At 36.8% G+C, this 65,210-nt stretch overlaps 10 protein-coding genes across 16 annotated transcripts; 6 read left to right on the top strand and 4 right to left on the bottom strand.

Moving 5' to 3' along the window:
• Positions 1–10,901: 10,901 nt before the first annotated feature.
• LOC113309078 (SKP1-like protein 21) lies at positions 10,902–12,321 on the top strand. 2 transcript variants are annotated; one of them, XM_026557508.1, is made up of 2 exons: positions 10,902–11,042; positions 11,333–12,315. In XM_026557508.1, exon 2 carries the CDS (start codon positions 11,363–11,365, stop codon positions 11,969–11,971), a length of 609 nt encoding a protein of 202 aa, XP_026413293.1. In that variant the 5' UTR covers positions 10,902–11,042; positions 11,333–11,362; the 3' UTR covers positions 11,972–12,315. The 2 variants fall into 2 exon arrangements, with proteins under 2 accessions (XP_026413293.1, XP_026413294.1); XM_026557509.1 differs by having other exon boundaries at positions 10,934–11,042; positions 11,341–12,321.
• Positions 12,322–15,761: 3,440 nt separating this feature from the next.
• On the top strand, positions 15,762–17,186 carry LOC113308754 (SKP1-like protein 21). Of its 2 annotated transcripts, none has more exons than XM_026557218.1 (2): positions 15,762–15,902; positions 16,193–17,182. In XM_026557218.1, the coding sequence occupies exon 2, from the start codon at positions 16,223–16,225 to the stop codon at positions 16,829–16,831; it is 609 nt and encodes a 202-aa protein (XP_026413003.1). In that variant the 5' UTR covers positions 15,762–15,902; positions 16,193–16,222; the 3' UTR covers positions 16,832–17,182. The 2 variants fall into 2 exon arrangements, with proteins under 2 accessions (XP_026413003.1, XP_026413004.1); XM_026557219.1 differs by having other exon boundaries at positions 15,794–15,902; positions 16,201–17,186.
• A 149-nt stretch (positions 17,187–17,335) lies between these two features.
• Positions 17,336–18,460, bottom strand: LOC113311227 (zinc finger MYM-type protein 1-like). Its single transcript, XM_026560070.1, has 2 exons — positions 17,911–18,460; positions 17,336–17,853 (listed from the first exon to the last, which is right to left on the bottom strand). Exons 1-2 carry the CDS (start codon positions 18,458–18,460, stop codon positions 17,336–17,338), a joined length of 1,068 nt encoding a protein of 355 aa, XP_026415855.1.
• Positions 18,461–20,631: 2,171 nt separating this feature from the next.
• LOC113308713 (SKP1-like protein 21) lies at positions 20,632–22,056 on the top strand. 2 transcript variants are annotated; one of them, XM_026557172.1, is made up of 2 exons: positions 20,632–20,772; positions 21,063–22,052. In XM_026557172.1, the coding sequence occupies exon 2, from the start codon at positions 21,093–21,095 to the stop codon at positions 21,699–21,701; it is 609 nt and encodes a 202-aa protein (XP_026412957.1). In that variant the 5' UTR covers positions 20,632–20,772; positions 21,063–21,092; the 3' UTR covers positions 21,702–22,052. The 2 variants fall into 2 exon arrangements, with proteins under 2 accessions (XP_026412957.1, XP_026412958.1); XM_026557173.1 differs by having other exon boundaries at positions 20,664–20,772; positions 21,071–22,056.
• A 149-nt stretch (positions 22,057–22,205) lies between these two features.
• LOC113311226 (zinc finger MYM-type protein 1-like) lies at positions 22,206–23,888 on the bottom strand. Its single transcript, XM_026560069.1, has 3 exons — positions 23,684–23,888; positions 22,781–23,293; positions 22,206–22,723 (listed from the first exon to the last, which is right to left on the bottom strand). Exons 1-3 carry the CDS (start codon positions 23,886–23,888, stop codon positions 22,206–22,208), a joined length of 1,236 nt encoding a protein of 411 aa, XP_026415854.1.
• Positions 23,889–25,496: 1,608 nt separating this feature from the next.
• LOC113308068 (SKP1-like protein 21) lies at positions 25,497–27,108 on the top strand. Of its 2 annotated transcripts, none has more exons than XM_026556540.1 (2): positions 25,497–25,637; positions 25,927–27,108. In XM_026556540.1, the coding sequence occupies exon 2, from the start codon at positions 25,957–25,959 to the stop codon at positions 26,839–26,841; it is 885 nt and encodes a 294-aa protein (XP_026412325.1). In that variant the 5' UTR covers positions 25,497–25,637; positions 25,927–25,956; the 3' UTR covers positions 26,842–27,108. The 2 variants fall into 2 exon arrangements, with proteins under 2 accessions (XP_026412325.1, XP_026412326.1); XM_026556541.1 differs by having other exon boundaries at positions 25,529–25,637; positions 25,935–27,108.
• A 9,016-nt stretch (positions 27,109–36,124) lies between these two features.
• Positions 36,125–38,205, top strand: LOC113311225. Its single transcript, XM_026560068.1, has 9 exons — positions 36,125–36,230; positions 36,342–36,517; positions 36,626–36,687; positions 36,797–36,893; positions 36,985–37,338; positions 37,463–37,488; positions 37,601–37,700; positions 37,845–37,940; positions 38,083–38,205. The coding sequence occupies exons 1-9, from the start codon at positions 36,125–36,127 to the stop codon at positions 38,203–38,205; spliced, it is 1,140 nt and encodes a 379-aa protein (XP_026415853.1).
• Positions 38,206–54,752: 16,547 nt separating this feature from the next.
• Positions 54,753–55,214, bottom strand: LOC113311224 (F-box protein At5g49610-like). Its single transcript, XM_026560067.1, has one exon. The coding sequence runs from the start codon at positions 55,212–55,214 to the stop codon at positions 54,753–54,755; it is 462 nt and encodes a 153-aa protein (XP_026415852.1).
• A 307-nt stretch (positions 55,215–55,521) lies between these two features.
• Positions 55,522–57,744, top strand: LOC113308633. 3 transcript variants are annotated; one of them, XM_026557094.1, is made up of 6 exons: positions 55,522–55,678; positions 55,752–56,255; positions 56,346–56,420; positions 56,521–56,595; positions 56,689–57,345; positions 57,432–57,744. In XM_026557094.1, the coding sequence occupies exons 1-6, from the start codon at positions 55,582–55,584 to the stop codon at positions 57,473–57,475; spliced, it is 1,452 nt and encodes a 483-aa protein (XP_026412879.1). In that variant the 5' UTR covers positions 55,522–55,581; the 3' UTR covers positions 57,476–57,744. The 3 variants fall into 3 exon arrangements, with proteins under 3 accessions (XP_026412879.1, XP_026412881.1, XP_026412882.1); XM_026557096.1 differs by lacking the exon at positions 56,346–56,420; XM_026557097.1 differs by lacking the exons at positions 56,346–56,420; positions 56,521–56,595.
• A 280-nt stretch (positions 57,745–58,024) lies between these two features.
• Positions 58,025–60,684, bottom strand: LOC113308632 (L-type lectin-domain containing receptor kinase IV.2-like). Its single transcript, XM_026557093.1, has one exon. The coding sequence runs from the start codon at positions 60,220–60,222 to the stop codon at positions 58,141–58,143; it is 2,082 nt and encodes a 693-aa protein (XP_026412878.1). The 5' UTR covers positions 60,223–60,684; the 3' UTR covers positions 58,025–58,140.
• Positions 60,685–65,210: the final 4,526 nt, after the last annotated feature.

The raw sequence follows: 65,210 nt of genomic DNA, 5'->3' as shown, positions 1-65,210 counted from the left end.
AAGTTAACGGCTCTAGATGGGGTTAGGTGTTGTAGTGTAAAGCGGAGATATCAAACGTTGATGAACAACAAGGGAGCGACCGTTGGATTCAACTACCATCTAATCTGAAGGCTTGGAATTTCAGCGCTGTGGTACTCGGCAGAGACATCAGATTTTGATGATCTATGAGGGAGCGACCGTCGGATGCTTCTGAGAACTGATCTGATGGCTGAGAACGGAGGCGCTTTTGTGTGTAGAAAATGAGGTTGTGCGCACCATTCTTCGCGGCTTCCTTGCGTAGTTTCTCCCGGCTTTTCACTACTTTTCTGCTCTTTTCGCTCCGCGACTCATCCGAACTTTATTTATTACCTAAAAATGCAAAATTAATTAATAAAAATATTTATTCTTGAAAACAATGAAAATACAGAATATGGGATAAAATGTAGAATTAATGCATAAAAGATGAGTTAAAATGCCAACAAAAAGGGATAAATATATACAATATTTGGCACTCATCAGCAGGCCTTGGCACGGAGATGCGGCTGGCACGACATGCCATTGGCACATGTGGTGCGGCCGGCATGGTTGGCATGCCTTGGTGCGGAGACGTGGTTGGCATGGTTTGCCATTGGCACGGTGGTGCGGCTGGCATGGTTGGCATGCCTTGGCGCGGTGACGTGGCTGGCATGGTTTGCCATTGTCACGGTGGAGCGGCTGGCATGGTTTTCCATTGGCACGGTGGTGCGGCTGGCATGGTTGGCATGCCTTGGCGTGGAGATGCGGCTGACACGGCATGCCATTGGCGCATGTGGTGCAGAGATGTGGCTGGCACGGCATACCATTGGCGCCTGTGGTGCGGCTGGCATGGTTGGCATGCCTTGGCGCAGAGACGTGGCTGGCATGGTTTGCCATTGGCACGATGGTTCGGCTGGCATGGTTGACATGCCTTGGTGCGGAGACGTGGCTGGCATGGTTTGCCATTGGCACGGTAGCATGAGAATTAGGGTTTGGCACAGATTATGTTGGTCAATGCTAAGGGTTCTGCCGTGGAACATGACGCATGTATATAAAAAAAGGTACCCTGGTAATTCTTACGTAGGCATGCTGATTGATTCAATAAATGTGTTAATGGTTATAGTGACGTCATGTCAGATGTGCAGTTTTACGATTTTAGCCCTAAGCTGAAAACCATCATCAACAAAGAGATATAGTAATTATGTGCATTGTTGGATAATAAAATAAAAAGTAGACAGTAAGAGATAGTGATTCTTTGTGGGGCCGGCCTGATACTTGAAATCAGGAGGCGGAAACTCCACGAGCCTAAAGGCTGAGAAAGTATTTAAATAGACAAGAAGAAGGCTGGTATGAGGCGGATATATGAACCGGTTTCCTAGGCTAGGTGACACGATATCTATATATTAAACATTGCGCCTAGGCATGCTCTTCTCAAACTTTTGTGTGGAAAGTCAATGCCTATGGGCCCATACATGTCTGTATCTTTTTTTGATGGGTTGGAAGAGTGGGCCTACTCTACATCCTTAAATTCTTATAAGGAGTTATTTCTGATAATTATGGGGTACGAACCCCTACCTCTGCAGTGGGAGGGAGCATACCAACCATCACACCACTTGATGGTTGGCTTACATACATGTCTATATCAATAAATATATTTTCTACCATCGTTTTTCTTTTTCTTTTCACAAAAACTCAAAAATGGTTGCATCCATACATTCAAAACCAAAAAGTCCTTGCAAACAATGGGAAAAAAAGATATTACAAAAAATTATGATCCAACAAGTCTATATCAGAAGCTCACATTTTTTTAATCGATTTCACAATTAGTTTATTACCAGGCTTTTTTTTTTCACGGAAAATTTCTTTCTTTCACAATTATCTTCAAAAATACTTTGTGCTTGACCAACACCACATGTCATATTTAGATCACTCATACTGATATTTTCTATTGTTGTACAAGTTGGATCAAACTTGTCAATTAAACTGCATACAGAATTAAAATGAGAACTCCATCGAGTATCACTAGCTTGTGGCAACGTACCTATTTGGTTACCCCCTCTTCCCGTTTCAAGTTCACCAGCATCCAACCTTTCGTTAATGTCATCTTCTTGAGATGATTGGAAATCAGCTACACGCTATGAAGAACCGATCACAAGATTAACAATAGAGGTTAACATTGAAAAAAACTTCCAGACTGGACCCAAGTTTTCATTTGTTTTAACAAGAGCAAGTTGTAGTCGATGTGCGAAACAGTGAACATAGTATGCATGTTTACAATCTTCAAGAAACAAGGATTGCGACCCATTCCACTTACCACTCGTATTGTTTGTACCATCATAACCTTAACCACGAATATTTTCAATTAAAAGATTATAGTGATTAAGAACATAAACTATACCTTCTTTGAGAGTTAAAGCACATGTATTTTTGACACGCTGAATATCAAAAAATCGTTCTTGGACATACCCATTACTATCAACAAACCTTAAAACAAGCACCATCTTCTCTTTGTTTGAAGCATTTTTACATTCATCCACAAGTATACAATATTTCCTATTTCCAATATCCTCACAAATTTCGTTTTTGACTTTGTTAGAAATAATATTTAAAATCTCTTTCTGAATGGTAGGAGAGGTATATGTAGCATTTCGAGGAGCATTATCTAAGAAAACCTCTTTCACCTTCTCGTTGAGTGTATCCGAATACCGTATCATCTCAATAAAACTACCACGATTCTTTGAGATTTTTGACTCATCATGGCCTCTAAAAGGACACTGCTGAAAGGCTAGCCATCGGGCACATTCGTTTAATGTTATGAACCGTAACCTATTTTTCTGTATAGTCTCCTTTGACTGTACCTCGATAATAGTAGAAATGTGCTGCGATGTATTCTTCAAATTCTGACCTTTCTCTACAGACGTGAAGTGAAAAGTATTAGGTTTCCCCATGTGCGCCAAAAATATATATTTAGTTCCATTCATAACATTATTCCAAATTCTAAACCCTTCACAAGTATGCTCTGGTCTGGTTGGTGGACTTGTTTCAAACAAAAACAATAGAAACAATACGCGACATCTTTAGATTTAGAATACTCAACCCAATGAAACTCATCAAACCACTTAGCATAGAAACGACGAAGTTGTGTTCTCATTAGAGTACCTGGATACGTAGCAAGTCTTGTTACATTGCGCCACATTTGCAGATAATCTCTGTGAAATTCATCGCGTTTGTTAACCGGATACTGCATAATTGGCATACGTAATCTAGGGTCCCGTTCTAATTAAGAAGCATATGTGAGTACTGATAGCTTCAAATTCAGTTCTTTGGCCAACAACTTCATGTTCGTGGTTTACAATCGGTACTTCATGATTTCTATCATTTGATGGAGATGTAAACTGAACATTACTTGTTGATACTTCTTCTGTTTGATCAGGTTGTTGAGGTTGGATATATTCTTTCAAAGCACCTCTTCCTCGTTTAGCCCGTCGACGATGAGGAGTAGACATTGTAATCTGTTATGCAAAACTTGAACAATTTAGCAATTGTTACAACGAATATTACAAACCCCTGAAGTTTAAATTAAAATAGATAGTATAAACGAAAAATTCCTTACCTGAAAAAATTGGTGACCAATATTTTCATTCGCCTCTGTTTCTCTCGGCTTCTTTTTTTTTCTATCGAAGTGTTCCCAGCAAACGAAAGAGAACGAGGAAAGTGGAAGGTGTTGGGTGCAATAATCAAAAACAAAGAAAAATCAAATAAGCAAAAGTTATTGATACTTAGCTCCTTTATAATGGAAGTGATTGCTTTGACGAAACGAACAAGCTCCCCGTATCTCCGCAACAGCAACAAGGCAAAACTTTGGAAAATAGAGTGAGTCACGTGTTCAACACGCTGTCCTTAAGACATTAGCGCCCGGCTACACTCAAGAGTGATGCTATAGCCCTCACAGGACGGATATCTCCAGGATAAAACACCCTAATACACCTACTACTAGCATATGTAGTAGATGCTCAACTTGAGCTTGGCAACTCCGAAAAAACCGTTAAGGAAAATCGCGAATGCTTAAAAACCGCTATAAAATATTTTCCCTTAGGGGTCCCTCTAAAATATAGAGCAACCCCTTTCCCATAGATTTTACAAAAGTAGTGAATTTCTTTATATAATTGACAAATACAACTTAAGAAGAAAAACTCCCCGATGTGGGACTAAAAGCTTTATATAGTTTCTTAAAACTACTAAAAATTGGAAACTCCACGATGTGGGACTAAAAAGTTTCATTCACAAAATAAAACAATAAATTATAATTTTTATTAAAACTTTAAAAAATTATTTTTTATTAATCGTTTTCCAACAATCCCCCACATGAATGAAAACTCAATAAAACATGAAAACACAGATAGATCTTGGTAAATAAACATCCCAACCTCACGATCCAAACAGACTGATCGTGCAAGTGTTGAAATCATACTAGTCATTTCTACGTCCTCTCCCTCACACAAAAGTGTGTTGACCCCAGGGTCATACTATGGATTGCATAAATCATAATAGTATTGAGAGCTTTCATCTTTAATTCTCACATGGTGAGACTATAGGTATCTTTCACCAAAGTGAAAAAGCATGAACTAGTGAACCCTTAGTGACCTTTAGGTCCTAAGTTCCAGTAATACCAAAACCATCAAAAAAAATCACATAAAAAACGCAGGAAATACCATTTTAGGCAGAGGTGTCCATGAGGTCTTGAACCTTTGCTTAGTGAGATATTACCAGAATTACTTGCTAGAGACAGTGAACTATGTCTTGAACTGCTAGCATTTGATGTAATTCGTGATAACAACCACGGGTGATATCTCCAAGATTGCTGCCAAGCTCGTGCCGTTTTGTCCGTTTTGGCCCTGGACGTATCCTGTTTCTCAGAATGCTCTAGAGAATCAGCTCATATTCTCACAGGAAGCGACCCACTTCCTCATTCAGATAGGTGAGTTTCCATAAAGAGTGTTACTGCTACACCCCACTTCAATCTTAAATTGAAACTATAGAACTCATTAAGACTTATTAAAAAGTCATCCTCCACATGCAGTCACACTATCACGTCTACACCATAGGGAAGGGACAGAGAATGAAAATCTCTGATAGTGTTTACCTTTACCCACCACAAATTAGTTGTCTCATTCGAAACCTTGATCATGGGATCTCCAGTCAGCAAGGTTGAGTATCCTTCATGGCAAGTTTAATATATGAGCTTAAGCCCCAACCCCCTCGATGCATTTTTAACTATCTCTTTGTACAAACCTTTCGTCAAAGATTGCGCGATATTCTCCTTGGACTTTATCCAATCAATGGAAATAACGCCGATTGAGATTAGTTATTTCTTAGCTTTAACTATTATAGCTTGGCTAACACAATGTATAGATATAGCTGGCACAGGCCTATGCCAAAGAGGAATGTCTTCTAAAAATCATCTTAGGCACTCGGCCCCCTCTCATGCTTTATCTAACGCAATACTCTCAGATTCCATAATGAATTGAGCGATATGTTTGTTTGGAAATCTTCCAACAACAAACCCACATGTTAGAGTGAAACCATATCCACTCGTAGACTTAGACTCCTCTGAGTCAACTATCCAGTTTGCATCATAAAGTCCCAAGGACAACAAGATACCTTTCATAAATCAAAAGAGTATTTTAGGTACCATAATACTCTACTCAGTGCATCTGAATTCTCTTGCTCTGGACTACAATTATATCCACTTAACTTACTCAATATAGGCAATGTCTGGACTCTTACAGTTCATTAAATTCATCAGACATCCTATAACTTTTGAGTATTCAAGTTAAGATACTCCACTACCCTTTTTTCTTGAGACTACAAGAATAATCGTACGAAGTACAAGCAGGTTTACAATCAGACTGATTGTATCTCTTAAGCACAACTCAACATAATGAGAACGACTAAGACTTATAAATGTTTGATTATCTTCTAATCCTCATCCCTAAGATTACATCAAAAGGGCCCAAGTCTTTCAAGTCAATGTTCTCATTCAGTGCATGTTTTTAGTGGAATTGATCACATCTATGTTTGTATCAAGCATATCATCAACATACAAGCATACAATTACACAGACATCCTTAACAAGTTACTTGTAACATACTTGTCAGATTCATTAATTTAAATCCACTATCCATTATCACATGATTAAATTTTCCATGTCACTGTTTACGTGCTTATTTGAAAACCATACAAAGATTTTTCAAATTACAAACTTTGTATTCACAACCTTTCACTACAAAGTCTTCAGGTTGATCTATGTAAATTTCTTTACCTAATTCACGGTTTTAGAAAAAGCTGTCTTAACATCCATCTGATGTATCTCTACGTTCTTTATGGCAGCAATAACAATTAGTATCTCAACGGAAGTAATTTCCGTCACAATTGAATTAGAATCAAGGAAATCTACACCTTCTTTTAGTTTATAGCCTTTAGCTACCAACTTAGCTTTAATATTTTTCCACAGTTTCATCTACCTATCGTTTCCTCTTAAAGACTCATTTACATCCCATGGTCTTACAACCTGGAGGTAAACTAGCAAGCTCCCAAGTCTGGTTCCAACGGACTGAGTCCATTTCACTAAATGAAGCTTCTTACCAGAATGGGGTTTCAGTAGATATCAAGGCTTCTTTACAAGTCTGTGGCTCAGACTAAGCTAGGCATGTTATGAAGTCGGTTTCATAAGAAGTCTCAAGTCTAATTATTTTACTTCTCTTAGGCTCAACATCAACTTCATCTTCCTTTAAAATAAGTTCTGACTATTTGAAGATAAATCTAGGGGATCAACAACACATCTCTAATGAGGTACAGGTTTAGAATAAACATGTTCAAAGAACTCAGCATCCCTAGATTCCGTAATAATATTCACACCAATGTCAAAAAAATCAGAACACACAACCAAAAATCTATTTGTAGAAGTATACTCAATATACCCTATACGAAAACACAATCAACATTTTTGGTTTCAATCTAGTTCTTTTAGGAAGAGGAATTACAATCTTAGTCAAACGCCCCCACACTTTGACACATTCATAAGAAGGTCATCTACCGTTCCATAAACCATATGGAGTTTCATCTGATTCTTAAAAGGGTACTTTATTCAGGATATACTAGTTAAGAGGACTGCCTCCCCCCACAAGGCCGCAGGTAATCCTGAACTAATCAACATGGAAATTATCATCTCCTTAAGGATACGGTTGTTATGTTCAAGGCTTCTAATTGGTTTCCAACTTCAAGTTTATACATCTTAAGGCTTCTAAGGCGTCATCCTTATCCTAAGCAAGTATACAAGATAGTACCTCGTACAATCATCTACGGAAGTTATAACCATCTTTTACCACAGTGGTTTTGGGTTGAACTCATGTCAACTAGGCCTAACTGAATTAATTCTAAAGGCTTAGAATTACTCTGAACATTTGTGCTAAAAGATTTTATAGCATATTTTGATTCTTCACAGATTTCACTTTTGTGTTCAAAATCCAAACTAAATTTGGGTACGAAGCCTATGCTAGCCAGTTAAGCATTGACTTATAAGTTTACGGTTCCAAGTCTACCACGTAAAACAATCAATCACACAAAGATATCACAAGAATCAACTACGTTCACATCATCAGTTTTTCCGTTAAGCTTATATAGACCCAAAGTCCTATAACTCTTGCTTAAAAAATCACTGCCTAGTTACAACAAGTTTTCCAGATTCAATTAAGATCTTAAATATTTTTCCATCTACAACAGAACAAGATACAAGATTTTCGCATATGCTCGGAACATGAAAACTTCATTCAATGTGAGAATATTACAGATATGAGCTTCTGCTCGACCTTTTCCTTTTATGCAACCTCTATTGCATATGAGTTACTCAATAAGAGTTTCTCGACATCCCCTATCCTATGATAGGAGGTGAACAGGTCTCTGTTTCAACAAACATTCTTGGTGGCTCCAGAGTCCACCTACTGGTCTCTCACATTGGTTATTAAAATAACTTCCGACATCATGCCACCAAACTCGTTCTAGTTTGTTTCAACTAAATTAGCATTAACTTATTAAGGTTTTTATGTTGTCTACAATTTACTGCCGCGTGGCCAGAAATTTTACAAACATAACACTCACCCTTAACTAAAGTAATTCCGGATTCAGGTTTACGAAATATACCTTTATCATGAAGACCATGCTTAGAGTTGCGTTCGATGTTCTCACCTTTGCCATCTTTGGAAGATTTGTTTCCAACCACATGCGGCTATTAGCCATGTCCCTCGGAGATGACACCTTTATTCACAAATCACAATTCCAAATCAGAAAGTAAAATATGAGTTTTGAAGATAACATCTATATATACAAACTTCGTTTGAATCAGCGTTTCAAAAAACTCATGGTTACCCCACAAAAATTAATTTAGTTAACAACAATTTTCTGCTCGTCAGAATTTTTCAGAAACGTTTTTCTGTTTTGTAAAATATCAAAAAAATACTTTTACAACTCCAAAAATTCTGAAATTTTACGGGTAACTATCAGGATGTCTACTACGTTGTGTCAAAAGGGTTCATCGAAATTCCTTCTAGATTAAAAGATAAAATTGAAACTCTACAGCTGACCAGAAATTCGTTTTTGTTTTTCACTCCACAATTAACATCCATGATTCACAAACCAATCAATCGTTTTCGATTATTACAAATACTAATGTCTTAAGATTGTTGGGTGCAATAATCAAAAACAAAGAAAAATCAAATAAGCAAAAGTTATTGATACTTAGCTCCTTTATAATGGAAGTGATTGCTTTGACGAAACGAACAAGCTCCCCGTATCTCCGCAACAGCAACAAGGCAAAACTTTGGAAAATAGAGTGAGTCACGTGTTCAACACGCTGTCCTTAAGACATTAGCGCCCGGCTACACTCAAGAGTGATGCTATAGCCCTCACAGGACGGATATCTCCAGGATAAAACACCCTAATACACCTACTACTAGCATATGTAGTAGATGCTCAACTTGAGCTTGGCAACTCCGAAAAAACCGTTAAGGAAAATCGCGAATGCTTAAAAACCGCTATAAAATATTTTCCCTTAGGGGTCCCTCTAAAATATAGAGCAACCCCTTTCCCATAGATTTTACAAAAGTAGTGAATTTCTTTATATAATTGACAAATACAACTTAAGAAGAAAAACTCCCCGATGTGGGACTAAAAGCTTTATATAGTTTCTTAAAACTACTAAAAATTGGAAACTCCACGATGTGGGACTAAAAAGTTTCATTCACAAAATAAAACAATAAATTATAATTTTTTATTAAAACTTTAAAAAATTATTTTTTTATTAATCGTTTTCCAACAATAAATTAAAATAGATAGTATAAACGAAAAATTCCTTACCTGAAAAAATTGGTGACCAATATTTTCATTCTCCTCTGTTTCTCTCGGCTTCTTTTTTTTTTCTATCGAAGTGTTCCCAGCAAACGAAAGAGAACGAGGAAAGTGGAAGGTATAGGAAAAATCGCACTAGATCCTTAAGATATTAATTAGTAACGTTGGACTCTATGTATGTGACATAAAAGAGAATTTGGGCTTTCAATGTGTCGGGATTCGACCCACTCGGTGAGTTTCGACTTCCCAAGACGTCACTCAAGAAACCAGGAGTTGGAAATTTGGAGAACATTTTTTTCAAAGTAAAACAAAAAAAAATTCCTCTCTTTTTGTTTGAGATGATTACCTAGAAACGTGTCATTTTTAATCCATATGACCTCATATGAAACATTCTCTTGAACCCGAGTTTACTATATTTGATTTACAATCCCCCGTGTGAGTCCATTTCACTTTACTTTCAGGGTCACCCAATTTAAATCGAAAACATCATTTTCTTAAATTTGAAAGAATTTGATCGATATTTTTCACTATTGTCATCATCCCTTTTATTTTCTTTTTAAAGTTTTTAGGGGTTTTTGAATGTACCCTTAAACAAATTAGTAATGTAGCTCTCCCCCTAAATTACTATACTAGTAACTTTCCCCCTAAATACTAATTTTGCCCAAAATATCCTTAGGCGTGTGGATGTGTTTAATGTTAAATTCCTATTTTACCCTCGCATTTTGTGTCCATATTCAGCCTAGGGTTTCGTGTTCTTCTTCGACTCAAAAGCTCCATCTCCGACACCGACAACATCTCCTCCATCATTAATTTTAACATATCCATCGTCTGCTCCGTGATCAGAAGGCTATGATAGGTTGGTATACTGATTGGTGCAGCTCTTGTCCGATTAGGAACAGTTGTAGAGCCGGATATGGAATATGGATCTACAGTTTAGATGAGACTTTATTTGAATACTTGCAACTTTCTTGGGGTTGGATTCTGATTGAACATCATAATTCAATTCAACTACATTTTGTTTGTTAGATTTTTTATTTTATAATTCCTACACGAACATTTTTAAGATTCAGTAGATATCATTAAAGAACTTTTGATATAAAAGTCAAATCCGGTTTGATTGCATGGTTTCATCAGTAAGAGAAGGCTTTTGTCTTTGGATGCCATTACTAGTGCAGGCACTTAATGCGATCATGTGAGGGTAAAATAGGAATTTAACGATTAAACACACCCACACAGATGGATCACACACACGCCTAAGGATATTTTGGGTAGAAAATTAGTTTGTTACTAGTATTAATAATTTAGGGGGGAATCTTACTTACTAATGTTTAGGGGGTAAACTCAAAAAGCCCAAGTTTTTATTTTGGATAAATGGAAATTGCACAAAGGAACCTTATTGCACTGCGTATTTGGTCAATTATCACCCGATTAAGCCGTTAGTCAACTACATGTTTGGTCAAACCGTTAATGGAATTAACGTCACTTATGTTAATAAATTTGATATCCTCTCCCCTTCTTCGTCTCTCTCTTCCGCTCTTTGTCCATTACATTTTCTTTCATTAGTATCTCATTCTCGGCGCTACAAAACCAGTGGTGGTCGGATTCAACCAGTGGCAGAGCAAACGGTACTTTCGTTCACCCTACAGGTACTTGACATATCTCTCAACTTCGTTTAGTAATTATACCTAATTCTATGATGGTTTTCATTACTGCCTCATATTCGTCATTCACTGAATCACTCTTGTTCTTGATTTTAAGATAACTGAATGCCATACACAGTAAATTGTTATTTTGATGTTTAATTCTGATTATCATTCATTTTAATTTGTTCAATTTCTGTTGTTACCCATCAAATATTTTGTATCTTGCTTCTGCACGCAACTTGTTTGTGATATTGCCTCAACTAGATTTTATAGGAGTAATAATTTTTCTGCAGTGGAACAGGGGACATAGCTGAACCGCAGCTATGAAGTCTTACATATGGTTAAAAACTTGTGATGGTTCAATCGAGCAAGTAGAAGAAGAGGTTGCTATGGTTATCCCAATGGTTTGCAGAGAAGTGTTCCAAAATAGCATGGGATCAGCAAAGAAGTCTGCTATTCCACTTCCCGAACGAGTCACTAATACAGATATATTAAGCTTAGTACTCGATTATTGTAGGTTCCACCAAGTACTGGGTCGCTCTGATAGGGAGCGCAGATCTTTTGATGAGAAGTTCATCAGAATTGATCAAGAAAGGTTATGTGACTTGGCTGCTGCTGCTCACAGTCTAAAACTGAAACCTTTGGTTGATCTCACCTGCAAAGCACTTGCTCGGATGATTGAAGGGAAAACAACTGAGGAAATTCGCGAGACATTTCACATACCTGATGATCTCACGGAGGAGGAGAAGTTGGAGCCTATAAGAAACATGCCTGATGATTCGCGAATCAGGCTGCTCAATCGACTTTATGCCAAGAAGAGGAAAGAATTGAAGGAGAAAGAGAAGCAGAAGGCTGCTGAGGTTGAAAAAGAGCGGATGGACGGCCTGATACTTGAAATCAGGAGGCGGAAACTCCATGAGCCTAAAGGCTGAGAAAGTATTTTAGACAAGAAGAAGGCTGGTATTAGGCGGATATATGAACCGGTTTCCTAGGCTAGGTGACACGATATCTATATATTAAACATTGCGCCTAGGCATGCTCTTCTCAAACTTTTGTATGGAAAGTCAATGCCTATGGGCCCATACATGTCTGTATTGTTTTTTTTTTGATGGGTTGGAAGAGTGGGCCTACTCTACGTCCTTAAATCGGAGTTATTTCTAATAATAATGGGATGCGAACCCCTACCTCTGCGGTGGGAGGGAGCATGCCAAGCATCAGACCATTTAATGGTTGGCTTACATACATGTCTGTATCAATAAATATATTTTCTACCTTCGTTTTTCTTTTTCTTTTCACAAAAACTCAAAAATTGTTGCATCCATACATTCAAAACCAAAAAGTCCTTGCAAACAATGGGAAAAAAGATATTGCAAAAACTTATGATCCAACAAGTCTATATCAGGGCTCACATTTTTTTAATCGATTTCACAATTAGTTTATTACCAGGCTTGTTTTTTTTACGTAAAATTTCTTTCTTTCACAATTATCTTCAAAAATACTTTGTGCTTGACCAACACCACATGTCATATTTGCATCACTCATACTGATATTTTCTATTGTTGTACAAGTTGGATCAAACTTGTCAATTAAACTGCATACAGAATTAAAATGAGAACTCCATCGAGTATCACTAGCTTGTGGCAACGTACCTATTTGGTTACCCCCTCTTCCCGTTTCAAGTTCACCAGCATCCAACCTTTCGTTAATGTCATCTTCTTGAGATGATTGGAAATCAGCTACACGCTTTGAAGAACCGATCACAAGATTAACAATAGAGGTTAACATTGAAAAAAACTTCCAGACTGGACCCAAGTTTTCATTTGTTTTAACAAGAGCAAGTTGTAGTCGATGTGCGAAACAGTGAACATAGTATGCATGTTTACAATCTTCAAGAAACAAGGATTGCGACCCATTCCACTTACCACTCATATTGTTTGCACCATCATAACCTTAACCATGAATATTTTCAATTAAAAGATTATAGTGATTAAGAACATAAACTATACCTTCTTGAGAGTTAAAGCACATGTATTTTTGACACGCTGAATATCAAAAAAATCGTTCTTGGACATACCCATTACTATCAACAAACCTTAAAACAAGCACCATCTTCTCTTTGTTTGAAGCATTTTTACATTCATCCACAAGTATACAATATTTCCTATTTCCAATATCCTCACAAATTTCGTTTTTGACTTTGTTAGAAATAATATTTAAAATCTCTTTCTGAATGGTAGGAGAGGTATACGTAGCATTTCGAGGAGCATTATCTAAGAAAACCTCTTTCACCTTCTCGTTGAGTGTATCCGAATACCGTATCATCTCAATAAACTACCACGATTCTTTGAGATTTTTGACTCATCATGGCCTCTAAAAGGACACTGCTGAAAGGCTAGCCATCGGGCACATTCGATTAATGTTATGAACCGTAACCTATTTTTCTGTATAGTCTCCTTTGACTGTACCTCGATAATAGTAGAAATGTGCTGCGATGTATTCTTCAAATTCTGACCTTTCTCTACAGACGTGAAGTGAAAAGTATTAGGTTTCCCCATGTGCGCCAAAAATATATATTTAGTTCCATTCATAACATTATTCCAAATTCTAAACCCTTCACAAGTATGCTCTGGTCTGGTTGGTGGACTTGTTTCAAACAAAAACAATAGACACAATACGCGACATCTTTAGATTTAGAATACTCAACCCAATGAAACTCATCAAACCACTTAGCAGAGAAACGACGAAGTTGTGTTCTCATTAGAGTACCTGGATACGTAGCAAGTCTTGTTACATTGCGCCACATTTGCAGATAATCTCTGCGAAATTCATCGCATTTGTTAACCGGATACTGCATAATTGGCATACGTAATCTAGGGTCCCGTTCTAATTAAGAAGCATATGTGAGTACTGATAGCTTCAAATTCAGTTCTTTGGCCAACAACTTCATGTTCGTGGTTTACAATCGGTACTTCATGATTTCTATCATTTGATGGAGATGTAAACTGAACATTACTTGTTGATCCTTCTTCTGTTTGATCAGGTTGTTGAGGTTGGATATATTCTTTCAAAGCACCTCTTCCTCGTTTAGCCCGTCGACGATGAGGAGTAGACATTGTAATCTGTTATGCAAAACTTGAACAATTTAGCAATTGTTACAACGAATATTACAAACCCCTGAAGTTTAAATTAAAATAGATAGTATAAACGAAAAATTCCTTACCTGAAAAAATTGGTGACCAATATTTTCATTCTCCTCTGTTTCTCTCGGCTTCTTTTTTTTTTCTATCGAAGTGTTCCCAGCAAACGAAAGAGAACGAGGAAAGTGGAAGGTATAGGAAAAATCGCACTAGATCCTTAAGATTAATTAGTAACGTTGGACTCTATGTATGTGACATAAAAGAGAATTTGGGCTTTCAATGTGTCGGGATTCGACCCGCTCGGTGAGTTTCGACTTCCCAAGACGTCACTCAAGAAACCAGGAGTTGGAAATTTGGAGAACATTTTTTTCAAAGTAAAACAAAAAAAATTCCTCTCTTTTTGTTTGAGATGATTACCTAGAAACGTGTCATTTTAATCCATATGACCTCATATGAAACATTCTCTTGAACCCGAGTTTACTATATTTGATTTACAATCCCCCGTGTGAGTCCATTTCACTTTACTTTCAGGGTCACCCAATTTAAATCGAAAACATCATTTTCTTAAATTTGAAAGAATTTTGATCGATATTTTTCACTATTGTCATCATCCCTTTTATTTTCTTTTTAAAGTTTTTAGGGGTTTTTGAATGTACCCTTAAACAAATTAGTAATGTAGCTCTCCCCCTAAATTACTAATACTAGTAACTTTCCCCCTAAATACTAATTTTGCCCAAAATATCCTTAGGCGTGCGTGTGGATGTGTTTAATGTTAAATTCCTATTTTACCCTCGCATTTTGTGTCCATATTCAGCCTAGGGTTTCGTGTTCTTCTTCGACTCAAAAGCTCCATCTCCGACACCGACAACATCTCCTCCATCATTAATTTTAACATATCCATCGTCTGCTCCGTGATCAGAAGGCTATGATAGGTTGGTATACTGATTGGTGCAGCTCTTGTCCGATTAGGAACAGTTGTAGAGCCGGATATGGAATATGGATCTACAGTTTAGATGAGACTTTATTTGAATACTTGCAACTTTCTTGGGGTTGGATTCTGATTGAACATCATAATTCAATTCAACTACATTTTGTTTGTTAGATTTTTTATTTTATAATTCCTACACGAACATTTTTAAGATTCAGTAGATATCATTAAAGAACTTTTGATATAAAAGTCAAATCCGGTTTGATTGCATGGTTTCATCAGTAAGAGAAGGCTTTTGTCTTTGGATGCCATTACTAGTGCAGGCACTTAATGCGATCATGTGAGGGTAAAATAGGAATTTAACGATTAAACACACCCACACAGATGGATCACACACACGCCTAAGGATATTTTGGGTAGAAATTAGTATTTGTTACTAGTATTAATAATTTAGGGGGGAAATCTACATTACTAATTTGTTTAGGGGGTAAACTCAAAAAGCCCAAGTTTTTATTTTGGATAAATGGAAATTGCACAAAGGAACCTTATTGCACTGCGTATTTGGTCAATTATCACCCGATTAAGCCGTTAGTCAACTACATGTTTGGTCAAACCGTTAATGGAATTAACGTCACTTATGTTAATAAATTTGATATCCTCTCCCCTTCTTCGTCTCTCTCTTCCGCTCTTTGTCCATTACATTTTCTTTCATTAGTATCTCATTCTCGGCGCTACAAAACCAGTGGTGGTCGGATTCAACCAGTGGCAGAGCAAACGGTACTTTCGTTCACCCTACAGGTACTTGACATATCTCTCAACTTCGTTTAGTAATTATACCTAATTCTATGATGGTTTTCATTACTGCCTCATATTCGTCATTCACTGAATCACTCTTGTTCTTGATTTTAAGATAACTGAATGCCATACACAGTAAATTGTTATTTTGATGTTTAATTCTGATTATCATTCATTTTAATTTGTTCAATTTCTGTTGTTACCCATCAAATATTTTGTATCTTGCTTCTGCACGCAACTTGTTTGTGATATTGCCTCAACTAGATTTTATAGGAGTAATAATTTTTCTGCAGTGGAACAGGGGACATAGCTGAACCGCAGCTATGAAGTCTTACATATGGTTAAAAACTTGTGATGGTTCAATCGAGCAAGTAGAAGAAGAGGTTGCTATGGTTATCCCAATGGTTTGCAGAGAAGTGTTCCAAAATAGCATGGGATCAGCAAAGAAGTCTGCTATTCCACTTCCCGAACGAGTCACTAATACAGATATATTAAGCTTAGTACTCGATTATTGTAGGTTCCACCAAGTACTGGGTCGCTCTGATAGGGAGCGCAGATCTTTTGATGAGAAGTTCATCAGAATTGATCAAGAAAGGTTATGTGACTTGGCTGCTGCTGCTCACAGTCTAAAACTGAAACCTTTGGTTGATCTCACCTGCAAAGCACTTGCTCGGATGATTGAAGGGAAAACAACTGAGGAAATTCGCGAGACATTTCACATACCTGATGATCTCACGGAGGAGGAGAAGTTGGAGCCTATAAGAAACATGCCTGATGATTCGCGAATCAGGCTGCTCAATCGACTTTATGCCAAGAAGAGGAAAGAATTGAAGGAGAAAGAGAAGCAGAAGGCTGCTGAGGTTGAAAAAGAGCGGATGGACGGCCTGATACTTGAAATCAGGAGGCGGAAACTCCATGAGCCTAAAGGCTGAGAAAGTATTTAAATAGACAAGAAGAAGGCTGGTATTAGGCGGATATATGAACCGGTTTCCTAGGCTAGGTGACACGATATCTATATATTAAACATTGCGCCTAGGCATGCTCTTCTCAAACTTTTGTATGGAAAGTCAATGCCTATGGGCCCATACATGTCTGTATTGTTTTTTTTTTGATGGGTTGGAAGAGTGGGCCTACTCTACGTCCTTAAATCGGAGTTATTTCTAATAATAATGGGATGCGAACCCCTACCTCTGCGGTGGGAGGGAGCATGCCAAGCATCAGACCATTTAATGGTTGGCTTACATACATGTCTGTATCAATAAATATATTTTCTACCTTCGTTTTTCTTTTTCTTTTCACAAAAACTCAAAAATTGTTGCATCCATACATTCAAAACCAAAAAGTCCTTGCAAACAATGGGAAAAAAAGATATTGCAAAAACTTATGATCCAACAAGTCTATATCAGAGGCTCACATTTTTTTAATCGATTTCACAATTAGTTTATTACCAGGCTTGTTTTTTTTACGTAAAATTTCTTTCTTTCACAATTATCTTCAAAAATACTTTGTGCTTGACCAACACCACATGTCATATTTGCATCACTCATACTGATATTTTCTATTGTTGTACAAGTTGGATCAAACTTGTCAATTAAACTGCATACAGAATTAAAATGAGAACTCCATCGAGTATCACTAGCTTGTGGCAACGTACCTATTTGGTTACCCCCTCTTCCCGTTTCAAGTTCACCAGCATCCAACCTTTCGTTAATGTCATCTTCTTGAGATGATTGGAAATCAGCTACACGCTTTGAAGAACCGATCACAAGATTAACAATAGAGGTTAACATTGAAAAAAACTTCCAGACTGGACCCAAGTTTTCATTTGTTTTAACAAGAGCAAGTTGTAGTCGATGTGCGAAACAGTGAACATAGTATGCATGTTTACAATCTTCAAGAAACAAGGATTGCGACCCATTCCACTTACCACTCATATTGTTTGCACCATCATAACCTTAACCATGAATATTTTCAATTAAAAGATTATAGTGATTAAGAACATAAACTATACCTTCTTTGAGAGTTAAAGCACATGTATTTTTGACACGCTGAATATCAAAAAATCGTTCTTGGACATACCCATTACTATCAACAAACCTTAAAACAAGCACCATCTTCTCTTTGTTTGAAGCATTTTTACATTCATCCACAAGTATACAATATTTCCTATTTCCAATATCCTCACAAATTTCGTTTTTGACTTTGTTAGAAATAATATTTAAAATCTCTTTCTGAATGGTAGGAGAGGTATACGTAGCATTTCGAGGAGCATTATCTAAGAAAACCTCTTTCACCTTCTCGTTGAGTGTATCCGAATACCGTATCATCTCAATAAAACTACCACGATTCTTTGAGATTTTTGACTCATCATGGCCTCTAAAAGGACACTGCTGAAAGGCTAGCCATCGGGCACATTCGATTAATGTTATGAACCGTAACCTATTTTTCTGTATAGTCTCCTTTGACTGTACCTCGATAATAGTAGAAATGTGCTGCGATGTATTCTTCAAATTCTGACCTTTCTCTACAGACGTGAAGTGAAAAGTATTAGGTTTCCCCATGTGCGCCAAAAATATATATTTAGTTCCATTCATAACATTATTCCAAATTCTAAACCCTTCACAAGTATGCTCTGGTCTGGTTGGTGGACTTGTTTCAAACAAAAACAATAGACACAATACGCGACATCTTTAGATTTAGAATACTCAACCCAATGAAACTCATCAAACCACTTAGCAGAGAAACGACGAAGTTGTGTTCTCATTAGAGTACCTGGATACGTAGCAAGTCTTGTTACATTGCGCCACATTTGCAGATAATCTCTGCGAAATTCATCGCATTTGTTAACCGGATACTGCATAATTGGCATACGTAATCTAGGGTCCCGTTCTAATTAAGAAGCATATGTGAGTACTGATAGCTTCAAATTCAGTTCTTTGGCCAACAACTTCATGTTCGTGGTTTACAATCGGTACTTCATGATTTCTATCATTTGATGGAGATGTAAACTGAACATTACTTGTTGATCCTTCTTCTGTTTGATCAGGTTGTTGAGGTTGGATATATTCTTTCAAAGCACCTCTTCCTCGTTTAGCCCGTCGACGATGAGGAGTAGACATTGTAATCTGTTATGCAAAACTTGAACAATTTAGCAATTGTTACAACGAATATTACAAACCCCTGAAGTTTAAATTAAAATAGATAGTATAAACGAAAAATTCCTTACCTGAAAAAATTGGTGACCAATATTTTCATTCTCCTCTGTTTCTCTCGGCTTCTTTTTTTTTTCTATCGAAGTGTTCCCAGCAAACGAAAGAGAACGAGGAAAGTGGAAGGTATAGGAAAAATCGCACTAGATCCTTAAGATATTAATTAGTAACGTTGGACTCTATGTATGTGACATAAAAGAGAATTTGGGCTTTCAATGTGTCGGGATTCGACCCGCTCGGTGAGTTTCGACTTCCCAAGACGTCACTCAAGAAACCAGGAGTTGGAAATTTGGAGAACATTTTTTTCAAAGTAAAACAAAAAAAAATTCCTCTCTTTTTGTTTGAGATGATTACCTAGAAACGTGTCATTTTTAATCCATATGACCTCATATGAAACATTCTCTTGAACCCGAGTTTACTATATTTGATTTACAATCCCCCGTGTGAGTCCATTTCACTTTACTTTCAGGGTCACCCAATTTAAATCGAAAACATCATTTTCTTAAATTTGAAAGAATTTTGATCGATATTTTTCACTATTGTCATCATCCCTTTTATTTTCTTTTTAAAGTTTTTAGGGGTTTTTGAATGTACCCTTAAACAAATTAGTAATGTAGCTCTCCCCCTAAATTACTAATACTAGTAACTTTCCCCCTAAATACTAATTTTGCCCAAAATATCCTTAGGCGTGCGTGTGGATGTGTTTAATGTTAAATTCCTATTTTACCCTCGCATTTTGTGTCCATATTCAGCCTAGGGTTTCGTGTTCTTCTTCGACTCAAAAGCTCCATCTCCGACACCGACAACATCTCCTCCATCATTAATTTTAACATATCCATCGTCTGCTCCGTGATCAGAAGGCTATGATAGGTTGGTATACTGATTGGTGCAGCTCTTGTCCGATTAGGAACAGTTGTAGAGCCGGATATGGAATATGGATCTACAGTTTAGATGAGACTTTATTTGAATACTTGCAACTTTCTTGGGGTTGGATTCTGATTGAACATCATAATTCAATTCAACTACATTTTGTTTGTTAGATTTTTTATTTTATAATTCCTACACGAACATTTTTAAGATTCAGTAGATATCATTAAAGAACTTTTGATATAAAAGTCAAATCCGGTTTGATTGCATGGTTTCATCAGTAAGAGAAGGCTTTTGTCTTTGGATGCCATTACTAGTGCAGGCACTTAATGCGATCATGTGAGGGTAAAATAGGAATTTAACGATTAAACACACCCACACAGATGGATCACACACACGCCTAAGGATATTTTGGGTAGAAATTAGTATTTGTTACTAGTATTAATAATTTAGGGGGGAAATCTACATTACTAATTTGTTTAGGGGGTAAACTCAAAAAGCCCAAGTTTTTATTTTGGATAAATGGAAATTGCACAAAGGAACCTTATTGCACTGCGTATTTGGTCAATTATCACCCGATTAAGCCGTTAGTCAACTACATGTTTGGTCAAACCGTTAATGGAATTAACGTCACTTATGTTAATAAATTTGATATCCTCTCCCCTTCTTCGTCTCTCTCTTCCGCTCTTTGTCCATTACATTTTCTTTCATTAGTATCTCATTCTCGGCGCTACAAAACCAGTGGTGGTCGGATTCAACCAGTGGCAGAGCAAACGGTACTTTCGTTCACCCTACAGGTACTTGACATATCTCTCAACTTCGTTTAGTAATTATACCTAATTCTATGATGGTTTTCATTACTGCCTCATATTCGTCATTCACTGAATCACTCTTGTTCTTGATTTTAAGATAACTGAATGCCATACACAGTAAATTGTTATTTTGATGTTTAATTCTGATTATCATTCATTTTAATTTGTTCAATTTCTGTTGTTACCCATCAAATATTTTGTATCTTGCTTCTGCACGCAACTTGTTTGTGATATTGCCTCAACTAGATTTTATAGGAGTAATAATTTTTCTGCAGTGGAACAGGGGACATAGCTGAACCGCAGCTATGAAGTCTTACATATGGTTAAAAACTTGTGATGGTTCAATCGAGCAAGTAGAAGAAGAGGTTGCTATGGTTATCCCAATGGTTTGCAGAGAAGTGTTCCAAAATAGCATGGGATCAGCAAAGAAGTCTGCTATTCCACTTCCCGAACGAGTCACTAATACAGATATATTAAGCTTAGTACTCGATTATTGTAGGTTCCACCAAGTACTGGGTCGCTCTGATAGGGAGCGCAGATCTTTTGATGAGAAGTTCATCAGAATTGATCAAGAAAGGTTATGTGACTTGGCTGCTGCTGCTCACAGTCTAAAACTGAAACCTTTGGTTGATCTCACCTGCAAAGCACTTGCTCGGATGATTGAAGGGAAAACAACTGAGGAAATTCGCGAGACATTTCACATACCTGATGATCTCACGGAGGAGGAGAAGTTGGAGCCTATAAGAAACATGCCTGATGATTCGCGAATCAGGCTGCTCAATCGACTTTATGCCAAGAAGAGGAAAGAATTGAAGGAGAAAGAGAAGCAGAAGGCTGCTGAGGTTGAAAAAGAGCGGATGGACGGCCTGATACTTGAAATCAGGAGGCGGAAACTCCATGAGCCTAAAGGCTGAGAAAGTATTTAAATAGACAAGAAGAAGGCTGGTATTAGGCGGATATATGAACCGGTTTCCTAGGCTAGGTGACACGATATCTATATATTAAACATTGCGCCTAGGCATGCTCTTCTCAAACTTTTGTATGGAAAGTCAATGCCTATGGGCCCATACATGTCTGTATTGTTTTTTTTTTGATGGGTTGGAAGAGTGGGCCTACTCTACGTCCTTAAATCGGAGTTATTTCTAATAATAATGGGATGCGAACCCCTACCTCTGCGGTGGGAGGGAGCATGCCAAGCATCAGACCATTTAATGGTTGGCTTACATACATGTCTGTATCAATAAATATATTTTCTACCTTCGTTTTTCTTTTTCTTTTCACAAAAACTCAAAAATTGTTGCATCCATACATTCAAAACCAAAAAGTCCTTGCAAACAATGGGAAAAAAAGATATTGCAAAAACTTATGATCCAACAAGTCTATATCAGAGGCTCACATTTTTTTAATCGATTTCACAATTAGTTTATTACCAGGCTTGTTTTTTTTACGTAAAATTTCTTTCTTTCACAATTATCTTCAAAAATACTTTGTGCTTGACCAACACCACATGTCATATTTGCATCACTCATACTGATATTTTCTATTGTTGTACAAGTTGGATCAAACTTGTCAATTAAACTGCATACAGAATTAAAATGAGAACTCCATCGAGTATCACTAGCTTGTGGCAACGTACCTATTTGGTTACCCCCTCTTCCCGTTTCAAGTTCACCAGCATCCAACCTTTCGTTAATGTCATCTTCTTGAGATGATTGGAAATCAGCTACACGCTTTGAAGAACCGATCACAAGATTAACAATAGAGGTTAACATTGAAAAAAACTTCCAGACTGGACCCAAGTTTTCATTTGTTTTAACAAGAGCAAGTTGTAGTCGATGTGCGAAACAGTGAACATAGTATGCATGTTTACAATCTTCAAGAAACAAGGATTGCGACCCATTCCACTTACCACTCATATTGTTTGCACCATCATAACCTTAACCATGAATATTTTCAATTAAAAGATTATAGTGATTAAGAACATAAACTATACCTTCTTTGAGAGTTAAAGCACATGTATTTTTGACACGCTGAATATCAAAAAATCGTTCTTGGACATACCCATTACTATCAACAAACCTTAAAACAAGCACCATCTTCTCTTTGTTTGAAGCATTTTTACATTCATCCACAAGTATACAATATTTCCTATTTCCAATATCCTCACAAATTTCGTTTTTGACTTTGTTAGAAATAATATTTAAAATCTCTTTCTGAATGGTAGGAGAGGTATACGTAGCATTTCGAGGAGCATTATCTAAGAAAACCTCTTTCACCTTCTCGTTGAGTGTATCCGAATACCGTATCATCTCAATAAAACTACCACGATTCTTTGAGATTTTTGACTCATCATGGCCTCTAAAAGGACACTGCTGAAAGGCTAGCCATCGGGCACATTCGATTAATGTTATGAACCGTAACCTATTTTTCTGTATAGTCTCCTTTGACTGTACCTCGATAATAGTAGAAATGTGCTGCGATGTATTCTTCAAATTCTGACCTTTCTCTACAGACGTGAAGTGAAAAGTATTAGGTTTCCCCATGTGCGCCAAAAATATATATTTAGTTCCATTCATAACATTATTCCAAATTCTAAACCCTTCACAAGTATGCTCTGGTCTGGTTGGTGGACTTGTTTCAAACAAAAACAATAGACACAATACGCGACATCTTTAGATTTAGAATACTCAACCCAATGAAACTCATCAAACCACTTAGCAGAGAAACGACGAAGTTGTGTTCTCATTAGAGTACCTGGATACGTAGCAAGTCTTGTTACATTGCGCCACATTTGCAGATAATCTCTGCGAAATTCATCGCATTTGTTAACCGGATACTGCATAATTGGCATACGTAATCTAGGGTCCCGTTCTAATTAAGAAGCATATGTGAGTACTGATAGCTTCAAATTCAGTTCTTTGGCCAACAACTTCATGTTCGTGGTTTACAATCGGTACTTCATGATTTCTATCATTTGATGGAGATGTAAACTGAACATTACTTGTTGATCCTTCTTCTGTTTGATCAGGTTGTTGAGGTTGGATATCTTCTTTCAAAGCACCTCTTCCTCGTTTAGCCCGTCGACGATGAGGAGTAGACATTGTAATCTGTTATGCAAAACTTGAACAATTTAGCAATTGTTACAACGAATATTACAAACCCCTGAAGTTTAAATTAAAATAGATAGTATAAACGAAAAATTCCTTACCTGAAAAAATTGGTGACCAATATTTTCATTCTCCTCTGTTTCTCTCGGCTTCTTTTTTTTTTCTATCGAAGTGTTCCCAGCAAACGAAAGAGAACGAGGAAAGTGGAAGGTATAGGAAAAATCGCACTAGATCCTTAAGATATTAATTAGTAACGTTGGACTCTATGTATGTGACATAAAAGAGAATTTGGGCTTTCAATGTGTCGGGATTCGACCCGCTCGGTGAGTTTCGACTTCCCAAGACGTCACTCAAGAAACCAGGAGTTGGAAATTTGGAGAACATTTTTTTCAAAGTAAAACAAAAAAAAATTCCTCTCTTTTTGTTTGAGATGATTACCTAGAAACGTGTCATTTTTAATCCATATGACCTCATATGAAACATTCTCTTGAACCCGAGTTTACTATATTTGATTTACAATCCCCCGTGTGAGTCCATTTCACTTTACTTTCAGGGTCACCCAATTTAAATCGAAAACATCATTTTCTTAAATTTGAAAGAATTTTGATCGATATTTTTCACTATTGTCATCATCCCTTTTATTTTCTTTTTAAAGTTTTTAGGGGTTTTTGAATGTACCCTTAAACAAATTAGTAATGTAGCTCTCCCCCTAAATTACTAATACTAGTAACTTTCCCCCTAAATACTAATTTTGCCCAAAATATCCTTAGGCGTGCGTGTGGATGTGTTTAATGTTAAATTCCTATTTTACCCTCGCATTTTGTGTCCATATTCAGCCTAGGGTTTCGTGTTCTTCTTCGACTCAAAAGCTCCATCTCCGACACCGACAACATCTCCTCCATCATTAATTTTAACATATCCATCGTCTGCTCCGTGATCAGAAGGCTATGATAGGTTGGTATACTGATTGGTGCAGCTCTTGTCCGATTAGGAACAGTTGTAGAGCCGGATATGGAATATGGATCTACAGTTTAGATGAGACTTTATTTGAATACTTGCAACTTTCTTGGGGTTGGATTCTGATTGAACATCATAATTCAATTCAACTACATTTTGTTTGTTAGATTTTTTATTTTATAATTCCTACACGAACATTTTTAAGATTCAGTAGATATCATTAAAGAACTTTTGATATAAAAGTCAAATCCGGTTTGATTGCATGGTTTCATCAGTAAGAGAAGGCTTTTGTCTTTGGATGCCATTACTAGTGCAGGCACTTAATGCGATCATGTGAGGGTAAAATAGGAATTTAACGATTAAACACACCCACACAGATGGATCACACACACCTAAGGATATTTGGGTAGAAATTAGTATTTGTTACTAGTATTAATAATTTAGGGGGGAAATCTACATTACTAATTTGTTTAGGGGGTAAACTCAAAAAGCCCAAGTTTTTATTTTGGATAATGGAAATTGCACAAAGGAACCTTATTGCACTGCGTATTTGGTCAATTATCACCCGATTAAGCCGTTAGTCAACTACATGTTTGGTCAAACCGTTAATGGAATTAACGTCACTTATGTTAATAAATTGATATCCTCTCCCCTTCTTCGTCTCTCTCTTCCGCTCTTTGTCCATTACATTTTCTTTCATTAGTATCTCATTCTCGGCGCTACAAAACCAGTGGTGGTCGGATTCAACCAGTGGCAGAGCAAACGGTACTTTCGTTCACCCTACAGGTACTTGACATATCTCTCAACTTCGTTTAGTAATTATACCTAATTCTATGATGGTTTTCATTACTGCCTCATATTCGCATTCACTGAATCACTCTTGTTCTTGATTTTAAGATAACTGAATGCCATACACAGTAAATTGTTATTTTGATGTTTAATTCTGATTATCATTCATTTTAATTTGTTCAATTTCTGTTGTTACCCATCAAATATTTTGTATCTTGCTTCTGCACGCAACTTGTTTGTGATATTGCCTCAACTAGATTTTATAGGAGTAATAATTTTTCTGCAGTGGAACAGGGGACATAGCTGAACCGCAGCTATGAAGTCTTACATATGGTTAAAAACTTGTGATGGTTCAATCGAGCAAGTAGAAGAAGAGGTTGCTATGGTTATCCCAATGGTTTGCAGAGAAGTGTTCCAAAATAGCATGGGATCAGCAAAGAAGTCTGCTATTCCACTTCCTGAACGAGTCACTAATACAGATATATTAAGCTTAGTACTCGATTATTGTAGGTTCCACCAAGTACTGGGTCGCTCTGATAGGGAGCGCAGATCTTTTGATGAGAAGTTCATCAGAATTGATCAAGAAAGGTTATGTGACTTGGCTGCTGCTGCTCACAGTCTAAAACTGAAACCTTTGGTTGATCTCACCTGCAAAGCACTTGCTCGGATGATTGAAGGGAAAACAACTGAGGAAATTCGCGAGACATTTCACATACCTGATGATCTCACGGAGGAGGAGAAGTTGGAGCCTATAAGAAACATGCCTGATGATTCGCGAATCAGGCTGCTCAATCGACTTTATGCCAAGAAGAGGAAAGAATTGAAGGAGAAAGAGAAGCAGAAGGCTGCTGAGGTTGAAAAAGAGCGGGTGGACGTTGAATACTCTGTTGACGAATTGTTGTCATTTATTAATGAAGATTCTAAGGTGGTTAAAGCTCCTAAACAGAAAAAGAAAAACCGTAAAAAGAAAGATAAGCAAAAAGACTCATGTGGAAACAATGATAAAGACAAGAAGGAACTTCCTTGTGCAGTTTTAAAAGGCGAAGTAAGCACCAGTTCTAGTCAGATTTCAGAAGTCCACGGTTTAGTAGATGATGACTTTGAAGATAATGAGCTAGACCCTGCAATGAAGGAAGAAATCGACAGGGAAGTAGAGGAATTTGCTAGGAGATTGAATTTAGATTGGCAGGAGATCCGTTGATTAGGCCGAGAAGGAAAACATGCTCCTAATTCACCGAATGGAACGGTTCCTTGAGGAGATTACCTTACCCTAGTAGGCTAGACTCAAAATAGAGATTGCGATGCTGTTTTCAAACATTTGTTTGTATGATTTCTTTTTCTTGGAAAATAATTTGTGTGAGAATGAAATTTTGATTCCTGAGTGGAACAACCTATGTAATGTTCCGATAGAGAAATTTTAATTTTACTTCTGACAAAAAAATAAACATAAATCCCAGTCCTTATAATATGCATGCAATTGGCGGTTCTTTGGATATGGATGCGCTTTAACATTTCAGGCTATTTTAGTTTTAGAACCTACTAGTATAGCACCTAGTTAGCAATTCGGGATTCGGCAAACGTACGGAACGTCAAACGTACGAGTATTATACGGTTTTGTAAAATCCAGATTCGGTCAAAAATTCGGTCAACGGGACGTGATTCGTTAGTAATTCGGAACGGCATACGTACGTGTATAATTCGATTTATAAATGTGAGTTCGGCTCTGAAAATTCGGTATCTATATATAACAAATAATTTGTATTTATAAGGTCATAGACCAATTTTTATGCATATGTGTGAGTTATTTAAAGAAAAAATAAACTTAATATGATGATATTAATAATATATACAACATTAGTTATCCAAGAGGACGTCGTATGGTGGTTTAGATGCTTGGTTAGTGAGTTTGAGATCTCTCTCACCTTCACCTTCAAATCTCTTCAGTCGTTTTTGTTTCATAAAAATTACAACACGTCTAATATTCGGTCGTGTATGCTCGGGAGGCAGTAAAGCCCAAAAAATGGGATCTTTGAAAAGTAAAAGCTAAAGAATTTATGGCGAATTAAGCGGACGTATCATTCGGGATACGTAAAATTCGTGAACGGTTCGCGAATAATCCGGGAATGCCACATAATACGCGACTTGGGTTCGGAGTTGCAAACGTACGCGAATAAGACGGTAAAATTCGTGATACGGAAAAATTCGCGAATGATTCGCGAATCATTCGCGAACTTACTAACTAGGGTATAGCATGTAATTGGATATGTACTATGTGTTAATTCTATCTTAACTCTTAAGCAGTCAAACTATGATTCAGGTTCGGAGTTTACTTTGTGGTGGTGTTTTTTTAAGTAAATGCTCACTATTGTGTTTCAAAGTTTCTCAGTGAGGCAGTTCATAAAAACGGCTTTGGAGGAGCCCATATCTATCTTTGTAACCAAGTGAAGAGGAAAATTTTGGATTTGTTGATTTTCACTTTGCCCATAGCCATATTTCCATGTTATTTGATGTTATAACAGATAAGCATGCAGGATGTGAAGAGAAGCAGCGTTTGTATATCAGAACGTACAAGTCAAAAACCCCTGGCTTTGTTCTTCATCTAATTGGCAATGACGAGCTTATTCCTCAAGGTTGTCTCATTAACATTTTCCCTCCTCATTTAAGTTGTGATTCTGACCACCATATAGAGGCTAAAGTTAGCGGTTGCTTGGTTAGTGGTGATTGAGCAATCTTTCCTAATCTTGCTAGCGCCTTGGAAAATATTTATGTTGATGTCAAGCCTATCGTTTTGAAACTAAGGGAGTATTATTAAATGATCCAAAGCATCGAGCTGCTGTTCAACGAAATTTAGATAGGTTAAGATGATATCTTGAAAGCATATCTTGAGAACTGCTATGTATAAAACTGGATTGGTGTGTCGTTTAATATTGATTACTGAAAGATCGATTTTACTCATTCGAAACAAGTGAGAAATCACACCAATTGGAAACGAAACAGTGGAATTAAAACGCCAAGAATTAAAGACAGCAAACAATTGAAACTCAAAACAGTGAAACTCATGAAACAATGAAACCATAAAAAACATACATAAAGTTGTCAAGAAACATGTGATGGAAGTATAAAAACAAACTATTGAAACAATCAAAGCAAGATTGAGAAATAAACTGCAGAGAGATTTGGATTCATCGCCAGAGATCAAACCTCAGAGTCGCTTGACTTTGGCCAGAGCTCCTGAAACCGACCTTCGAAGAGCATGTTTGTTTTCCGGTGACTCGGGTCTGGATTTGACTCGACCCCTGACTCACGGTCTAACCTCTCGCTCGGACCCGCTTGAGTCAAATAATGAAATACTCCTTACTCATAGGAATAAACCGCTAACTCATATTTCGGACATGTCAGAACTGACTAAAAAAACAAACGTATTAAGTCATATCCAGATGAGTCAAGTGATTTCAGTCAGATCAAGATGACTCAGATTCTATACGAGTGAGATGAGTCTAGAGAAAATAAACAAGTTATAAGAGTTGTGCTGAAATCCGACATATGATTTGTTTCCACGCGTCATGAGTGTGAGTCGACGTGTCATTAAAGATGGGAACTACCAGTAAATACCAATGTTTTATTTTGATTTATTTTCGGAAATGCTATTTGACTTCCTATTCTCCACCTCCTTATTCACCTCTTTATAATCTAATCCTCACATCTATGTCGAGATTCGCATTCAGGTTCAGGTGGGGTTTACCGTTCCCCTAATGTGGGGTTTAGATTGCAGGAGGAGATAAGGGTGGTGGAAATTAGGGAGCCAAATAGCAATACCGATTTATTTTCCTCCTTTTTTTTCACTTTACTAGAAAAAACAGAATTAATCTGGGGTTTTTCGATCTGAATTCTTGGGGATGGCATCTTCACCATCTCGTCGGGGTACTTGGCTATCTAACCTCTCACACCCTAATTTCATCACCAAATGGTACCAAATCAACAACAAGCTCTCCCATGGATACACTATCACAAAATCTCTAATCATCGTGATAAAACCCCTCTGAAATCTAAATCTGCATATCCTGATTCACATTCAGAATTCATATCTAGAAATCAACATTTGTGTTCTTTTAACTTTGTTATAAATTTCCTTATAAATGAGAAACAAATTCAAGGAGCTATGGTGGGGGGCGTGGGATATGGTGGTTCAATATCCAAACCAAAAAATTTGAAGAGCTCGTCCATTCTTCACCTTTGACTAAAGGAGTTATGTTGGAGTCATTTGTGTTAAAGACGATGCCAACAGTACTTCCACCACCCTCTTGGATTGACACATAAAGCATTTGTGTAAGGTTAGCGGAATTTGTCTCTTTTAAGCTGTTTTACTCTTCCTAATTACATATTTAAGAGCTCAAAGATGAATATAATGCCTTACTCACACTAATTTTTCTTTTGAATCCAAGTAAGTCTAGATGGTGTGTTCTTTTTTTCTTTAAGTTCTCAGTTTGATGTGTTTAGGGAAGTAATTATGTGACTTCTTATCATGATTTATTATCAAGAAACACTCAGTATTAAAGCAAACTATTGTTTTTATGCATTATATGAATAGTTTTGTTGATAATAAGTGGGAATTTTAACAAAATGCCGCACTTTGGTTTTCCGGTTTAAGAAACTGCCACCGTTTTTTTCAAAATTTATAAAGTGCCACAGCCGTTATGAATTCCGTCAAGGCCTACATGATTGGTCATTTACGACTGACCTGGTCAAAATTTCACGATGCAATTACCTAAATGTCCTCGTAATCTTATCTAATAGTTTATCTTCTTTCTTCTCCTCCAACTGAATCGACATCGCACAAACATAGAAGATGTTCGACTTTCTTTTAGTTCTCTTATTCTTCGATCTAATCAGTGTATCTACAATTACTGCTTCTTCTTCCCGTGTATCACTACCACCACCACCACTACTAATCATCTGTTTTCAGTTATTTTGGCAATCAATTGATTCTTGTTAATAACGATTTAATACTTTCTCAAATTGGGGAAGAAAGTCAGGGTTCGTCAAAATTAGGTTTAATTCGTAGAATTGAGGTTGTTTTAAGAATAGAGTTTAACTTGATTTTCATTTTTTTCAGTTTCACATGTTAAATTTTTTACTTCAGTTAATTAAGGTTTCTAATTAGAATGTTTTTGTTGGATTTGACTTGGCAGTGGCTAGGAATTGAAGCCAACAAGGGTTGGTGATTTGAGTCTGAACTGAATAATTGGAGTCGTGTTAGATTGAAGAAAGGATTGAATGAATGAATCAGTTTTGTATGAATTTGGTATTGCAGTGAAGAACAAGGGAGGCTTGGAAATCGAACAGTGGTTGCGAGTCGAGACGATTTTGGGTTTCATTTGTCAAGAACAAAGAAGATGAACTCATGTTGCTGCCATGGGGTCAGATCGATGGATAGATGAGAAATGAACCAGAATTTACTGATTTGGTAGGGTTGAGATTGCATTCGGATGAACAGGGAAGATGGTTTTTCAGCCGAATTGATACTGGATACGAAGGAGAGAAGGAATTTGTTGATATTTGTTTACTGCTGATATTGTTGACGAATTTAGGGTTTCTGGTTGTTCAAAGGGTTTCTGAATTTGAGATTTAAAATCAATGAAAGATAATAATTTGTTGCTGATGGAAATTGAGATTGAAGATATATATGCCACCAGCAGAACACATGTAGGTGCTTGTAGAATTGCTTGAACCACCAGCTTCACTCGGCAATCGACAGAATGGCTTGTGTGGATGTAAGAATTGCAGGAAATGGGTCTTACTCGCAGGCACTGATGCTGATGTATGAGCTGCAAGACGTGCAAATGATTATGTTGTGGGCACATACAGACTTACTCGCAGCCAAACTCGGCAATGAGTCACACTATTAGATCGATTTGAATCAGTCCTAGTTAGTTCATTTGGGGGCTTAAATGTCTTTTACTAGGGCTGATTTACTTCCATGTAGGCACTAACAGCAGTTAACTGTTATCTCAAAAAAACGGGATGAAAAAGGTCAAGAGTGTGGCATTTAATAAAATCTGTAAAAAACGGTGGCACTTTCTTAAAAAGGAAATTGGAAGTGTGGCACTTTATTAAAATCCCCATAATAAATCAACAAAACTATTGATATTTCCCATAGGGAGTAACGAGCTGAAGTTTTGTTCGTCATGCATCATTCTCCAGGATGCACTTCCATCATCATCTCTCAAATCCTGATTTCTGATTCTTGTAAGTTGGATTTTATTGCTTTGACTACTAATCATGAAACTGATAATATTCAGTATTTTGAATATGATGAAATTTTCTTTAAGCATTGTTTCATTTTCTCATGGATATATCGGCAGTTCAGCACTGTTAAAATGGTCAAAATCCTGGTACATAACCTATATAAAACAAAAAAAAATGAACACTAATTTAGGACTAACGATAGTTTTCTTTTGTTTCCAAGTTTAAACCCCCAAATTCATTCACGACTTCAAGACAATGTTGCATGGTTTATACAGCAGGATACCAAATTTTCACAGGGAATATCGTTACGTATAAATCAAAAAGATTTTAACTACTAGATATCTGGATTAGTATTCCGAATCATGCAATGTTGATCTCTATGGATCGCCAAGAGGTCCCCCAATTTGATCAAAAATTTGGTAGAATTACGGAAAAATGCTACAATCACAGAACTATATAATGAACTAGAATATCAATGAACATCGAGAAGCCGGTGTCACTGTATTACTGTATTAGAGTGGTAAAGTCACTGAGTGATGATACCAGTAACCGGAGTCGAAGCTCACAAGCACCAAATTCTTTATCGATCAAAAAAGAAGAAAAAATAAAGAACATTGAGAAAAACGAATACTGCAACCACAGTACTTTGTAAGACTTCGGAAAATCACGGACAAAAATTTACTAGACCATAAATAAATTTCATACCCAAATACAAGATATATGTAAGGACTAATCTTACGCTTCTTCTTCATCAATTGAGATTACTTTGATAGTTTTGTGCCCGCGTAAGTACTAGCATTGAGTGAAACTAGGCTTTGAAAATAGGTAACTTTTGATGTATAATATTTCAACTTATCCAACTTTTGTTCGAAAACAGTTCCATGTTTTGGATCATATAATACCACATTACACGAGTCCACGAATACAATCTTGTCATTCTTGAAGCTCCACATAATCTCCAAATCAGAGTATTTATCCATAACTTCCTTAGTTATTGTCTCATTGGAGATAACATAACGTTTAGTCCAAGATTCACGAACTCCATTAATTTGCATTTCCGTACTTGAACACGACCAAGAGTACTATCTGGATTACAATTATCAGCAACAACACAAAGACACCCCTCTTCCAGCACCCCCAAAGTAACAAACTCCAAATTAGGCTTCATCGGTAGTTGAATCTCTATGAATGATGGTATATCACTGCTGCTATCAAAATATACTATGCCAGCTCCACGTTCCCCCTTGGTTAACCAATAAAGATTCCCATTAACAAGTACCCCGATTTCCTGCTCATCAGAAGCAAAACTATAAGGTGTTTCAAAAGTCTCCCATGAATTCGATCTTAAGGAAAAGATTTCCACGAAAGTATTCAGCTCATTTTCATAAAAATAAGACCCAATTACAAACTTATAATTGTCATTCAGCTCTCCTCTCTCCTCTCTGAAATCTCCCCAGAAAGAAAACGCCCTCACCATTTGCCTGCACTTCAACTATTTCTCTCTTCTATCACTGTAGTTTTAGTTGTTAATCATCTGGAATGTCTGGATTGTTAAAAAAAAAGAAAAAAAGGTCAAGTAGACAAGGTTGATTGAAGTTCTCTCTCCCTTTATCTCACTTGAAATCCCTGGATCGATGTTGTCCCCTGTCAATCTCACCTCATCTTAGTTCCCATCTTACTACTTTTTCATCAGTGAAATCCTTGACTAATAATCATCAATCAAAGCCAATAGAACCACACTTAATCTCAACCTAAACGAAACCTCCATCAACCACTTCTTTATACACCCCATCTCACATCCCTTAAAGACTTTTCATACATCCCCTATCAGCAATCTCTTACATCGGTTCTTAACCAAGAAAGGTCTTGGTTTCCGATGATGATCTGGCTCCCGATCTTCAATTCATAATCAACAAATGTGCTGGTTTCTGTTGACCACATAATCAAGTGGCTCATACATCCCCTATCACCAATCTCTCACATCAATTCTTAACCAACCAAGGTGATGATCTGGATTCTGATCTTGAGTTCTTAATCAGCAACGATGCTGGTCTCTGGCGATCACAAAAGCAAGCGGCGGTGCTACAATTGTAGTGGTGGTGCAAAATGTGACTGGCGGCTTTAGAAAATATGATTTTAATTAGGGTTCCATCTGTCTTGGGCCTTCTAACTTTATGGGAAATATCTTGTTTGGTTTCTTGGGCTTCGTTGTGTCTTTTGGATCTCTTTGACTCCTTACTCTCAGTTGAGGATATCCCTTGTAATTTTTATTTTCTGGTCTGTTTGGAAACAATTCATAATTCTCTAATACAATCTCTTTTCACGATCAAAAAAAAAAATCATATCCTAGACCAGTTATGCAGAGATCATAATATGAATTTTTTGATTGAGGTGTAATCTCCTTGTATTCACCGATGGCTGGGTTCCAAACATACAAGAACTCATCCTTACCACCACGACCATAATTACAATCATCACTATTATCAGATTCAGAATCATCACCATCATCTCCGAGACTATTATCAGATTCAGAATCATCATCATCACAGGAAGACTACCATCAGTATCAGTACCCCACCGATCAGAACCATCATAAACCCAAAGAAAAAGCAAACCATTATAAGAACCGAATAATCCAATAGAATGAGAAACTAATTCAATGCCTGAATTCAGTGGAGGGTACCACATTCTAAGACTAACAGCACGATCTTCAATCTCCTCAATTGATAATGATGATTCTAATGAATCGTAACTTATAGGGTGCATATCGTCATCCATCCCAAGCAACAAAATATTACTATTAGAGTTGTTTTTATTCCGTTGGAGGTGGAGTTTAACAAAATTAGGGTTAAAAATTATGGAGAACCAAGATTTGCAAACATACTTACAGTTTTTGATGGATTTCACCGGCAATCTTAATAGGATTTCTTGATACAAATCTTCTGGAATCCTACAGCTGAACATTGATTCTTCTTCTCTTTGTTGAAAAATAAGGGACGAGTTAGGGCTAGAATACTCCATGTTGTTTCTCAACTATGAGGCTGCACAAGTTTGTTTAGACTAGAAAAGAAGGCAGGTATGGGTCGAATCAATATACGCCAAAAATTTCTTTAAATACAGACTATAAGAAGTAAGAACGGGTCGAATTCACACCAACCAAATTCAATATTGTTCTATAATTAGAATCCTAATTTGAATTAAGTTCTGTAATCTTAATCCTAATTGAATCCTTAAGTAAGGGAATTTTAACAAACTTCCACACTTCCAATTTCATGTTTAAGAAACTGTCACCGTTTTTTTCAAAGTTTATTAAATGCCACAACTGTTAGTGTTTCCGTCTGGACCCACCTAATTGGTCAAAAGTTCGCTGACCAGGTCAAGATTCTTACACCTGTCTATATATCGACGGCTCAAGATTAGCTTCATGAGATTACTACACGTGTAGTGTTTTAATTTACTATCCTATCCTTCATGGAAATGAAACCACACCAAGTTTTTTAATTTCTCATTTTTCATGTCGTTCTCTCCGTGTCTCTCTTTTCCAGCGGAGAAACTTAGGTTAGAGAAAACTAGGGTTCTATAGAGGGATTTGGTTTAGGTTGTGAATCTGAGTAAAGGGTTTCAGTAAAGTTCAAGATGATGATGAAGAAGAAGAACGGGAAGAACAACCAGTTGTATGTTTTACTAAAACCCTAACTTCGTTATTCTCGATTTCTGAAGAAACCCATCTCTTTTTTCATCTTGTTTTTGTCTTCTTTTCATTTTGTTACTTAAATCGATGTTGTTGCATCTTAGGGTTTTGAATCGAAGCATGAGTTGATGTTTGATTTGATTGTTTTCTGATTTTTCATTAGGGTTTGATTGTTTCAATAAAGTTCATAGTGATTCGAAGCATGAGTTCAATTTCTGAAGTTTATTTTTAATTAGGGTTTGATTGTTTGATATGTAATGTAAGTAGGGCTTAAATTTTCGAATTTGTATGATTAGGGTTTAAATTGTTGGATTTCAGTGCTTAGAAATTTGTGGGTTTACTGAAGTTTATTTGTTTACTTATGATGCAGTGATGAAACATATTATCCATATAGAGACATCAGCGTCTTGGTTATGGACAGTAATATGACTTTGTTCTTCCCTCACATGGATAGAGAAAAATTTGATGTCAAGGAATTTGAGCAGATGTTGCGTGTTAAGTTGCGCATTTCTGAAAATGAAAGGCCAGGAATCTTCTTTTAGAAAATATGTTTGGTAATTATGAAGACAGCTACAAGGATGTACCCATCTTTTGTGCAATGGTGGCTCATACTAATCCAGGGTCTGTAAATAAATACACTTATGGAAAAAAAGGTAAGTTATGCTCAGTACATCTTTTGTTCAGTACATCTTATTTATGCTCTTCCCTTTATTTATTTGTAAGTTATGCTCAGTTGGTACATAGTTTGGTTACTTAATGTGCAGATAAGACATTCATGAGCATGACTATTTCATTTGCTGCACCAATGAGAGGATGGAAAAAAACTGGAAGACCAGTCATAGGGTTAGATGCATGCCATCTAACTGGAAAGCGTGGTGGTGTTCTAATGGCTGCAACGACACTTGATGGTCAGAATAATCTTGTGCCTTTAGGCATTAGGGTATGTTAGAGTGAAACTAAGGAGAACTGGACTGGGTTCCTCAAGGATTTGGCTCCAGAAATCAATGCACATCATGATGGAAGAATTACCTTTATTTCTGATAGGCAGAAAGGCTTGTTGGAAGCTGTTCCTAAGGTTTTCCCTGGTGCAAGAGTTAGATATTATTTCAGGTAGTTAAGTTTAGTCCCTTGTTTTTTTTACAACAATTTACATTATGTATGTGTTTTTCTATTGGTTCAAAAACTTGAAGAAGTACTAACTCTTTATTTGCATACGCAGGCACTTATACAAGAACTTCAAGAAGTACTACAAGGCACCAACCTTGCACAACTCATTGTGGAATGCATGCAAAGCTTACAAAGTAAAGCATTTTCATGTTTGTGCCTCTTTTGTTAAAATTCCCTATGTTTCTTGATTGTTAGTTTGTAGGTTATATATAAAATTGTGATTGTTTTTCAATGTTGGAGCACTTTGACAGTATATGCAAAGAAAATGCTGATGCTGGTGAATATCTTAGGAAAGAAGATCCAAGTACTTGGTCTAGGGACTATTTTGATCCCCTTAGCTGTTGTGAGCATATGAATAAAAATTTCTCTGAGTCTTTTAATTCCATGGCTTCTAATATGAGAGATAAACCTATAATCCAACTAGGCATGATGTATGGTCAGTTAGTCATGGGTTTGTTATTTAAGAGAAGAGAAGAATCTGCTAAGTGGAATGAAAATGGTCTGGTCCCTGCTACTGTTAAATTGATAAATAACATGCTCGACTTGGTTGGAAAGTTTGATACAGAAGGCAGTGTGGTTGGACAAGTTTATTTGGTAACTAATGTGATCACCAAGAACATATTCACAGTGAATATTATAGACAAACAATGCACTTGTTTGAAATGGCAGCTAAGGGGATTCTCTTGTCAACATGATGTATTGCATTGAAACTGCTCAGCCCAAATTGGAAAGAGTAAGTGGTTTGTATTATTCAATTACTTTTTTTGTTGTATTAATTACTTTTGTTTTTGTAAGTGGTTTGTATTATTTATTGTTCCTTGTACACTGGCACACCTTTGTTTTATTGGTTGAACAGTTATTGTGCTCCTTACTATTCTGTGGAATATTATAGGACCACATATGCAAATGTTGTCACACCATTAGAAGACATAACTGAATGGGTATGGGAAGATAAGGTAGATTTATAAACTTTATTGAATGTGGTGCATTTACTTTTCAAGATATTATTTATTTATTTTTCTCTTTTCCCTATTTAAGAATCAAACCCTTTAGGGTTTCATTACTTTAACTTTCTCATTTCTTTTCTCTTCTTCTGGCAGGCAACCATGGACATCAACTTAAACCCTCCTTATCAGAGAAAAACTGGAAGACCAGCAAAGAAGAGTAAGAAAAGTTATGATCAACCTGAAACTGTGGTAAAGAAAAAGAAAGTGTGGAAAATGTGGATCTACTGCTGGTCACAACAAGAGAACCTGTGCTGGTGGTGATGTTGGTAAAAACCAAACTGGATTCAAGCCAAGCACTGAGTATGATGCTGCAAACTGCACCTTCACACAGAGAGATCAGCCTGAAAGTAGCACTGCAAAGGGTAAAGCCAAGGTGAACAGATCCAAAGGTACATCATTATTTGTTGGTGAGTCATCTGCAGGACCTAGCACTCAAGGAAGACCCCCAACATGACCTAAAAGTCATGGATCTACATAAGATAATCAAAATTTCCATTAGAACTTTGCTGGTATTGGATCTGTCAGTCAACATCTCTCTGTCACAAAGGGAAAGAAAACCAAGGCTAAGAAGACTAGGAAGTAGAAGTGTGTGTGACTTATTGTTTTTTTTAGATATGTTGTGGACAAGTATGCAGGTGTTGGTTAGTTTTTTTGGTTGCTTTAGACACTGATTATGGTCTGGACATGTATATGTACTAGTTAAGAACTAATTTTTAGATACTAGTTAAGAACTAATTTTCAGATTACACGTTAACTGTCTTTTCAAGTTCATTTTTGCATATTCTCAGATGCATTGATGATTTGCATTGTTCGTTGTAGCATTCTTGTTTATGCAGTGGGCATTAATTGTAGCAATGGCTCTCTTCTCCAAAAGCACAACAACAATTCTCTTTAGGTAGCTTGATGATTTTGGATTTGAGTGGATCAATGGCAGAAAAGAAAGGAGAAACATGAATAGGATTCAGGTTAACTCGTTTTTTTCACGTGTACCAGTCGCGAGTTAACTCTCTGCTGAATCACTGGTTAACTCGTTCCAGTTAAATGATTCAGGGGCTTCAATGTCATTTTATGCTGCTGATTTAATGCCACGTACGCACTAACGGATACTAACGTCAGTTAACTGTTTTTTCAAAAAAAAACGTGACGGAAAAAGTCAAGAGTGTGGCATTTAATAAACTTTGAAAAAAACGGTGGCATTTTATTAAACATGAAATAGGAAGTGTGGCACTTTATTAAAATCCCCAAGTAATTCAATATTGCACTAGCACATAACGTTTGACCTCACCTCTCTCCGGTGGTTGGGTTCTAAACACAAAAGAAGTGTTCACTAACATGATAGGTTGACCGAGTGTTGTAAAGCGCCAGAATTAGGTTCAAAACAGAGTGCTTGTCCAGAATTACCCTAGTTATTATCTTATTGGACATAGCATAACGTCTAGTCCAAGATTCAGGAACTCCATGGACTTGCATTTCCCATACTTCAACACGTCCAAGAGTATTAGCCGGATTACCATTATCAGCAACTACACATAGACGACACCCCTCTTCCAAAACTCCCAAAGTAACAGACTCTAATTATTGGTAACTTATACTCTTTAAATGCCGCTATCAAAACATACTATGCAAAAATTTTCTAACCAATGAAGGTTTCCATTAACAAGTACCCCATATTTCCGCTTATCATAAATATAATTGTAATCATTAGTAAACCTATAAGGTGTTTCAATAGTTCCCCATGAATTCAATCGTAACGAAAAGACTTCAAATGACGTACTCAACTCACCAGTCTCACCAGTCCCAACTACAAACTTGTAGTCGTCATTCTTAGCGTCATATGCAAGACCAGTTATGCAGATGTCGTCGTCAAAATAAGTATTTGGTGACTGAGGTATCAACTTGTATTCCCTGGTCGTATGGGTTCCAAACACACAAGAAGTGATCCTTACCACCATCACCACCATAACTATAATCATCAGATTCATCACTACTATCATCAGAATTAGAATCATCATGTACTAATCAAATCTCGATTCAACTGCATGTCTTATAATATTCTTTTGATTTGAGTCAGTTATAAACAAGTATCCATTTTAGCCTAAAAATTGTTCCAGTCTAGCTTACCTTTCAGTGATATGGATCCCCGACAGCCTAAATATAATCTGGTTGCGGTGGCAGAGTTTTGCAGTGTGTCTTTAAATATTCTGCCACCACTTGCCATAGAGATGGAACCTTGTTGAGCCCCAACTGCTCCAGGCCCAGGACAATGTTCAGTGACAATGTTCCAAGCTTGATAGATTTCTCTAGAAACTTGCCCACTGTAACTCTGATGGGTTGTGTGTTCTCTGCGTGTTTTGATGATAGGTAACATTTCCAAAGTAAGATATTCCAATCTACTAGTTACTACTGCAGAACTGGAACCTATAAAAAAATGAGAGCTTCTCTCTCTTCAACCTTTCTCCTTTCTCCACATTACTTCAACCCTGTTAGGATTTAGATCTCTTAGAAACCTAATTAGTCCCAACCTTTTCTTTCCATCATCCTATCACCCATCATCCTCTCTTCCATCATCCTTTCCTTTCCATTCTTTGTTCCAATCATGAATAATAATTATGTCCAGATCGAGAAAAAATTCTTTAGGTTCTCGCGTAGCAAATCAATTCCCTCAGCCCCCATCACCTTGACAGAATTTCATACCCATGGCTCCATAAATGCAACTTTCACCATCTCCCTAGCAACTGATCTCCATCACATGATGTTTGAAGCTGCAAAAAATGGTGATAGTGGAAGAAATGTATGGAAGTTTAATGATAACAGAAATTGGTTTTGTGCTACCAAGCTAACAAATGCTCATGGTTTTTACATAAACATCATGTTGGCAAAACCTAGTCCTAAATATGATCCAATCTCTATTTTCTTTCCAGCTGGTAAAAACTTTTAAGGTTGGTTCGAAATCTCTTCAGCATTGGAAACCATCATATCACCTACAAACCCCTCTACAAACCCTAAAAATCTCATTCCAAACAATCCATCTTCCACTACAGTTCACTCTAAACTTTGCAATGTCAATAACAAGTCTCATTACCACTGTAATGGATTTGCTGCTCCTGTATCTTTTGAATCCAAATATTCAAAATATGGAAAGTATCTAAACATTAAAGATAATGTTAATAGGATAAGTAGGTGGAAAGATGCTTTCGTTATCTCTGCTCCGATTCCAATACATTCATGGCACAGCATTGGCGTTGATCTAAGTGATCGGTTAAAGATTGAGTCACAATTTGTAATTTATCCAACAAATTCATCCCAAGCTATCTTTCATGCTGATGCTGCACTGTCTAATGCTAACCCTGAATTCAAATTTACCTCAAACAATATGGTATGTTCAGTCTTTAGATGGCATGATCAAATCTGGAGCACTACCACCTATCACCAGTATGATTTCCATATTGAAATTTATGGGGTACCTTATCAATTATGGTCCTTAGAAGTCATCCATTTTCTAGGGAATGCATGTGGTGATGTTTTGCTGGTTGACCCAGCAACACTAAATCTTCAAAATCTAAAAGCTATTCGATTGAAAGTCAGAAATCATAGGGGTATCAATTCCATCCCAAGGGTCATCAAAATATTTTCTGGAAAACGGATGTTCATTGCTCACATTGCATTTATGGGAATGCATTCTTCACAAGAACAGAATATAGTCATCTTACCTTCTGCAAGTTTGAATCAATCATATTCAAAAGAGAAAACTTCTTCAGTGGCGGATATTATGGAGATTATTCGACGGAAAAAAAGGAAATATTTACCAAGTTATAGGGAAATAACGGATACGAATATTATTACAACTAAACAGGCGCCTATTACCGTATCTTCATCGATGGTAAATAATATTCCCATATCTGGTAAGTCTTTAATGACTGATTCTACAAGATATCATGAAATCTCAAGAAAACCCGGTCATCATGGGAGTAGAGTAACGCGCAAGGAAAAACGCACTAAATACAAGCAAATTTGGAGGAAAGTTTCTGATGTAACTTCTGATGTGGCGTCGTCTTCTGATGTGGCTGTTGACATGGACATTGATGTATCATCACAATTGTCAGCAATACCTTCTTTCAAAGTATCCATAGAAACTGACGCAGATTAGCTCACCTGTTACTAAGAGAGTTGTTAAAACAAGGGGTCAATTCAGTTCTTTATGAATCTCTCAATCCTAAGATGGAACGTGAGAGGCCTTAACTCTCCCATTAGAAGAACTATCATCCACAAGATGATACAGCTTTTCAAATCTCCGATCATCATGTTACAAGAAACCAAGATGATGCAGTGTACTCAATTCGATATAAAGAAAATCTGTGGTTATTCTAATGTGGGATGGACCTTTCAAAAATCTGTTGGCAGTTCAGGAGGTATATTAATCATATGGGATAAAGATTTTGTCGAGATAAACGATTCACTTGTGGGAGATTATACCCTGTTTGTCTCCTGCACAAACAAAGCGGATAACTTCAAGTGCATGTTGACAAATGTTTACGGTCCAAATAATCCAGTGGAGAGGACTGAATTCTGGGAGGAATTAGACAATGCTTGTAGATTATGGGATTTACCTTGGTGCATTGGGGGTGATTTCAATACTATCAAAAAGTGTGATGAAAAAAAGAATTGCACCAGGATTACAAGAAGCATGACTCAGTTCAATCTTTTCATTGATCAACATGATCCAATTGACCTCCCTCTTAAGGGTGCAAGATACACTTGGTCAAATGGACAAGCAAACCCTGTGATGTGCAGACTTGATAGATTTCTCATCTCCCCTTCATTTGAAACCCATTTCCCTTTCATCTCTCAACTAGCCAAAGCCAGACCTACTTCTGATCATATTCCTATTCTTCTTGATATTTCAGATCCTAGTTGGGGCCCTAGTCCTTTCTGATTTGAACTAATGTGGTTTTTGGATATAGGTTTCTTACAATTGCTAGAAAATTGGTGGTTGTCTTTTGATTTTGCAGGTTCTCCAAGTTATGCACTCTGGATGAAACTTAGAGCTTTAAAAGTGCAGCTAAGAAGATGGAACAAGGAAGTTTTCAAGCACACAAACACCAGACTTAGTGATATTTTTTCGGAAATACAATCTCTTGATAGTATTGCTGAAGAAAACATTCTATCTGAGGAGGAAATCAACAATTTTCTATCCTTGAAGACTGAATTCGAAAAAACAACACATATGGATGAGGTCTCTTGGAAGATTGAATCAAAAACTCAGTGGCTGCAAGAAGGTGATAGAAACACTCATTTTTTTATGAGGAAGGCTTCAGCAAGAAGGAGACACAATAGAATCAAACAACTTTACATCAATGGTATGTTGGTGGATGACAAGCAGATTCTTCAGGAGCATATTGTGGAGTACTACAACACTTTATTCACTGAAGAAGAGGTAATTAGACGTGATCTTGAAAATATTACTTTTGATAAAATAAATTCTCAGGAAAGTGATATTTTAGAAGCTGACTTCACTGAAGAAGAAGTAATGAATGCTATCCAAGAATTGGGAAATAACAAAGCTTCAGGTCCAGATGGTTTCCCAATCATCTTTTTTAGTAAAGATTGGAGTTTTCTGAAAGATGATATAATGAATACTGTAAATGAGTTTTTTTCTACATACAAAATTTACAGCAAGCACAACTCCACATTTATCACTTTGGTTCCAAAGAAAGACTACATCGAGAAAATCCAGGATTGCAGGCCTATTTGTCTCTTAACTAGTGTTTATAAAATTATCGCAAAAGTGTTAGCTTAAAGACTCAAGATGGTAATGGATAAACTTATCTCCCTGGTTCAATGTGCTTATATAGAAGGAAGACAAATCATAGATGGTACTTTGATCGCCAATGAGCTTGTGGATTCTAGACTACGTTCTGGCAAAGCAGGGATAATTTGTAAAATTGATCTAGAAAAAGCTTTTGACAGGATAAATTGGAAATATCTGGAGTTCATCCTTCATCAAATGGGTTTTGGTAGAAAACTGTGTAAATGGCTGAAGTTTTGTTATTATACATCAACTTTTTCAGTGCTAATCAATGGTTCTTCTTTTGGCTACTTCACTAGTTCGAGGGGTGTAAGACAAGGTTGTCCAGTTTCTCCTCTCCTCTTCAATATTGCATGGAAGGTTTCTCAAGATACATGGACAGAGCCTCACAACTGAGCCTCTTCAGTGGCTTCTCAGTGACTTCTTCAAGTATTATCGTAAATCATTTGCATTTTGCTGATGACACTATCTTCTTCGTAGATAATAGCAAACAGGAACTTCATAATCTTTTTTCGGCTCTCAAGTGTTTTGAATATATTGGAGGTCTCAAGGTTAATACTTCAAAAACTAGACTCATTGCAATTGGTGATGTGCCTGAGTTATCTGTTTGGGCTTCGGAATTTGGCTGCGCTAATGATAACCTTCCTTTCTTATATCTTGGAATGTCTCTTGGATCTAAGGAAACTTCCAAACATATATGGGACCCCATAATTGAAAAATTTTAGGAGAGACTATCAACTTGGAGGCAGATTTCACTTTCTAAAGGAGGTAAGCTATCCCTTCTTAAATGCATCCTTAGTTCTCTGCCTATTTACTATTTTTCACTTTTCAAAGCTCATGTTTCTGTTATTAAAATTTTAGAGCAGAAAATGAGAAATTTTTTATGGGATCATGGTGCTCATTCAAAAGTTTCACATATAATAAATTGGAACTTAGTATGTGTTGTTAAAGAGAAAGGGGGTCTGGGTGTCTGTAATTTGAGATTGATGAATTTGGCAATGCTTGCTAAATGGTGTTGGAGGTTTGGTAAAGAAAAAAACAGGTTATGGTATAAGATTATTCGTGACAAGTATGGTGATACGTTCTCCTGCTGGGTACCTCAAAAGGTTAATTCTTCTCATGGAGTTTCTTGTTGGAAAACAATCACGGAGACTGCTAATCTGGTAAGCCTTAACTCAGTGCTTAATATTCACTCAGGAAATGATATTTTATTATGGAATGGTGTTTGGTGTGGCGACATATCGTTGGCTGCTATGTTTCCGTCTCTTTTTAAGATTTCTGACAACAAGAATATTAAGCTCGCACAGGTGATCTCCTCGGAAAGGAACTGGTGTTTTAATTTTAAACGCAATTTAACAGAATCAGAGGTAAATCTCTTTGCAGATCTGATGCTTAGGATTGGTGATGAACCGCCAGTCTTAGATACCTTACAAGATAATAAGAGATGGACCCTTGATAACTCAGGTTTATTTAGCGTCAAAACCCTTTATGCTAAATTGATGGAAGACTCTGGTATCGCAGATTTTCCTTATCAGTTTATCTGGAAGGAGTCAGTCCCACCTAAGATTAACTTTCTAGTTTGGTGTATTGTGCATGAGAATCTGAACACAATTGATATGCTACAAGCTAAAGGGGTAGACATTAATAACTCGTGTATCCTATGTGGTGATGATACAGAGTCGCATGATCATATTTTTCTCCACTGTAAAATTGCGCATAAACTTTGGTCTGCAACAATTCCAAGTAGCTTATGGTCCTGGGTACTTCCGAGAAGTTTTAGTATGTTAGCAATTGGTTGGCATCATACGAATTTTTCAAATACAGGAAATTATATTTGGAGCCTAATACCATCTGCAGTTGTTTTTACTCTCTGGACGGAAAGAAATAGACGTACTTTTGAGCAAAATCATGTTTACAAAACGGATTTAGACTTGGAGGTGGAAGTTAAATCTTTAATACTCTCTTGGGCAAATGCAGCTGGTAGAAGACTTCATATCAATTATGCTTTCTCTGTAATGGATAATTGGGAAACCTTGTTTGTGTAATCTTGCTGCTTTCTTTTTCCTTTTCCGTTATATACTTCTTGTAGAACCTTGTACGTTCTTTTTCTTGAATAAATTTTCTCTTCTTATCAAAAAAAAAAAAAAAAAAACTATTGCAGAACTGGTGACAAGCTAAAGCTTTGTTCTCATCTCATGACTCTTGTCTGCTCATTTTCTTTTAAATAAGATTCACTGGGCATTTTGATTTTTAATTATAACGATGTTTATGTATGGAAATTCCCTCTTGGATTGAGTTAGTCATTAAGTTTTCTTATCGTGTGATGAAAACTATTTTTGCATTTGTTGATGCTGAAAGTTCTTTTCATGGACACTGCACAAGAATTTTTTCCACTTCGCAAACCATGCCTGTAACTCTTTCTGCTACTTTTAATGTATGCGTGAGTTCCTGTGTTGTGGAAGCTTGGAGAAGTTCATATTCCCGTCTCTTTTGGACGCAGCATCTTCATCACCAACATGGTTCTGTCTTCTGAACTGCAGTACAACTTCTACTAATTTGCTAGAATTACGGAAAAATACTGCAATCACAAAACTATATCATGAACTAGAATATCAATGAACATTGAGAGAAAAACATGTAAGACTTCGAAAAATCACTGACAAAAAATCAACTAGACCATAAATAAATTTCATACCCAGATACAAGATATATATAAGGACTAATCTTATGCTTCTTCTCCAATCAATTGAGATTACTTTGATAGTTTTGTGCCCACGTAAGTTCTAGTATTGAGTGAAACTAGGCTTTGAAAATAGGTAACTTTTGATGTAAAATATTTCAACCTATCCAACTTTCGTTCGAAAGCATTTCCATGCTTTGGATCATATAATACCACATTAAGCAAATCCACGAATACAATCTTCCCATTCTCAAAACACCACATAATCTCCAAACCAGAGTATTTATCCATGACTGCCTTAGTTATTGTCTCATTAGAGATAACATAACGTTTAGTCCAAGATTCTGGAAATCCATAAACTTGCATTTCCCATACTTCAACACGTCCAAGAGTGTTAGCCGGATTACCATTATCAGCAACTACACAAAGACGACACCACTCTTCCAAAAATCCCAGAGTAACAAACTCCAACTTAGATATATTTATTGGTAACTGAATCTCTTTAAATGATGGCATATCACTGCTGCTATCAAAATATATTATGCAAAATTTGTCTAACCAATGAAGGTTTCCATTAACAAGTACCCCAGATTTTCGCTTATCATAAACAGAATTGTATGTTGGTTAAACTTCAACATAGAAGTCACTAACAAGTTGGTTAGGACAAGATTAGGAAATTGATGTAATCCTAAGGGAATTAGAAGTCATATAGTTATAAGAAAAGGAAAGACATGTAATAAGGTAATAGGACTAGGAAAAGGAATTCATAGTTCTATATATATATGATCAGCAAAGTTTTGGTTGATCATACGAGCAAGATTAGAGCTTGTGTTTAATTTTGAGAGATTTTCTAAACATCAATAAAGAGAGTAGTCTTTATACAAGCTAAGTTTCATCTTGCAGTTGCCATTAATTGGTTTTATTAGGAACAATTAATGGTTCTACATCTTGCAAGCTAAGTTTCATCTTGCAGTTGCCATCAAGTTAAATAAGCCCGTCTGCAAACCTTAATGTCTGAATTTGAAAGAGTGAAGATGAAAGACACTGATACTATTGATAGCTTTGCAGGAAAGCTATCAGAGATTTCCTCAAAAGCTGCGTCACTTGGACAATCCATTGATGAATATAAAATGGTAAATAAGTTTCTCAATAGTTTACCAAGATCCAAGTATATTCATATCATAGCTTCTCTCGAACAAGTCTTAGATTTAAAGAAGACTAGCTATGAAGATATAATTGGAATATTGAAAGAATATGAAGAGAGAATCCTTGATAAAGAAAACAATGGAGAAACTCAGGGAATACTCTTGTACACAAACTCTTACCAACAAAACTATGCGACAAGAGGAAGAGGTCGTGGAAGAGGTGGTAGAGGAAACAGAGGCCGAGGAAGGGGAAGAAGGTTTAACACACAAGATAGAACAACAAGTCAGAATGATCAAAACCAACGGAAAGAAAAGAAGGATAGATCAAACATTATTTTTTACAGATGTGATAAACCAGGACACTTCTCCTCTGTATGCCCTGAAAGAATACAAAAGATGGAAGAAGCAAACAAGAATGAAACAAGGGAAGCAGATACAACTCTTTTCATGCACGAAGTTGTATTCTTAAACGAAGGGAAACTAATACCAAAGAACTACGAATCAAAGGATGGAGAAGAAGGAATCTGGTATTTAGATAATGGAGCCAGCAATCACATGACTGGTAAGAGACACTACTTTTCTGAACTCAATGAGAAAATCAAAGGACAAGTGAAGTTTGGGGATGGATCTTCTGTAGAAATTGAAGGGAAAGGATCAATTCTATTTCAGAGCAAGACCGGAGAACAAAAGCTTGTCACAAAATTACTTCATCCCAAACTTACAAAGCAACATTCTAAGTTTAGGACAAGTTACAGAAGTTGGATGTGAAGTTAGAATGCGACAAGATTATCTAACAGTTCATGACCCAAGTGGAAGACTTTTAGTTAGAGTCTCACGCTCACAGAATAGACTCGACAAGATAAGTCTCACGATTGGAAGGTCATTGTGTCTGAATATGAGACTGGAAGATCATACATGGAAGTGGCACGCAAGGTTAGGACACATAAGCTTTAGAACTTTAAAGGTAATGTCTCAGAACAAGATGGTTCGAGGACTACCACAGATAATTGATGACGCAAAAATCTGTGAATCATGTTTAGTTTGGAAACAAACTCGTCAAGGTTTCCCAAAAGCAATAACATTCGGAGCCTTAAAGCCATTAGAGCTTCTTCATGCTGATTTATGTGGTCCTATTACACCACAAACCCTTGCAAATAACAAATACATATTTGTTATTATATATGACTTCTCAAGATATATGTGGTATATTCTTATGAAAGAAAAGAGTGAAGTATTTGACAGATTCAAAATGCTTAAAACTGATAGAGGAAGAGAGTTCACTTCCTTAGAGTTAAACAAGTTCTGTGAGTCAAATGGAATCAAAAGGCAACTCACAACACCATATACACCACAACAAAACGGAGTGGTGGAGAGGAGAAACAGGACTCTAATGGAGATGACAAGAAGTTCTTTAAAGGTTATGCAGGTACCTAATTATATATGGGGAGAAGCTGTACGACACTCCACATACCTAATAAACAGGATACCTACGAAATCTCTGAAAGACATGACTCCATATGAAAGTTTGCGAAAGAGAAAACCAAACATAGATCATTTAAGAGTGTTTGGTTGCAAAGCATACGCAAAAGTTGATTCTGCAACTCTTAAGAAACTGGATGATCGATCTCAAACTCTTGTGCATCTAGGAATTGAGCCTGGATCCAAAGCTTACAGATTATTCAATCCAACAACGAAAAGAGTGATAGTGAGTCGAGATGTGGTATTCGATGAAAAAGCAAACTGGAACTGGAAAGAAACTAATGATGGACCAAGTAGGGATCCAGGAATGTTTCACATGAGATGGGGTCAAGTAATTGATGAAAGCGAATGACCCATAATCATCAATACCAATGGAAACAATGATGTTAATCAAGAAGAAGAAGAGAATAATGAAAACACTGAGAATAACGAAGAAGAAGAAGAACAAGAAGAATAAGAGATCGATGAAATAACTCAATCCATTCCACTGCGAAAATCAACAAGACAGATACAAAAGCCACAGTATCTGGAGGATTATGTTCTTCAAGCTACAGAAGAATGTGAGATTATGCTACTTTCTGTTAATGATGAACCAAGGAATTTTCAGGAAGCAAAGGTCTCGACTAAATGGACACAAGCATGTAGAGAAGAAATTAATTCAATCAACAGAAACAAGACTTGGTTTCTAGTTGATAAGCCAGGTGGGGTAAAAGTGATTGGTTTTAAGTGGATCTTCAAAATAAAACGGAATGCTGAGGGTACTGTCAACAAATATGAAGCAAGACATTGTAGCCCTCTCATCCTGTGAAGCTGAGTTTATGGGTGCAACAGAAGCAGCTAAACAATCAATATGGCTTCAAGAACTGTTTGGTGAAATCAAAGGAAGAGAACCTGAAAAAGTTCTCATCAAGATTGATAATAAGTCTGCAATTGCAATCACTAAAAATCCAGTGTTTCATGGGAAGACGAAACACATTCACAAAAGGTATCATTTCATACGAGAATGTATCCAGAAGGAGATCATCAACGTTGAACACATACCAGGAACTGAGCAGAAAGCAGATATTTTGACAAAGGCATTAGCTCGGATCAAGTTTGAAGAAATGAGACAATTGATTGGAGTACAAGATATGTCACGGATAAGGTTGAAGCTTAACGGGGAGAATGTTGGTTAAACTTCAACATAGAAGTCACTAACAAGTTGGTTAGGACAAGATTAGGAAATTGATGTAATCCTAAGGGAATTCGAAGTCATCTAGTTCTAAGAAAAGGAAAGATATGTAATAAGGTAATAGGACTAGGAAAAGGAATTCATAGTTCTATATATATATGATCACCAAAGTTGTGGTTTATCATATGAGCAATATTAGAGCTTGTGTTTATTTTTGAGAGATTTTCTAAACATCAATAAAGAGAGTTGTCTTTATATAATCTAAGTTTCATCTTGCAGTTTCCATTACTGTAATCATTGGTAAACCTATAAGGTATTTCAATAGTTTCCCATGAATTCAATCTTAACGAAAATACTTCAACTAACGTACTCAACTCGCCAGTCCCAATCCCAACTACAAACTTGTAGTCGTCATTCTTAGCATCATATGCAAGACCAGTTATGCTAATGTCCTCGTCAAAATGCGTATTTGGTGACTCAGGTATCTAATGGAAACTGCAAGATGAAACTTAGCTTATATAAAGACAACTCTCTTTATTGATGTTTAGAAAATCTCTCAAAACTAAACACAAGCTCTAATCTTGCTCATATTATCAACCACAACTTTGGTGATCATATATATATAGAACTATGAATTCCTTTTCTTAGTCCTATTACCTTATTACATGTCTTTCCTTTTCTTAGAACTAGATGACTTATAATTCCCTTAGGATTACATCACTTGCCTTTTCTTATCCTAACCAACTTGTTAGAGATTATCTTAGGCTTAATGTTGAAGTTTATCCAACATTCTCCCCCTTAAGATTCAAATGTGCTTGAGAAAAATCTTGTACTCCTATTAATTTCCTCATCTCTTCAAACTTGATCCGAGCTAATGCCTTTGTCAATATATCTTCTTTATGCTTAGTTCCTGGTATGTGTTCAACGTTGAAGATCTCCTTCTCGATACATTCTCGTATGAAATGATATCTTTTGTGAATGTGTTTCTTCTTCCCATGAAACACTGGATTTTTAGTGAGTGCAATTGCAGACTTATTATCAATCTTGATGAGAACTTTTTCAGGTTCTCTTCCTTTGATTTCACCCAACAGTTCTTGAAGCGATATTGATTGTTTAGCTGCTTCTGTTGCAGCCATAAACTCAGCTTCACAGGATGAGAGGGCTACGGTGTCTTGCTTCTGTGAACACCATGTAATAGGTGCTTCACCTAGATAAAATATATGACCAGTTGTACCTTTTCCATCATCTTGGTCAATATTATGACTGTTGTCACTATACCCAACAATTCCTTTTGATCCTCCTCGACCATACTTCAATCCACAGCTGATTGTTCCTCTTAGATATCTCAATATCTGCTTTAACCATGAGACTTGCGTGGACTCTACATATAACGGCTTGCTACTCCCACAGAGAAAGCCAAGTCTGGTCTTGTGTGTAACAAGTATCTAAGGCATCCAACATTTCTTCTATAACTCGTTGGATCAATCTCAGCTTCTTCTTGTGCCTTTGAAACTTTAAGTCCAAACTCCATTGGTATCTTAGTTGGATTACAAGTTTCAAGTCTTGCTTCTTTCAGAATTCTCCTTGCATAAGCTTCTTGTTTAATCTGAATCCCATCTACTCCTTGATGGACTTCTATGCCAAGGTAATAAGTGAGTTTTTCGAGGTCTGACATCTCAAACTTTGATGACATTTCTATCTTGAACTCATTGATCACCTTAAGGGAGTTGCCAGTCAAAAATAGATCATCTACATAGACTGCAATCACAATAAGTGTTCCCTTTTCTTGTCTTCTATATACTGATGTTTCTTTAGAGCACATAACAAATCTGATTTCTCTTAAGATTTGATCTAACTTTGTATTCCAGGATCGAGGAGCTTGTCTTAGACCATATAGAGCTTTTGATAACTTATAAACCTTATGATCTTGTCCTTTTACTTCAAAACCTTCTGGTTGTTCAACATACACATCTTCTCGCAATTCACCATGTAAGAATGTTGTCTTAACGTCTAAGTGGTGAATTTCCCATGAGTTTGATGCTGCCTCTGGCTTATCAACTAGAAACCAAGTCTTGTTTCTGTTGATTAAAATAATTTCTTCTCTACATGCTTGTGTCCATTTAGTCGAGACATTTGCTTTCTGAAAATTCCTTGGTTCATCATTAACAGAAAGTAGCATAATCCCACATTCTTCTGCAGCTTGAAGAACATAATCCTCCAGATACTGTGGCTTTTGTATCTGTCTTGTTGATTTTCGCAGTGGAATGGGTTGAGTTATTTCATCGATCTCCTCTTGTTCTTCTTCCTCTTCTTCTTCTTCGTTATTCTCAGTGTTTTCATTATTCTCTTCTTCTTCTTGATTAACATCATTGTTTCCATTGGTATTGAAGATTATGGGTCCTTCGCCTTCATCAGTTACTTGACCCCATCTCATGTGAAACATTCCTGGATCCCTACTTGGTCCATCATTAGTTTCTTTCCAGTTCGCTTTTCATCGAATACCACATATCGACTCACTATTACTCTTTTCTTTGTTGGATTGAATAATCTGTAAGCTTTGAATCTGTCAAATGTTTCACTCTTTTCTTTCATAAGAATAGACCACATATATCTTGAGAAGTCATCTATAATAACAAATATGTATTTGTTATTTGCAAGGGTTTGTGGTGTAATAGGACCACATAAATCAACATGAAGAAGCTCTAATGGCTTTGAGGCTCTGAATGTTGTTGCTTTTGGAAAACCTTGACGCGTTTGTTTCCCAACTAAACATGATTTACAGATCCTTGATTCATCGTTTATCTGTGGTAGCCCTCGAACCATGTTGTTTTTAAGGTTCTGAAACTTATGTGTCCTAACCTTGCGTGCCACTTCCATGTCTGATCTTCTAGTCTCATATTCAGACACAATGGCCTTCCAATCATGAGACTTATCTTGTAGAGTCTATTCTGTGAGCGTGAGACTCTAACTAAAAGTCTTCCACTTGGGTCATGAACGGTTAGATAATCTTGTCGCATTCTAACATCACATCCAACTTCTGTAGCTTGTCCTAAACTTAGAATGTTGCTTTGTAAGTTTGGGATGAAGTAGATGTTTGTGACAAGCTTCTGTTCTCCGGTCTTGCTCTGAAATAGAATTGATCCTTTCCCTTCAATTTCTACAGAAGATCCATCCCCAAACTTCACTTGTCCTTTGATTTTCTCATTGAGTTCAGAAAAGTAGTGTCTCTTACCAGTCATGTGATTGCTGGCTCCATTATCTAAATACCAGATTCCTTCTTCTCCATCCTTTGATTCATAGTTCTTTGGTATTAGTTTCCCTTCGTTTAAGAATACAACTTCGTGCATGAAAAGAGTTGTATCTGCTTCCCTTGTTTCATTCTTGTTTGTTTCTTCCATATTTTGTATTCTTTCAGGGCATACAGAGGAGAAGTGTCATGGTTTATCACATCTATAACAAATAATGTTTGATCTATCCTTCTTTTCTTTCTCTTGGTTTTGATCATTCTGACTTGTTGTTCTATCATGTGAGTTAAACCTTACTCCCCTTCCTCGGCCTCTGTTTACTCTACCACCTCTTCCACGACCTCTTCCTCTTGTCGCAGAGTTTTGTTGGTAAGATTTTGTGTACAAGAGTTTTCCTTGAGTTTCTCCATTGTTTTATTCATCAAGGATTCTTTCTTCATATGCTTACAATCTTCCAATTATATCTTCATAGCTAGTCTTCTTTAACTCTAAGACTTGTTCGAGAGAAGCTATGATATGAATATACTTGGATCTTGGTAAACTATTGAGAAACTTCTTTACCAGTTTATCTTCATCAATGGATTGTCCAAGTGACACATCTTTTGAGGCTATCTCTGATAGCTTTCCTGCAAAGCTATCAATAGTATCAGTGTCTTTCATCTTCACTCTTTCAAATTCAGACATTAAGGTCTGCACACGGGCTTCTTTAACTCGATCAGCTCCGAGATTATGTGCCTTTATTGCATCCCAAATTTTCTTTGAAGTTTCCTGTTCACCAACTTGTAGAACAAGACATTCTGGCATTGCTTGAAAGAGTAATCCAATGACAACATTGTTTTTGTCTGGGTCCAATGTACCAGGATCAATTGTTTCCCACACCTTGTAGATTTTCATCAGTACCTTCATTCTCATGGCCCATACTGTGTAGTTTGTGGCGTTGAGGATTGGAACTTGTATTGATGGTGGCGTGAACTGTTTTGCACCCACAATGGTGGTTTCGTTTTCCATGGCTCAGAAACAAGCTCTGATACCAATTAATGGCAACTGCAAGATGAAACTTAGCTTATATAAAGACAACTCTTTTTATTTATGTTTAGAAAATCTCTCAAAACTAAACACAAGCTCTAATCTTGCTCATATGATCAACCACAACTTTGGTGATCATATATATATAGAACTATGAATTCCTTTTCCTAGTCCTATTACCTTATTACATGTCTTTCCTTTTCTTAGAACTAGATGACTTCTAATTCCCTTAGGATTACATAAATTGCCTTTTCTTATCCTAACCAACTTGTTAGAGATTATCTTAGGCTTAATGTTGAAGTTTATCCAACAGTATCAACTTGTATTCCCTTGTGGCTGGGTTCCAAACACACAAGAAGTGATCCTTACCACCACCACCATAACTATAATCATCAGATCCATCACTACTATTATCAGAATTAGAATCATCATAAAGATTATCATGATCCTCAATCGAAAAAAAAATAACTATAATCATCAGATTCATCACTACTATCATCAGAATTAGAATCACCATCATCATCATAAACATCAAGATCCTCAATCGATAGAAAAACCATACCATTACAAGAACCGAGTAAACGAATACGCTCAATATCTCTAAACATACCTGATTTGAATGGGTACCACATTCTAACTCTAACAGCATCATCTTCAATCTCCTTGGTTGATAATGATGATTCTAGTGAATTGTAACTCATAGAGTGTGTATCATCCTCAAGTTCAAGCAACAGACTATTCCTACTAGACTTATTTTTATTTTCTTGGATGTGAAATTTTGCAAAAATAGGGCTAGAAATCATGGAATACCAAGACTTGCAAACTGACTTACAGCGGAAGACGGATTTCACTGGTAATCTTGTCAGTATTTCTAAGTAAAACTCTGCTGGCATCGTACAGCTGCTTGACATTGTGCGGTGATACTAGAAAGACAAGAATTGATCGTTAAGGAAACCCAGTTTTATGGGTGTTTCAAAAACTGCTAGCGTGCATGGCTAGTGAGCGAGATTCTTGGTTAATGCGAAAAAGGGAAGTTAATACAGGACAAGGTTAGCCAAGTTGAGCAATTCAACTTTACTCTTTCCACGTGGGCAAGATAGGGCCCACAAGTTATGCTTTGTAAATTTGACCAAGAGAAATATTACTGAAAGGGAGAATTCATCGTAGGCAACATTTGTTTGAGACCATTGAAACCAAAAACCGAACTCCATCTTAAATGTCATCTCAATCTCTCTTGCCTGCAAGAAGAATTCCATTCCTGAAACATTCATCATTAACATGGCTCAGCTCCATCGCGTCGAAACCTCGTCGAAATCATCGAGAGATCGTGGCAGCAGCTCGGAGCAGCAGCACCATCCTCGTCATATTGCAACAGGTAATGCATAACTAAACCCATTCATTCACGCATATGTAACATCTCGTATTCATGTGATATTGCTTAAATACAGGCCATGAGCATCATCCGAACGAAGCAACTGCGAGGATATTGGTAACGGAAGCAACACCGCCGGCAGTCAAGCATCCGCAAAATGAAGCTATTGCAAGAATAACAACGGTTGCAACACCAACCAAGCATCATCAAAATGAAGCTTCGGGGAAGACGGCGACTCCGACTACGCCAACGACGCCTATGTTTGGGAAGAATCACGACCAAGAAGAAATTGATCATATAACTCACAGTCCGAGTAACAAAAAATCAGTTATCGCAAAGGTTAAAGAGAAGGCTAAGAAATGGAAACATAACCTTGTTAATAAGAAAAAACACCATAACAATTCCTCGCCGTCAGCGTCACCGGGTACCGGTACGCCTACTACTCCTCCACCTCCTGCGTGGGGTGTGGCACTAGACGACGATGATTATAATGATGCGGAAGAAGATGATGACAAGAATCATTACCATGTTGAACATAAAGAAGCTTCTGTTGGACCTGCAGAATACCTTGGTGCACCAAGTAATGTTAATTAAGACCCTAATGAAATGTGTTTAATAAACTGGCTTTGGATTGTGATCACGTCTTAATCAATTTTCGGTTTCATTTCAGTGTACCAATCAGAACGTGCGAGTAATGATCACGGCAAACATTCGGATAAACCTGCAGAATACCTTGGTGCACCAAGTAATTGACATCCTGAATCCTTAACCCTGAACCCTGAACTGTTATTTGACAAAATGGCATTTTTTTGTGATTTAAGTACTAACTGATCTTCGGTTTTCAGTGTACGGATCAGAACGTGCGAGTAACGAGCAAGGCAAACATTCAGATAAACCTGCAGAATACCTTGGTGCACCAAGTAATTGACATCCTGAACCCTAAACCCTGAACTGTTACTTAGCAAAATGAGATTCTTTTGTGATTTAAGTACTAATCGCTTTTCGGTTTTCAGTGAATGAATCAGAACGTGCAAGTAACAATCAAGGCAATCATCCGGACAAGCATGTGGCAAGTCATGCAGTTCATCAACCTTTAGTCTCAGATAAGCATATTTTGGAAACCAAAAATACTCCTATTATTCCTGTGAAGACTGCTGCTCCACCCATTGTTTCTATGACAACTACGCCGCCTCCTCCACCACCAGATAATCCTGCGATTACAATTCAGGTTGAGAAAGAACCTCAAGGTAAGAAAGAAAGCCCCAGCAAAACAATAACCGAAACTGTAACAGAAAAATTTGGACCAGCTTACGCTAAGGTTTCTGAAGCAACCCAGTCACTTGCATCCAAGATTCAAAATGCAGCGATGCCAGAGTCTAGTGCATCGTCCACGTTACCGATAACAAGCAGTCGAGATGAGATAAGGAGTGGTGAGAAGAGATGGGATAAAGGTGTCTCGGTTAGACAATATTTTATAAGTAAGCTAGAACCAGGAGACGAAGAAAAGGCACTTTCTGAGGTGATATCTGATGCAATGAGCCCGAAAACAATCACTGGAGATACAGGTGTTGTTGAGAAAGTTAGAGAGGCTGTTTCTTCTATGCTCGGCATTGAACAAGCATCACCTACATTGCATGAACGTATTCCGGTATCTACAAATCCTCAAGAAGGTACTGCAACATTTTTCTACTCGTCTGGTTCTTTCAATTTACTGATACGAGCCTAATGCATTCATTGCTCTTTTTTCTGTTTGCAGTTTTCGTAGAAGAAAAACATGAAAGGCGACTCCAAGCCAACTAACAAGCTGAGTACCAGTCCCTGGATCCGGAGGGACAAGCGAAAAGTTTTGCTGATTATAAGATTGGATTAACCATATATAATATGCTGTACGAATAAATAACTAAGCTAGTTGCAAGCTTCCTGTAATTTGCAACAAAGGTTTTGAACATATTTTTGTAACGATAAAATCGACTTGACATGTACATATAACTGGTATAGTCATTGTCAAATTCTGTAGCGTTTTGATTGCGCTCGAAATAAGATACTACCACAGTAGATTTGGGTAAAAACCTGGTGCAAAATCGTCTCTAGTTTCTTCAGTTATACAGTATTACTCCCTCTGTTTTCAGGAGAAGTGATGCTTTCACTTTTTCAGTTTCATCTATTTTATGAAAGTATCGCTTTTCCCGAAACGAAGGAGTGCCATAAACTCAGCACAATACAAGTTACACAAGAATATGCCTAATCCATTCACAGCAACAAAAGAAAAACAGAATAGACCAGTTCTCTATGAATGAATCTTTTGAGTGAAGAATATTAAAAGGAAATGAAACAACAATTTCTGCAACCTGTTGGAAAATTCAGAATCATATATATTAACTCAACATCAAAGTTTGAAAACTGTATTATAATACACTAAATAGATTACAAACACGAAACGTGACTACCTCTATTTAACGACGAATTCAAACAGGACTTGATGGTATCGACTGAGTTGGCGTTGATGATGGTATAGACTTGGTGTTTCCAGTAGAAAAAAGGCGATGATCTTCAGGACAATCGCGCCGCGTGAATGCTTGATTCAGCGTATCGCTAGAATCTAGAGCAGACAAATCTGACGGATGCAGAGTAAGATCACCACTAAGGTACTGCATAACTCGTCTCATACTTGGTCTATGCTCAGGATCCGTATGAGTACAGAGCAACCCAAGTCTCAGAGCCAATTCCATCTGCTCTACCACATAATCATTTCCTAAATTTCGATCAGCTGTGTCAAGCATTGTGCCTTTCCTCCAATTTGACAAAGCCCAGTCAACAAGATAAATCAAACCCTCGCCTGTTATGGCTGTGTTCAGCTCTACTGGTCTCTTCCCAGTACAAACTTCAAGCAAGAAAACCCCAAAAGCATAAACATCAGTGCTAGTTGACGCCATTCCGCTTTTAGTCATCTCTGGCGCAAGATAACCTGGCGTACCGACAACTCTAGAAGTTGGAGCATCACAGGTTCCATGATCAAACAGCATTGCAAGACCAAAATCACCTAATCTTGGATTCATTTCATTATCTAACAAAACATTACTCGACTTGATATCCCTGTGAATCACAACCTTTTCCCATTCTTCGTGTAGATAAACTAGCCCAGAAGCCACACCTTTGATGATCTGAAACCTTCGACTCCAATCCAGCATTGTCCTCACTGTCGTTGATCCATTCTGTGAGCGGCGCCGAAACAGGAAATTGTCTAAACTTCCATTAGGCATGTAATCATAGACTAACAGCAGCTCTCCTTTACGCCTGCAATAACCATACAGCTGTACTAAATTCCGATGGCGAAGCTTGCCAATACTAACAATCTCTGCAATGAATTGCTGCATTCCCCGTGTCGAATCATGAGAGACTTTCTTGATAGCAACTTGAATTTTAGTAGAGGGCAACACACCTCGGTAGACTTTGCCGAATGCACCATTTCCTATAACATCTTTTTCTCCAAACCCATTTGTAGCCCTGTAAAGATCTTTATATGCAAATCTATGAGTCCCGTAAATGTCTTCCCAATCCTCAATCAACTCAGCATATTTCTTCTTCCAAACATAGATAATGACAGCAGCAGCAATTAAGGTCAGCACAACAATTGGGATGAGCACAGACAAAGCAATTTTCTCCGGTTTCTTAAAAGTCCTAGGATGGTCAGGCAGACTCGGAACATGAAGCTCTTGAGCTGTCCCATTCACCTTAAAACTCCATCCATGTATGTAATGAAACGTCTTCACAGTCTGAGTAGACGAAGAGAATCCAACATACATATTGTCTAAAAGAACACTCGAAAGATCAAGTGACAACGACATCAACGGGACATCCGGTTTGGCTAAATGAATTGGAACAATTGAGACATTGATTTGCTTCTTAACCCCATCATAATCTATCCACATTTGCATAGGTTCGCCACTCGAAAGACTCAAATTCTTATACCCACCATTCAAATCAGTATAATACTTGGCGAATTTCGCCTTAACAGACTTCAATCCATTAACATCAATCCCAATATGGTTATTATCAACATCATACTCAACGTTCCTATTAGTATCAATCTCAATTGCAAGAATATGGTTTTTCGGGTTCCCGTTATTGGTATCATTAAAAATCCCTAAGTACTGATTTGCCAAACCCCCTGGCAACCCTCTAGTGGGTGCAATCACAAAAGCCATCCCTTGCCCATTAATTTCACTCTCAGACACAATTGCAAAAATGAAAGTAGTCGAAAACGAAAGTGGAGTACTAATGTTACCTCTATCCACCGCCGCCGCCACCGATGAATTGGTCTTGAATTGAACTGGATTGGAGTAGAAAGCATGGCCAACTCCATACTTGGTGTCAATATGAGTTAACCTCAACAGCCCACCAGATGTAATATCAGCCATTCCATCAAGTACCAAATCTTTAGCTTCTTTAAACCCATTGTAGATGAAATCAACACCTTCTAATCCTTCTGCAGAATTGAAGCCCAGATGCAGGAAAAGCAACAAAATCTTGAAGATGATGAAGAACATAGCTGCTAATGAAATGACCCAGTAACCTTATCTTTTTTCTAGAGACCTACATACTCTGTGGGAAATAGACAACAACACATAATAGACAGAGGAGACTGCAGATCTGGTTGTGGTGGTGGTGAAATCCACACAATAATGAAATTGAAAGTAAAATTGAATAAAGAAGTGATTTTTAAGTGAGAATCTATAAAATAATACAGAGGGGATGGACAGATGTGATAGTAGCTGGAGTGGGATGGAGGAACCCCTCTCCAATTATATAAAAACTACTAAAAGAACAAAACAGAAACTGACAAATTTCAGACAGACATCTAGAGAAAAGATAATTCAAAGGAGGAATAATATCATTATGCAGAGTGGATTTTGAGTATTTTTTTGAATTAACCCTTCCTATGAGATTTTACCATCTTCTTCTCCATTATTGGTATCCAAATCTGCTACATAATATGATGCTCTGTCTCTGTCTGTTCAGAGATATGGACCCAACAACCTTTTTTGAAAGAAGAAAAATGGTCCTAAGCTTTGAATCTGACACTTTAAAGTGATTCTCGGATTGTTGTTATCCGGGCGGAAAAACCAACTTGGGGGGAATGCAAAGATGATGGTCAAAGACTGTTGACCTGGTCAATGATTATGTTTGTAACTTTGCATGAAATTTATTAAACTACCGTTACTTAATAGCCTAGACGAAAAATATTGTATGATTAAATTAAAATCCTCGAAAGATCTATAATTAAATCGAGTAGTTTCTGTAATATTAATCTCTAAGATTATTTTTTAAATTAAATCTAGATTTTACCACAATTGTTGTGTTTTCTATTTTTTTGTGTGTTTCATCTCCACATAAATGTATGGAAAAAAAATGATATTTTGATCAAGAGACCGACATATGAAGAAAGGCATTGAGGTCTTTGGGAAATGGCTAAAACCGTACCGGCTAGGCCGTGTTTGACATTGGCCTTCCCAAATCCATCCTTGCACTCCCCATAACACAAGTCTATTTTGCATCTATTAAACGGAAAGATGAGTAAAAGGGATGTAGGAGGAAACCATCCGTTTTTGTCCAAATGTTTAATGGGTGATTCTTGTGATGCTGACTTAGAAATTAAGACTCTTCTTCACAGACTTACTTTCCACATCAATTTTAATTGGTACATACTCAACTAAACACTTTAGGAAATAACTCAATAAATTCTCTTTTTCAAGTATTTATTACCAATGAAAAAAAAGATTGACGGTCAACACCGTACATAATATTTTTCCTAGTTTAGGTAAATATCAATATCGTACAACTTTTACAGGAGTACTGGGTTTTGTGACCGTGCTATGCCCGGTCGCTCCGCACACATAATCATATCCATGCATCATTACATAATCATTTATTAGGTGTCGTGGGGCTTCGCCCCGCCCCGCCCCGCCGCGATACATTTTTTGTTAGGGGTGGCTCGGCTTCGTCTCGCCCAGTCCCGATTCAGTTTTGATTTGGTGTTGCACAATTTCATCCCGTCCTGTCTCGATACATTCTTTATTAGATGTGGTTCGGCTTCGCCCCGTCGCTACACCATTTTGATTTGGTGTGGCTCCGTTATTTGGTGTGACTCGGCTTTGCCTCGCCCCGTCGTTTGATTTTTTTGCTTGGGGTTTTTTATTTGGTGCTACACATCAGGCATCTCTTTTCTTATAACCATATTTTTGATTTGGTAAAGCTTGGTTTTGCCTCGCCACGTCCCGATTTGCTTTGGTGATTAGTGCAGGCCATCACTAATCCCATAATCACTTCATATTGAAAGAAGTTAACCATATTCATAACGCCTCGCTCTGACTCATTTTTAATTTGGTATCGCGCGGCTTCGCTTTGCTTCGTCCTCATCTATGATATCTCAAATTTTTTGTTGGGCATGTAAAACCAACATGAGATAAACATCAAAATGAATGATTAGAGCCGGTAAATGTCAAAATTCAAAATTCTTCCTTGGAAGATAGAAAGCAATACCGACTTCTTTTTTCTTCCTTTTGGCCAGTTTATCTAGCACAATCTCACCGGGCATAGTAAATTTTTAAATTAATGTTGTAAAGGTAAGTGCAGAGTTTGACCAACAACACCACCATAATACTAACTGAGGTATCTTCTTTCTTTGATAGAAGCAAAATTTGGCCCGTAACCTGTGTGACGGTTAACTTGGTTCATATCTCATAGACCAAAGAACATGCTATTGTCTCTAACTAATATTACAATCTTACTCTTGTGTTGATTGTGTACCCTCTCCTCTAACAGAAGCTACTACAGCTGATTGCGGCATAAAAATAAAAAAAAAAATTAGCAAGTCATTCAAGTTCCATTGATCAATCCAACCTTCAGTATAATAAAAGGTCAATTCAATTTAAAATTTGGTAATATCAAATACAATTCACTATTTACAATGATCGACAGAAATATTTACAGAAATTACAGACTCATGGGAATAAAAATTACAGACTCAAGGGAAAAAAAACAATTAGAACGTCAAACCATACCGCATTCACTCAGCAACTATGTAGCTTCCACAACAGATACATGAGATTCGTCCAATATTTAAGTCATTTTCTGAGTTTTAAGCTCCTATATCTTAGATTCTTATTTCTTCCAAGTTATTCATTTCAATATGAAGTTCCTAAGACTAACACCAAGTCTTTGTAAGAATCAAAATAGCACCAGAAAAACACCCAACAATACAAACTTCCAGATATGATGACGATATCCCAAGCTTAGGTTGATAAACAGGTGACCCTGTACAATTCTTTGTTGTAATCGTCATACAATAATCCATATTTTATCCAGTCTTGGACACAATTATTTTCTTTCTAATGTTGTTAACATGATTCTCACATAATCTCCATGAACCTACACAAAAATTCATGTTTAGTTTCGTAACTTTTATATTAAATATTACTTGCACACATTTTTCATCCAGACAATGGAACCTCCTAGTTAAATAGTATCCTAAAACAAAGAAGTTTTTATTCAATTACCTGAACCTTGACGAAATACACCATGTGAATTGTGTACCCTTTCAGATTCTTTCTCCTCAGGACTCGCATCATGTCCACCTTGACCACTATTTTATCTGCACCTTCCAGTGACGAACTACACCATTTGAATCGTGTTGTATCCTTTCAGTTTCTTCCTCATCCGGAATCACATCAAGTGCATTTTGGCTATTTTATTTTGGTATTGACTGGATGAAGAAGGAGAAAAACAAATTTATTCTCTTTCGTTTTGGCGTTTCAAGTACACCCTTCTTGACACACTAAGGTATTATTATGACATTCATAAATTAGCAGAAAGAACTACTCCAATTTGACATCTAATCAAGATGAATTAGTATTCTTAAAAATAATTCGACAATATTCTCTTCATTCAGGTGAAAATTGCGAAATATAGCTAATTAGGAACTTGGTAATTTACCTGACTAATTAAGATGAGCAGGCAATCGGCCGATCTGGGTAATACCTGCCAATGTTACAACCCACCATATATGACATCCTCAATGAATTATCACCTGGAACATGATCATTAATCAGTTAATAGATAAACACAAAAGGAAAAACCATTGATCACAATAAAAAAAGTCACGGAGACATAAGAACGGGGTAATACCTGCCAATACTTTATACCATTAGTCGTATCACTGTTCAAATAATACGTCCTTACGAAGCTTCCTTATATTTTTTTAAGTGACTCACAATAACTGCTTTAAGTCTTGCATTCTCTGCCATAAATCTCGCATTGTCCGGAGCTACCCTCAAAAAATGCTTCATTCTGAAGGCATTTTTTGACTTGGGAGAGAAAACGAACATATGTCCTGCATTTTAGGTACTCAATTAAGTCGTATTACCTAGAGTCGCCGAGTAGTGCTAGTTACCTTAAAAAAAAACAATTAAGTCCATAAAAGATACAAAATATGTCTTCACTAACCACAATCTCATATATAAGAAAAAACAGCATATGCAAACAATGTAAAGAAAAGAAAAATTAACTGAGAAAAAGACTAAACGTATGTCAGTAAGTTCCTGGAAACCAATGACCATCATGGTCTATAGGACATAAAATTTACAAAGTTAATTTTCTATTGTAATGCATCTACAGATTGAAACACCTTGCAAAATATAGAATTTAAACTATCATAACCCAAAAATAATCATGATCACATCAGTTGAAAAAAGAATTTCAACTTTCACTTTGGATTGTTTCTACAGTTGAGTAGGAAGTAGCTTTCACTTCCTCGGTAGATTTCATTGAACCCTATAAGAAATTACATCAATGAAGGAATAAATAATAGACGTCTTATGTCAAGTAATAAGTTACCAATGATGGATGTTGGATTCTGTATTACCAGCAAGCCACTTTATGTCACATAGCAAACCCTAGACACCAACAAATATGCAACCCTTTTGATTTTTTCATAGTTGTTTTTTTATTCACCTTTACACATGTAATCCTCAGAATCTCTAACCTCGCAGAGCAGCGATTTTGAACTTCCAAATAATGTTTTTTAGGAACTACCGTGTGAGTATTATTTCCTTGCAGTACAACAACTCCATCGGTTAAATCTAGCATGTTATGCGAAAATTGTATAGGGAATGTTAACAACATTGTATATAATAAAACACCTCACTTAATACATGTATATCTGCTACTAAAGTTAGAATCATAGACTACAATTACAGTTATGGTTGTTGTGACTACTGTTTTATTATAAATGATCTCACCTACCAGTCTTGTAAATTTAGAGTTCAAAAATCAATAACCCATCCCTGGGAGTGAGAAATAAAATACTGAATAGCAAAAATATGTTTCTGATCAAGTAGTTCACTACTGTAACTTCTACACTTATCAAAATAGTTGAGAAAATAATTGCCTATAACTCTAATTTCTTATCCCAAATCCAAAAATACAAAATCATCTCACTAATACAACCCTTTTCAATTTTTACTTACCTCTTCTGAAA

This window comes from Papaver somniferum, chromosome 9 (genome assembly GCF_003573695.1).
Source record: "Papaver somniferum cultivar HN1 chromosome 9, ASM357369v1, whole genome shotgun sequence".
Taxonomy (NCBI): Eukaryota; Viridiplantae; Streptophyta; class Magnoliopsida; order Ranunculales; family Papaveraceae; genus Papaver; species Papaver somniferum.
Note: the sequence above shows the minus strand (reverse complement) of the source record. Positions and strands in the feature narration are given on the sequence as shown.

Coding starts and splice junctions, on each gene's coding strand:
- LOC113309078 (XM_026557509.1), top strand. CDS start 11,363: ATGAAGTCTTACATATGGTTAAAAACTTGTGATGGTTCAATCGAGCAA.
- LOC113308754 (XM_026557219.1), top strand. CDS start 16,223: ATGAAGTCTTACATATGGTTAAAAACTTGTGATGGTTCAATCGAGCAA.
- LOC113311227 (XM_026560070.1), bottom strand. CDS start 18,460: ATGGGGAAACCTAATACTTTTCACTTCACGTCTGTAGAGAAAGGTCAG. Junction 17,854..17,910: donor TGCTTTAACTCTCAAAGAAG/GTATAGTTTATG, acceptor TTCATGGTTAAG/GTTATGATGGTGCAAACAAT.
- LOC113308713 (XM_026557173.1), top strand. CDS start 21,093: ATGAAGTCTTACATATGGTTAAAAACTTGTGATGGTTCAATCGAGCAA.
- LOC113311226 (XM_026560069.1), bottom strand. CDS start 23,888: ATGTCTACTCCTCATCGTCGACGGGCTAAACGAGGAAGAGGTGCTTTG. Junction 23,294..23,683: donor AACTGAATTTGAAGCTATCA/GTACTCACATAT, acceptor TCACGTCTGTAG/AGAAAGGTCAGAATTTGAAG. Junction 22,724..22,780: donor TGCTTTAACTCTCAAAGAAG/GTATAGTTTATG, acceptor TTCATGGTTAAG/GTTATGATGGTGCAAACAAT.
- LOC113308068 (XM_026556540.1), top strand. CDS start 25,957: ATGAAGTCTTACATATGGTTAAAAACTTGTGATGGTTCAATCGAGCAA.
- LOC113311225 (XM_026560068.1), top strand. CDS start 36,125: ATGTTTGGTAATTATGAAGACAGCTACAAGGATGTACCCATCTTTTGT. Junction 36,688..36,796: donor AGAGTTAGATATTATTTCAG/GTAGTTAAGTTT, acceptor TTGCATACGCAG/GCACTTATACAAGAACTTCA. Junction 36,894..36,984: donor ACAAAGTAAAGCATTTTCAT/GTTTGTGCCTCT, acceptor TCAATGTTGGAG/CACTTTGACAGTATATGCAA.
- LOC113311224 (XM_026560067.1), bottom strand. CDS start 55,214: ATGTCAAGCAGCTGTACGATGCCAGCAGAGTTTTACTTAGAAATACTG.
- LOC113308633 (XM_026557094.1), top strand. CDS start 55,582: ATGGCTCAGCTCCATCGCGTCGAAACCTCGTCGAAATCATCGAGAGAT. Junction 55,679..55,751: donor TCCTCGTCATATTGCAACAG/GTAATGCATAAC, acceptor GCTTAAATACAG/GCCATGAGCATCATCCGAAC. Junction 56,421..56,520: donor AGAATACCTTGGTGCACCAA/GTAATTGACATC, acceptor TTCGGTTTTCAG/TGTACGGATCAGAACGTGCG.
- LOC113308632 (XM_026557093.1), bottom strand. CDS start 60,222: ATGTTCTTCATCATCTTCAAGATTTTGTTGCTTTTCCTGCATCTGGGC.